The sequence below is a fragment of the Sipha flava genome, unplaced genomic scaffold, assembly GCF_003268045.1.
Source record: "Sipha flava isolate LNK unplaced genomic scaffold, YSA_version1 113_pilon_pilon, whole genome shotgun sequence".
Taxonomy (NCBI): Eukaryota; Metazoa; Arthropoda; class Insecta; order Hemiptera; family Aphididae; genus Sipha; species Sipha flava.
Genome location: NW_020271732.1, coordinates 206,837 through 267,784, shown reverse-complemented (window position 1 = coordinate 267,784; position 60,948 = coordinate 206,837). Strand labels below are relative to the sequence as shown.

At 27.7% G+C, this 60,948-nt stretch overlaps 6 protein-coding genes and 2 long non-coding RNA genes across 10 annotated transcripts in view; 4 read left to right on the top strand and 4 right to left on the bottom strand.

Annotated features, from left to right (window-relative positions):
- Positions 1-950: 950 nt before the first annotated feature.
- LOC112690203 (arf-GAP with coiled-coil, ANK repeat and PH domain-containing protein 2) lies at positions 951-9,517 on the bottom strand. 3 transcript variants are annotated; one of them, XM_025564169.1, is made up of 15 exons: positions 8,986-9,517; positions 6,085-6,142; positions 5,629-5,861; positions 5,330-5,558; positions 5,079-5,245; positions 4,814-4,983; positions 4,117-4,222; positions 3,845-4,042; positions 3,668-3,774; positions 3,052-3,232; positions 2,705-2,976; positions 2,479-2,642; positions 2,298-2,397; positions 1,699-1,819; positions 951-1,279 (listed from the first exon to the last, which is right to left on the bottom strand). In XM_025564169.1, exons 1-15 carry the CDS (start codon positions 9,033-9,035, stop codon positions 1,159-1,161), a joined length of 2,277 nt encoding a protein of 758 aa, XP_025419954.1. In that variant the 5' UTR covers positions 9,036-9,517; the 3' UTR covers positions 951-1,158. The 3 variants fall into 3 exon arrangements, with proteins under 3 accessions (XP_025419954.1, XP_025419946.1, XP_025419961.1); XM_025564161.1 differs by having other exon boundaries at positions 2,479-2,645; positions 8,986-9,515; XM_025564176.1 differs by lacking the exon at positions 8,986-9,517 and having other exon boundaries at positions 2,479-2,645; positions 5,629-5,787; positions 5,853-5,861.
- A 17,450-nt stretch (positions 9,518-26,967) lies between these two features.
- LOC112690221 (exocyst complex component 5) lies at positions 26,968-32,819 on the bottom strand. The gene is made up of 17 exons (XM_025564184.1): positions 31,989-32,819; positions 31,786-31,904; positions 31,600-31,717; positions 31,327-31,524; positions 31,186-31,250; positions 30,940-31,123; positions 30,728-30,868; positions 30,582-30,664; positions 30,390-30,500; positions 30,217-30,312; positions 28,704-28,863; positions 28,358-28,596; positions 28,192-28,278; positions 28,028-28,130; positions 27,524-27,680; positions 27,305-27,465; positions 26,968-27,220 (listed from the first exon to the last, which is right to left on the bottom strand). The coding sequence occupies exons 1-17, from the start codon at positions 32,019-32,021 to the stop codon at positions 27,119-27,121; spliced, it is 2,157 nt and encodes a 718-aa protein (XP_025419969.1). The 5' UTR covers positions 32,022-32,819; the 3' UTR covers positions 26,968-27,118.
- A 5,407-nt stretch (positions 32,820-38,226) lies between these two features.
- On the bottom strand, positions 38,227-39,596 carry LOC112690275. The gene is made up of 4 exons (XR_003149202.1): positions 39,380-39,596; positions 39,152-39,299; positions 38,668-38,838; positions 38,227-38,490 (listed from the first exon to the last, which is right to left on the bottom strand). It is a non-coding gene; the product is annotated as an uncharacterized LOC112690275 (long non-coding RNA).
- Positions 39,597-42,369: 2,773 nt separating this feature from the next.
- Positions 42,370-44,107, top strand: LOC112690138. Its single transcript, XM_025564075.1, has 4 exons — positions 42,370-42,527; positions 43,004-43,205; positions 43,287-43,503; positions 43,795-44,107. Exons 1-4 carry the CDS (start codon positions 42,447-42,449, stop codon positions 44,105-44,107), a joined length of 813 nt encoding a protein of 270 aa, XP_025419860.1. The 5' UTR covers positions 42,370-42,446.
- A 2,826-nt stretch (positions 44,108-46,933) lies between these two features.
- Positions 46,934-49,090, top strand: LOC112690197. The gene is made up of 3 exons (XR_003149182.1): positions 46,934-47,016; positions 48,460-48,789; positions 48,856-49,090. It is a non-coding gene; the product is annotated as an uncharacterized LOC112690197 (long non-coding RNA).
- A 2,264-nt stretch (positions 49,091-51,354) lies between these two features.
- On the top strand, positions 51,355-55,570 carry LOC112689872 (DNA repair protein RAD51 homolog 1). Its single transcript, XM_025563748.1, has 7 exons — positions 51,355-51,605; positions 52,014-52,128; positions 53,085-53,222; positions 53,300-53,509; positions 53,597-53,805; positions 54,724-54,853; positions 55,120-55,570. Exons 2-7 carry the CDS (start codon positions 52,042-52,044, stop codon positions 55,363-55,365), a joined length of 1,020 nt encoding a protein of 339 aa, XP_025419533.1. The 5' UTR covers positions 51,355-51,605; positions 52,014-52,041; the 3' UTR covers positions 55,366-55,570.
- Positions 55,571-55,819: 249 nt separating this feature from the next.
- LOC112690130 (RNA-binding protein 34) lies at positions 55,820-59,256 on the bottom strand. The gene is made up of 9 exons (XM_025564067.1): positions 58,992-59,256; positions 58,744-58,829; positions 58,162-58,439; positions 58,067-58,095; positions 57,792-57,998; positions 57,344-57,723; positions 57,115-57,233; positions 56,320-56,529; positions 55,820-55,922 (listed from the first exon to the last, which is right to left on the bottom strand). Exons 2-9 carry the CDS (start codon positions 58,817-58,819, stop codon positions 55,860-55,862), a joined length of 1,362 nt encoding a protein of 453 aa, XP_025419852.1. The 5' UTR covers positions 58,820-58,829; positions 58,992-59,256; the 3' UTR covers positions 55,820-55,859.
- A 103-nt stretch (positions 59,257-59,359) lies between these two features.
- Positions 59,360-60,948, top strand: part of LOC112690104 (protein TEX261) — a 4,974-nt gene continuing 3,385 nt past the window's right edge. The window contains exons 1-2 of the mRNA XM_025564029.1: positions 59,360-59,624; positions 60,445-60,524. Coding sequence (XP_025419814.1) covers positions 59,555-59,624; positions 60,445-60,524 — 150 coding nt within the window. The 5' untranslated portion in view covers positions 59,360-59,554. The remainder of the gene's footprint in view (positions 59,625-60,444; positions 60,525-60,948) is intronic.

The following is a 60,948-nucleotide window of genomic DNA, read 5'->3' as shown; positions in this document are numbered from 1 at the left end:
ATTTATTATGAAAAATTTGAAGTAAATATTCTTAATTCAAAATATGTGCTTTCAAATTCGTTTTAAATTTTACAATTTTAAATATTATTTTAAATGTTTTGTTCATTGCTTCCTATTATTTAACTTTATTATGATGTATACTGGAATAACTAATCATGTATTCATCATTTATATACTATACGCACATGGTGCATCTATAAACATAAATAAATATATACATCTATACGATTACACAATTGTTTTATTTATCTTATATAGTTATTATATTATTAGTCACAATATTCGAAATAATTATATAACTTAATTCTCTAATGAATATGTTTTAAATTACATTTAGTATATTTAGATCTTCCTTTTGTATACAATATTATATAATAATCAATAATGTTTAATTGTCAATATCAACAGTGTTGAAATTAAAATACAATACAATAAAATATAAATATTTAATATAAACGGCAAATCAAGACTTAAAAATGTACTTGTTTCTTTCGCCAAGTTGAAACTATTTCTTTACACAAAATGCATTTACATTATATACCAGGAACATTAGCGATTACAGATTGATGGATACAATTTTTTTATTTTTTCAATAATAAAATAATTGTTTTAAATTAAAAAACTGTAACAACCAAAAATAAATATAGATTTGTTTTCCCTAGTATAATTCTAACTATTAATAACATTTTTGTGAAAATAATATATTCATTATTAATTAATATTCCTATAAAATATTCAACAAATAGGAGTAAAATCGTAATAATTGCAACAATTAGTTATTAATAACAAGATAAACTGACAGCACATTCATATATTCAATACAAACATACATATATATGTATATATAATATATTGTATAATGATATTTAAAATTTAATAAAATAATATAATAATTAATAACATTAAAATAATATGAGGTAACTCTAACAGTAATGTTTAAAAAATTAAAAAAATTATTAAGAAAACGCCATAAATGAAAACAATTTCAGGCCACAAATACACATTATATAAATAGTAGTAGTCTTAATAGTATTTGTTCATTAACATGGATGTCGTTGTAATAAATCTAAGAGGTATATAATATACTGCAAGAGAAAACCACTGAAGTCTTGTGGAGTAAAAGTATAGTAATTTTTAAGGCTAATATTTGTTCAATAATCACTTATGTAAAGGACTGAATGTGAGTTGGGCAAAATCACGTACCACTTCATTGAAAGATTCTTCTGAATTTCCATGTTCAGAATTTTTTATTTCTTCATTCAAACGACTTAGTTTAAGCCTAATAAAAAACAAAACATTTTATTTACCAGTCAAATTATATTCTAATAAAAATATTTAAGTATTGAGTTTAATTGACAACATCTAGTTTTAATTATTTAGATCATAAGAAAAAAAAAAAAATTGGAATAATTCAAATTTATTGAGATTAACTAGCAAATTCAATTTGACATTTGAAATTGATTCAACAGACTAAATATTGTGTTAAGTTTATTAGTTATTTTTGAACTCTTATAATATTTAAAATTGATACATATGTGGGTATGTGCGCTTAAATTTATCATTTAAATTGTATTTATATTAAATATTTTAGAAAGAAAAAAAAAATTGTTAAATAAATTACTAATTAAATAAATTTGATATTCACATATAAAAGTACATATACAATGTGATTTTTTAAAAAGGTAAACATTTACATACAATGTTACTATATTTGCATTAGCTTGTTTTATGGCCACTTCTAGCGGTTCAACATTTTCATGATTTCGAAGATACTGATTTGCTTTGTGTTTTAATAGAAGACAAACTTGAGCTGTATGATCTAAGGAAATAAAACCATTTTAAATAAAAATATAATAAATATTTTAATTGTTTACACTTATTTAATTGAAGACATTTTATTTTTCTATAGGAATTTTTGATTATTGATATGAAATTTTATTTGATAAAAAATATGTCATTAAACCTCTATAAGACTCAATTATACTAATATTTAATTTATAGATAAATAATTTGGTTAATACAAAACTAAATTTATATTTAATTAGATAACATTTTTATCAGGAAAAATCAAATAAATGTAGTGGTCAAATAGGAAATACAGAAAATAATTAATCAGGTAGGTAATAAGTATAATAATAAAACCAAACCATCTATATTTAATTTATTTTGTTTTCATATAAGTACTAAATGTAGTAATTGCTGAGTAAATCAAATGATAAAAAAAAAAAAATAATAAAAAAATACACAAATAAATGTATATAAAAATTCTAGTATTTGATAATAGATCAAAAAATTACCCAATTGTGTAGCGAAAAATAGAGGCGTCTGACCATCAAAGTCTTGGATATTTATGTCAGATGCATTTAAAATTAAATATTCACAAGCCATAACAGATCCCTGAAAAAAAAAATATTATAAAACACAAATTATATTTTTGCATAGGTATAATATATAATATACATGTATAATGTAACTTACACTGAGTATAGCTTGGAAAAGGCAAGTCCTTCCATTATCGTTAGGATTTCTCCAATTTTTGTCTGCTCCTATTGCTATAGCATGACACATTACTGGTAGGTTATGGGCTGCTGCAGCACGGTATAGCAACATGTCTGGTCCTAATGTACACATGTCTTCTTCTTCTACTACAGAAATATTAAAATAAAATGATTAACTAATTATGGAATGAACAAAACAAACCAACCATCTACTCCATCATCGCTAATTGTTGACTCATCGTCACTACTTATAGCATCTAAAGATATACTTCCGGCATTGCCACTAAATATCATGACATTATCTTTTTTTTCATTTTTTTGCACAGATTTGTACTGTGTTCCTCTTCGTCTAACTTTAAGAACACTCCATTTTTTGGTATTTTCTTGTATTTCTTCCAAAACTAATTCATTATTAGGTAATGGTTTTACATATAAGCGATCTACATATTTATTTCGAATCCATTGCTCACGAATAGAGCTATAATTAATTATTATAAACATAAATAACAAATCATATAAAAAAACAATTTATCAAGTTTAATTAGGATATTACTCATGACATTTTGCTGAAGCGCGAATCACTGTATTAGGAACATTATATTCATACACTTCATTGACTACAGAATTTCCAACTTCAGCTAAAACTTTTAAAATCTCTGGTTCCCAGTCATCAAGTGTCAATGAACGGACTTTACTATAATGAACACCCAGACTTCGATGTACACCAGAACATTCTAAAAAATAGATTAGTCTATGTTACATTATAATAAATCAATATACTTTATTGTTTGTCAGAAATGTATTAAGATGTATAACAGTTGGTTAAAAAATGAACCAAGGTAAAATTTAAACTTCAATTATTTTAAATTATTAATTAAATACATTTTTCTACAGTTCAAAAATTCCCAAAAATAAATGATAGTATAAAAATATATTTCAAAATATATTACAAATTATAATAATAAATCAAATTTAAAATTGTATCCATAATAAATTTGAATCGTTATGTTTTTATTTGAAATATTTGAGTACAAATTTCAAGTGAATGCATATTCTTTCCATTTTTAAGATAATAAAAAGAGCCTGAGTACATGGCAGACTAAATAAATAAATATAAATAATAATTAATTGATTAATTAGTTCAGTCAAAATAAGGTTTAAATACCAACCAATACATAATGTAATGCCCAGGTTTATGCTAGCCCAGTTTGGGTTTGGTGCTTTGCAATCGCAACACTTTTCATTGCCAGGAATTTTTACCAAAACTTCCAGAGTCCTATACATATAATTTACATTTTTAATGTAATTGTTAGTTAAGTAAAAAAAAAATAAATAATATATATTACTTGGACTTTCTAATTTTATTTGAATTGCTTGATAAACGATTGTTTAGAGTATTAAAATCATTGGTCATTTGACTATTCCCAGAAGATTGATTAGTACTTCGTTGATCACTATGTTGTATTGCAGCTCCAATGCCTTGTTGAAGTGCTTCTATCCATGACTTATACACATATTCAGAATCAGCTTGCAAAATGTGACTCCTGCAAAAATTAAATAAAAATCAATTAATTTTTTAGATTTTAAATAGAAAACAAAAAGTAAAAATAGTATTTACTTTGTAGGTGACAAAACTTCAAAACAAAATCTTCGTTCTGCATCATATGCCGGTTTAACTGAACAAATTCTTAGATCATCTTCCATTATGGTAAACAAGTCTTCACCTAAAAAATGATTAAAATATAAATATAATTTTATTTTTCTAATGATTTATTTTCCTTTTAAAACATATAACCAATATATTTTATTTTAATTTAAATTAAAAAACCATATTTTAAAACCAATAACTTAGTGAATTGTATATAAAAAAAAGAGACTGACAGCCATGACTAACTTGATAAAATAAATACATTATAAATTATTAAAATGTGACTGTAGTACATATTGTAAACCATTTCATAATTGAGGCATTTAGTAAAATAACAGACTAACCCACAATTGATTATATTGAGACTTATGCTAAACAAATTCCATTTTTGCTTTTCAAATTTTTCAAATTATTTATAATTTAAAATGCAAATACAGTTTAGTTTAATTATATGATATAAATTGCCATTTATGCCATTAACTCAAAAGTTATAAATTGTAAGTTAGTCTATTACTGCACTCAATGCTACAATGCATGTTCAGTTTAAAATATATTAATAATATAGAGTAAAATTAATTAAAACATAAATATATAAGTAAAACAATATTAAAATATAAATCTTAAACAATAAATGACTACATAGAGCAATTAAATTAAAATTACTAACCATTTCTTTTACGGTATGCAAGTTGATTATTCTTTAAATAAAACCATCGTCGATTCCATGTCTTGAATGCATTACTGGTTCGCTTGTACAGATAACCTTCAATGCGAGTCACTTCCTTATTCTTGGCACTATTTTCACAGTCATCACCAATCACCATAACCGTATCATGGCTTTGATTTCAAAAATAGCAAACTTAAAAATTTATATTCATTCCTATTCACATTACTGATTTTTTTTTATAAATATTTTTTTAAGAATTACAAACCTGTCAACTAGTTTATGATGTTCACTAAGCTGTTTTTCCATTTTAGTTGCATCAGTGGTCATCACATTAACTTCTTCATTCAAATTTTGAATAAAATCTTGTAAATCTTCAGTCAATGTAAACCCTTGATGAAAATATGTACTCCATGCTTGGATATAAAACAATAACTATATAAAATCATTCATAAAATTAATAACTTATTTTTTTTTTTAAATTAAAGTTTTTTGAGAAAAAATTTAAAAAATACTTACTGTTGAAAAAATTTCTGGTTTTTTCCTGGCCAAAAGCATGGTAATACAATGGACATGATCCAAGGCAGCATGACGAAAAGAACTTCTAGCCGATGCAACTTGACCTAACAGTTCATCTGCTTCATGTGGGCGTGATTTTAATACCTGTGAGTTTCTTAATAGAGCTGCATCGAGTTCAGATGCTGCCTTTTCAAATACATGCTTTGATTCTTTACTTGCTTTTATATCCCTATAGAAATAAAATATATATCTTAGAAAATGTATTAAAAATATACCTATTTAATATTCAAAAAACTTACTCTTTAACAAATACTGTTAAATTATTTAAAACTGTACGTGAAGCTTGATCTAGGAATGTTGTTAAAAATTTGTTCATTTCTTGAAGAGCATGAATAATTTTATTCAAGTTTTTAGTAGATGAGGTGTCATCACGGAAACAAAGTCCCATTTCCCACAAGCTATTAGCAAATAATGATTGTTGACTGACATAAGTCTTTCCAGAGTCAATCATTAAACTACATACTTTTACGACCTACATGAAACAAAAATATTGTAATATCAATTTTACAGTTATATCAGTACACTAATAGGTAATAATTGCAATACAATTAATGAAGCAATAAGCACTATCTATAATTGTTTATAATCTGATACAAAATTAGAACCTACTATATAAAATAATAAACACAACATGTGTTTTAATTTATAATTGCTTCATTATTGCAGTACTATTATGTCATATAGATTATAATCACCTTTTCTAGTCTATGTTCCAGTAAATCAATATTGGACTCATGTCGATCTAGTTGTGTTCTGAAATAAAATAGATACACATTTTATAATAGAAGTATAAAAATATATACATAGTGTATCACTATTTTTGACTCATATAAGAACTATTTAATTATTGCATAAAAAGACACATATATTACTAGATCTGATTATTATTGAATAATTATGAAGATACAACAAATGTATGATAACAAGTAAAAATTTACAGACTTTCATAATTGAATATTTTATAATCTTATTTTTTTCAATTTGATAAAATTCTATAGTATTTGTAGACCTTATATAATAGAACATGGTTATAATTCTTATATTTGACACTAGGCTCAAAGTACATGCTTACTACGTCTTTATGAGTGTACAATATTAATTTACAATTTTACCTACAATATTTTCAATAACTACAACAATCCAAAATATGACACCACTGCCTACTTAAGTGCAACCAGGGGCGGACTGGCCAGGTTAAGGTACAAGGAGGCCTTCTGTACCCTCGATAATGTCATATTAATTATGAGTAAACAAAATGTAATATTAAAATGTAATGGTAAAAAAAATCAATCATTTACTATTAAAATATTCGAATTTAGATAAATTGAGCACAATTAACTAAAAATATTTATTAATTAAAATGTAATAATAATAGGTCCAGTTGACCCCCCCCCTCACCAGGTCCCTCAATACCCAGTTAGCCCCTGAATCCAACAAATATGTTTCATCTATTAGTATAAGTTTTATGGTTGTATGAACATTCCGATTACCCAATAAAATGTTTTTTGAAGAAAAATATATAGTAAAAAAAAAATCAACATTTAAATCTTTATCAAAAAATATTTTAAATTTTTAAATTATTAGCTACATAAGAACACCATACAAAATATTTAGAAAATATTAGCTTAAGTGCTTCAAAATTGATGATTAATTAGTGTACGAAAATAATAATGTCAGTTGAATCCATATAAAGGCATGTTGTTTCCTTGGCAGATATACAAAATCATATATATATATATATATATATATATATATATTTATTTCAAATATTATAATTAACTTTAAAAAGTAATCATATACTTTAAAATTGATGATTAAAAATAAACATTAATAAAATTTAACTTTTATAGCAATAATACAGCTTTCAGTTACTCAAAATTTATTTAATTTTAAATAATTACTGATATTTAACATTTAATAATCATAATATCACAATTTTTATAATTAAAAACAGGCGCGTGTACAGAGGGGGGTTTGAGGGGTTCAAACCCCTCCTGAAATTCAGGAAAAAGATTAAATGTTTTTATATAGTAAAATTGGTATACAGATTATATTATTATGAAAATTTACAATCTAAAACCCCTTCCAAAATATTTTTTTTTGTACGCGCCTGATTAAAAAATAAATATTTTAAACTTTAATTTCATTAATAACAATGTGTACAATACAAAAATAAACTGACTTGTTATCAGGTTTATTTATCCATTATATAGAAATACTTAAGACCTGCGAAAAATATTTTGACAAATATTATTTAGGTAAAGGCAAGGGTGAAGATAAAGGTTTTCATAAAAAAAATATTTTATTTAGAAGTTTCATTCAAGTATAAAATATATATTAGCCAATAAGGAGCAAGTTAAAGTTTCCTTGTTAAATTATAAGTAACAAGCTATAATAATAATAATATAACACTATTATTAGAATACTGCCATGATAAAAAAAACCAAATGTAATATAATGTCTATAAATTTAAAATTAGTAATTCTATTTTTTTTTCATTTTCAACAGAAAAATAAGTTAAATTAATAATATATATATATATATATATATATATATATTACTCCAATATAAAAAACAAACAAAACAATATACCTTTCTTTTATCATATTATTGAATATAGTGTTTATCAAATTTATAAAATTGTTATATAAAATGTAAATAATAGTATTATATTTTAATACAATGATTTATATTATTCTAAAAAACTGGTACTTTAGATTATCTTTGTATAATTTGTTTACACATCAAAGTACTGAAGGAAACTACAAAATGGATAAACTATCTTACCTTCAATTATTATTATGAAATTCACATATTTATATAATGATATGATGTAGTAATCTCTAACATTTATATTTACAAAATTATATTTGAAAATAATCGACAATCAGAGTCAATATCATCAACCGATATACTTCTGGTAATGTTAATGAATTTCTGTATCTATTTATTTATACTGTTATTATTACTTCATTATTTCGGGCGCACGACTGAACATTTTACAATAAATGTTTTCAAGTAAAGCCGCTTACCGAGTAAATTAAATTATATTATTATTCTATTGAATTTTGATTGTTAGCATATATATTATAACCAGGTACATGCTGAATAATTTTTATTCTAATAAACAGAATATTGAAAATCAATGTACACGAGCCAATGAAAAAATATCAAAAAGAGGTAAATAGTTACAAACTCAGCTACTAACAGTAAATGGGACGTGCAATTGTAATTTCTTATAACGATATTGATTAATTAATTTCTCCTAACTGCAGTTCGATTTTTACAGGCTACTAGAACGTATTGGCTATCTACATAAATTTATACAAAAATATCACATTAAAAGTTGTTTATGCCGATTCAATAGAGCCGTACGCAAGGTGGTAGAAAAGTAAAAATTGCGACGAACAATCAGTTGCCCTGACAAGAGTCGCGGGGCGGACGAACAATATGTAATGCACTCGGGGTGCGTGATCGGAAATTCACATAAGAGAGAAGGGTTAACGTGGCGCGGTCGGTCACGGTATGACGAGGAACGTGAGAGACCTATGCCGACCGGCGACGGTGAGCTGTGCGTAATGTAAGTTGCGACCAACCTGAACTTGGGCGAGTCCTGCAGACAATCGGTCACCGAAATGGTTTGCATCGCGGCAGTTTCCAGGCGACGTTTGAGATAAACGAGCTCGCGCGCGTACGGGCCTCGACGGTCTCAGAACGCGACGACCATGGCCGGGGACCGGGGTTCCGTTTTGTTGACGGGTCTGAGGGTGGGACGCGCGGACGGGTGCCGTAAACACGACAGTGACGATAGTGACGGCGGCGGCGGCGGCGGCAGCGACGAATCGATTGCGCGCAGAGGAATATCGGTGGACGGTGCGCGAGCGAGATGGAGTGAATAACACGACGAGCGATCGAGGCGCGCGCGCACGCACACGCTCGCACCCGTACACGGGCGCATGCGCAAGCGCACGCGAGAGCCGAACGTAGCAGATAACGGGCGCGACACCTGACACCGCCGCCGCCGTCCGGCCGAGCGCCCTTCCACCGCGCCGAAATTACGTCGCGCGAACGGCAGCACAACCGCGTTCGAAGGAGATCCTGCACGCCGGCGATGGTAACCGTTGCCCGATCACCTGCGACCGTGTCGTCACCGCCACTGGCACTCGTGCGAGGGCTGCGCGGCCCGCGGAGTCGCACCCATGTTAGGGTGGGGCCGAGAGGGGTAGAGTCCCGTCGTCTCAGCCTTTTGTACAATGTTTTCGTTGCGCTTAAGTATGTACAAGTAGTATGTACATCTTGACCGAACAGATGCAAGCAAAGGGGGCATGGAACCGATCAGCTCCGGGGCTCTCAAAACTTCTCGCCGGCCCTGGGTGCACCCGGTGTAAACGGCACCGTTGTACGACGACGTCGTGCGTTGACGGTGCCGCCCAGCGATCATCGTTCTCGTGCATTATCTTGTTTCCGTAGACGCGCGTTCGGGACTTCAGCGTAAGTGGCGAACACAGGAACTCGGAACAAATATTTATACGTTTCTACGCGTATTTTTCCAAACATTGATTTTTAACGCTACTCGTTTGCTTTGGTTCAACGTTGCCGTTAAAAAACGACTTCGTTCCAACCGTTGTTGTTTTCTTGAATCCATTCGTCAATAACACTGTCAGCCATAAATATGACCACACCTTTTTAGCAAATCGTGCACAAAACCAGTATAAAAGGGATAGCAAATACGGTCTTCAAATTGTATCGAACAAACTGGATGACGTGTTATGTTGTGTGCACTCTAAACTGTAACATCCTTTTCCCTTGTTTCGATCTAGATCCACCCTTGATATAGCTTACACAGAGCTCTGCATTTTTTTCGTTTTCCTATTATGCATTACACCAAGACGTATAATAACCACTAATATAAAATCTATTATTCGCGATATGTTCATTGAAATTGAATAGTTGCGTACCAAGAAACGAATGCGCACATCGTCCGACCACCTCGGTTGTACGTGTCAGTCAATTCGAGGAAAGAAAAACGCAACCGCAACATCATAAATTTAAATACGTGTACGTATTACGTTATAACATTATGTTATTGCGTCATCCGATCGAAATGATAACTATAGATATTCGTTTCCTAGACCGAGAAAACAGTCGTATTGTTTTGTTACTTTTTTCCCTCCATTTATTGCTACGTAACGTATGAGTGAAGATGACGTATTCAAAGTTGCAGGATTGTACGTTTCAAGCAATATCGAGAGTTTTATTACTGGGGCGAGAAAATCAAAAAATCTAAAACAAGGACTTGAGAGTTTACTTCAACGATATTAAACAATTATAGGTATTCTCCTACTGTGATCAGACTATAGCGCCTATTGATTAAATATAATCTATTGTTATACGAATTATCAATTAATATTTATCGAAAATCATTCCACATGAAACTATAATATTATAACAACAATATTTTAATATTTTTAAGAGATTTTTAATTTTTATTAGTAAAATAAGTATAAGTAGTTTAAGTCAAGTTTCTTATTTCCACTTCAAACGTTCTAAAATTCTTATGCTAAAATCCTTTATTGACGTTAATTGTATTTCGGGACACGTCTGTGTATTCTTTACACAAGCTTCCTAATTTTTACTACTATATTCGCCTATACTTGATTATTATTATAACTATATTGTTCTATAGAATTTTTTTTCTCGGATTAATGCTTTTATATATTACTTAATTTTCCAACAGCGTATAATGATGTTGTTAACATGCGAAATGTTCTTTGTGCAGTAAAATACATGTATCAAATTATAATATGATAAATTTCAGTGCTGAAAAAAATAAAAAAGGAGTGTCACTTGTGCTAGTATGAATATATATTTATTTTTATGCATATAATATTAATATATATCGTGAATAATGTGTGTAACATGTGTACAACAAAACGGCGACACGTCAACACTGAACAAATGGATGCTTTTATATGATTTATTTGATTACATTTCAAAAACAAATTATTAACTCGGACTGCTAAACTGCAGTTATAATTACAAATAGTACTTCTAGTTTTAAACATAAAATCTGTGTACGTGTACCGTCTAAAACTCAACTCAAATTATTGAACTGCTTAATCAGTTGCGTTCGGATCCCAATATGAAATACTTAACAAATAAACGGGTGTAGTGTGACCATTAAAATTTGGTACTCAAAGTGGTGTATTTGGGGAGGGGGGCTCCCGGGTCTTGATCCGCCCTTAGAAGAATAAAAAAAGGTAACTGTTTAGCGATTTTATCGATAGATAAAAATTACTTAATAACAATTGAAAAAATTATTGATAAACTAGGAAAAAACTACATTTACCTTTTTTATTATAATCACCTCTTAATTTGTATTTAACATATTATAGTATTAGAATTTTAAGCCCCCTCTACAAACAATTTTAAATACACTACTGGATATAAGGTATTATATCGATGTCTTATTTGAATATTTTACAGTGACTATATGTCTATAACAACTGAACTTTACTGACTATCGACTGTTCTTTATTAAGTTATAAACCGATTACTGCATAGTAACTAAGTATTAGTGTAAGACATTATTGATTTTAGAATATATACGGATACGTATTGGTAGTCTTTACAAGGATGCAATCGCTAGACTTCGCTGTAATCATCTGCATTCATCTCGACAAGAAAGGTTTTCAACAATGGAAAATATTTTCTGTTTCTACCGTTAGAAACATATTTTTATCAAGTTAAATGCAAATAATTACAGCGAAGTCTATTAGCTGCTTGTATCCTACCAATTTTAACAAATTGATTGCATATCTATATACTCTCAAATCAATGGTGTTATCTTCTTATATTTGATTACTTAAAATATTTTCTATAGGTTTATCATTAAACATTCGACTTGAACTTAATTATTCACTTTTATCAATTGTATATGACGTATATGATTAAAAAAAAATCAAGTTCAAGTTAAAAAAACCTAGTTTTTTCTATACAAATATTATATTAATACTCTAAACTTTTTTTGTTATTATATAATACACCATACACTATATATTTCAGAATATAAATAAATACGATATCGTATATACTATTAAGTGAAGTTCGCACCTATTTACCAAACTATTAAATATTATTCTAAGTTCAATGTCTCTCTTTGTGCGTTAAATATCTTTGGCTAGAATCTTATAATATATATATCTTATAATTAGGACGTGGAATTTTATGTGAATACATCATTTTATTGAATGTGAATTTTTTAATTCTGATTAATGTTTAATAACACCCTGCATTTTATGAGACTTTTTTATTTAACATTTTTTCACATATTTTGATGATAATACAAATTTTTAAATATTTACTTATTTTGTAAATATTTCACATTTTCAAACGTATACACTTTTTGTTTGTATTAAAATTATAATATTGAAAAATAATTAGAAAAAAATTAAAGAAGTTATTTTAAATCTTGATTCAAATACTGCAATCGCTATTATACAAGCTTCTGATATTATGTAAAATAATTACCTAAAAATCATTTAGCATACATTTCCACAAATTGTTATTTGTTGGTTAAAGTAATGAAAATATTAGAAACATTAAATCTAACAATAATTGAAAGTCTTGCAATAGTGGAAAATGCAGAAATCAAATTGAATAAAGTTTGAGGAGAATTTGGAGTTATAGTAAAAAATAAATTAAACTACGTACTCGGTAAGAACGTTGATTTACTATTAGAGATATTCTTATGAATAAAAATGAAAATACGTCAAATGATATTGAAGTTACACCATCCGCCACATGTAGTATGAAATACGCTTCATTTAACTTGATGGACGTTGAATCCACCTTCAGCCGCTAAAAATTGATTTTGAAACCTAACCACTGTACATTAAAATTTGAAAATCTCCAAATTTACGTTGTATTCAATTTTTTTGAAGAAGACAATAATGAAGATGATTAGATGAATAATTATTAATTATTAATTAAAAATTAATATAAAATACCGGATTTTTTGTTAAATATTTCACGTTTTTTTATACATATTTTGGCAAAAATAAAAACATAAATAATTACATATTTTGACTTTTTTATTACATAAAAATACATGCCCTACTTACAACTATTGAAATTTCAAATTATTATCCCGGACTTTTTACATTTTTTATGATCATATCGTATGACATTTTAAGTTTAGAATCTAAACTAATGGTCTATTAATGCACTTTACAGTCAGTATAACGATATACTGCGTATCGCCGTACCAGTAAATTGATGATTCGCTTGACAACATTACAAGTGAACTCTTAAACCTTTCATCTAGACAAATACTATTGTATTGACCACCAACTATTAAAACGTATTTATAATCCATGTGAAGCTGTGCGCAATGTGTGCATATTATAATACCTATTACATGTATCTATTATGTTCGTGTTAAGCCAACTGGTATCGGTGAATTAAATTTACTAACGATTTTAAGTACTTTTATTTTTATAACATTGCACACGAATACTGCAATTGTATGTAACATAAATAATAAGTACATGCTGTGTAGTGTAATGATAATGTAACTGGTAATAAAATACGATAGGATAAAAAACAATAATAATTATTTGTATAATGACTGTACACACTGCAAAATATGTGTTGATTACATAAATACGAGTATAGTACTCGTATTATAATATATATATATATACGCATTACCTATGTTAATGGAAGAACTATTGGGTAAAGCCATAGACCTTATAAGATCATATAAGGTGTACCTATGTAGTTAAATTTACTTCGCAACGTTACATAATATGCTTGGAAAATAATATTAATATTGTATAAGATGTTATCCATTATTTATAAATATAAAACGCTTTTTAAAGTTTTTCACATAACTTGATTTTAATTAATTACATATTACCTGTATGATAAATGTTTTAATTTAATGTATTTATTTAATTTACTTTATGATACAATTAAAAAGTAGAAACTACAGTAAATATATTTACTCACAATGTATCTAAATAAATCAAATATTCGTGATTCTTAACACTATGGTCAATTACCATAAGCTATTATGGTTACCTATTGAGTAGATTATTAAATTTACAAATTATATTAAATTAAAAAATTAATTTATCTAAATATATTTTATGAACCGCGATAGAACATGGCTTCTCTTGGCATTTAATACTTTGACATATAATAAAAAGTTTTCAGCAATGTATTATTATCATTTTTGAATTTTTACTCTTGACCAAATGTTCAAGTTGAATAGACAATAATTAAAAGATATACTTCTATCAATGGAAAAACAATGTTTAGTGATGTCCATGGGCGCCCAGAAGGAGGGGGGGCAAGATGGGACATTTCCCCCCTTGGAAAAAATTAATTGAACAATTAATATCAAGGTTTGCAATTAAACTATTGCGAAGATTTCAGTTTTTATTTAATAACGACTAAAGTGTATATAATTCTGACATATTTTATTGTTTGCTAAGAATACATTTTTTAATATAGGTACTTTATGGTTTTTGATTTAATTATGTCATCCTTTGATAAATTTCCTGCGGGCGCCCATGGTGATGTCCTATAAATCAATAAACACAATAACCAAGACTAAACTGCAGTAATGCGATGCATATAACTTAAATTCTTACTAGTCTGATATAAATGTTATAAAATAACTTTTTTAAAATAAGTATAAATTGCATACTTTAAATGGATACTTCATATTTATTCAAGAAGTTAAACATAATTTTAAATACCTATGTAACTTTAGCTAGTAGGTATAAATAGTTCACGAACTCTATAGTGTGCATACATAGGTGACACTTTAAAGAGTATTGTATAATAATATAGTACCTAATTCATTAATATATGATTATAATACATTTTAAATTTATTAACATATTTTTTTCCTGTGCGCACCCACATAATAACATATTATTATAGTAATAATATAGTGCAGACTAATATGATTACTTTCAATGGGTAGATTTAAAGAGGTACAACGTCCATAGCTGTATATAATAAAATAAATATTTACTATACCAGTTTTAACAATATCCGTTTTATAGCTTAACAATATTTCTTCGGTCCAGAAGTTTTAATTAAAATTTCATTAGTGACCTAATTCTTTACATAAACGCTTGTCTGTACATTTTTTTCTCGTTTACTATAACTAAAATATATCAATTTTCAAAACTATATAAAATTTTAACTAGTTATGAAAACGAATAATGAATTACTGTGTAGCTGTGTCATTATGTATAGGTATATATACTAAATATATATATTGAAAGCGCTAATCCTATTGAGATAAAATGTTGACGTAATTATATCATGTGGGTGCTTATTTAATAATGTGCGAAATGAATAATGACATTATAAGTATACTCATTATAATGGTAATGTTCACATTTTACAGGAATACAATTGACACATAAACTGAAATATTTTATAACTTTTTCATACATTTTATTTGTACTCCATTTATTTATATTTTGTTTGTACATGGTTATCTTTATCTTCTTTTATTTTACCTTTCTCCCAATTATTTGGGGTCGGCCACCCTTGTCTTAAACCTCCACTCGTCTCGATTTTCTACAACCCCTACGCATACACCTACAGCCGCCCTCATATCATTCTCAATCGTATCCAACCATCTCTTTTGTGATCTTTCTCTTCCTCTTTTCCCTTTAACATTTATTTTCTTAACAACTCTTACTACATTTGTTTTCTTTCAACTCATCACATGATCAAACCATCTCAGTCTATTTTCTCTCATTTTGCTCACTATCGATGCTTAACTAATTCTACTTCTCACATATTCGTTTCTATTATATTTTCTCTTATCACTCCACTCATCCTTCTAAGCATTTTCATTTTGATAACATGTGGTTATCTTTTTCGAGATTGAAATATGTTTTGTATTCACCATATAATGACCTCTGCACAGACTTGGGTAGTACTCCGAATACAATACTCGGAATACTGTATTCAGAATATTTTTTAAGTATTTCGAATTCTTTTTAAATACTTTTTTTAAAAGTATTCAATAAAGTATTTTGAATACTTATAACGAGTATTCTGAATACTGTATTTCGAATACTGTCAAATCATCTCTTTTTTAAATGATTTTATTACTTCTCCATCGTATATTGTATAAGCTAATATCAGGTATTTATTATTATTGTAAACCATAAACTATAACAGCAGGGACGGCGTGAGGGGGTAAGCAATAGGGGCAGTTGCCCAGGGCCCCGCACCTTAAATTATAATTAAGGTCCCGCGGTTTTGATTTAACTGAACTTAAAATATTTTATTAATATAAATTATAAGACCCAACATTTATTTTGCTCAGGGCCTCGTAAACTCTAGCACCGTCACTGTACAACAGTTATGTAATATAAAAATACAATAAAATAACATATATTTAGTCTACAATTTCAAATATTTCTGTTGAGTGGATACCTATTATTTTTATAGTATGAAAACTAGAAGTATTTTAAAAGTATTCTTAATAGTGTATTCGGAGTATAATTTGTATAAAGTATTTGAATACATATTCGGAATACTATTTTTTGTAAGTATTTGAGTATTTATTCTAAATAATTTTAAAAGGTATTTTACCCAAGTCTGCCTCTGCAGTCACATCATATTATATATATCTTCGGTATAATAAATGTAATACTGTAGACATATATCTGTGATTGGGTAAAAAGGGCCAATCTCACTTTTTATAATTTTTGAATAATCATCGAAGAATAAGGTGTATTATCTATAGACGATGATTAAAATAAAAATTTAACTATGAATATTTTTAAATAAATGTATACCATATATAAATAAATAATGTCTCCCAAAACAAATGTAAAATACAAACTTCTATTTAGGTTCATTATAATGTATTACAAAGTAACTATGTTAGATATTTTGGTAAAATGTACTTATTTACTCCCGGATGACATGTGGGCACCATTTTAGTAACTAAAGTAGTACTGTATTCGACTTAAAATTAAAAATGTATACAGAACTAATTAAATTAATAACCAAGCTGTTGACAAAATTTGCTTGCATTTTATTGGTAGAATGTTTGGTGTACCGTTATGAAAATTGAAGCATATATTGTTTGTGAAATGTTAGTATGCACTAGCATAAATTCCATTTCAATGATTCAATGTTTAATTCTTCTGCTTTTTTTATAAACCATAAAAAAAAGGTTGCAGTCAGGTATAAATAACGCGTCGTGTGAAAATGTAGAGATATTTTAATACGCGCGGTCTGTAGAATATAATTAGGAAGCAGTCAGCCGATTAGCGGTACTTCCGGGCAGGTGTTTGTTGAAGTCGTTCAATCTTAGATTGCGAGGAGTTTGTAAAATGTTTTTACATAGTACAAGATGACTCATAAAGACACATAATTGTATTATATAGTAATATTATTATAACACGAAATAGGTTCTCTCTTTTAATGATATTTTAAAAAATATAAAATAATATGATAAATATCAATCTAATTAACTGTAACAATTTACATAAAAACTTAATATTACATGTTATTGTTTTTCTTGTAAAATTCCGGTGAGATATAACTGAAATTATAATCAACTCGGTATCTATCTATACTGCGTATTACAATGCGCTTACATGTATGATAAGTATTATCCATTAATTGTACCTATTATGATTACAATGATATTTATGAATAGCTATTGTACTATATTATTCCAAACTGCTGGTACCGCAGACCTCTGTAGCCAGTATACGTATTGTACATATGACGTATTCATATATGTAGACAAGGGCGTGATAAAATATAGTTGTTGTAAATATAAAATACTTACACGTGTAAAATACTAACCTATGTAAAGAAATAATATTTCAACCTTGTTTGAAAACGAAAATATCAATGTTTTTTTTTTTTTGTTGTTTTACTAATTTTGCGAAAACTAAATACATTATTTGTGCATACACTTTCTGAAATTGTGTCGTAGTATGGGCCATAAGGATTATAAGGTATAATAATAACGATTGTAAAAAGTTACAAGGTGGGTGATGAGATAAAGGAGGCTCTCCGTGGCCGCTCCAATTCTCAGACAGAATATTGTGGTGAGTGTACAGGAAGTGCCGAAGTGAGACATAAACTTAACTTTTTTAGATCATCATAGGATGAATGTATTGTAATTTGTAGTTGTACTATTTATATGTTTGAAAGTGATGACGAATGAATAATAATCAGTGGCGGGCTTGGCCGTTCGTAAAATAGGTATACTGCGATGACCAATTATTTTAGATATTTTAATCTTTAAATCTGTTGTAGTAAAATAACGCTCGTTTAATATTCAACATTATGAAATTTTTTTTATCCATGTGTCTAGTTCAAATTAACAGTTATTAACAACATATTATGCATAAAAAGGAATGTTTGAACAATTATGAAAAGTGCAAATGTTATTATTTTAGTGATAGGTATTATTTGTATAGTATTGCATGGCCTACTGTACTGATCAATGGCAATGAACCGAAATCGGAATACTTAGAAAACAGCTACTAAACATAGTCAATTATTATTATTGTATCCGTTATGTCGTACATCACTCTTGTGTTTATCATTCACATAAAAAACATGTGTTACAAAAATAATTACTAACTCATATTAGTAAAAATGTGAAGAAAAAAACATTTTATACAGGTATTTACTTAAAATTAACGATTACATATTTCATAGTCCAATCTTTAAAATAATGTTTTGAACACTATCAAGTAATTAAAATAAAATATGCGGTTTTAATTAGAAATGTCTTCCTAAATCTACAAATGATAACAGTGGTTCATAATGACAGTAATATTCAGTTTATAATTTATGTTAAAATAACGAAAAATGTACGTTATTAATCTTGAAATTTGATGTTTTCATATTAGTCACGGGCATATATTTTGTACCTACATGAAAATAAAGAATAATAATGTAACTTTGTTTTTAACCCAGTGAAATAGTACGACGCACATTATTCTATGAAATATTTGTTCGATTTGTTTTGTTTCACTGAAACTATCTTAATTGTCTTATCATGTTTAATTTTTGAATTTACATTTCCAGTCACACAACTTTGAGAACGTTGTAGGTACGTTGCGGTTTGAGGACGACACGTAACACGGTACTATAAAACAGTATATAAGTTCTATTGTTCCTACATTTTTAACACACTTGCATAAAATCTAAAATATCTACATCTCAAAATCCTGGTTGTTTGTTCGTATAAAAAAATAGGGTGGTTATAAACTCCCCTAAAAGCATTTTGCTACTGAATTATACGTATGTAAACTACTCTAAAAATCAGAATTCGAGATACCCGATAGATAATCGAATTATTGAACAAGTTTTGGAGTCAATTTTTTTTTAATTGCACGCTCATTTAATTTTACTGGTCATCATTGAAATTTGGTTTGTAAAAAAGATATCATTATTACTAAAGTATGTTACCCATCCTTCTGGCAAAAATACTTTATTGAAATAACTTTTAAATTCACTAAATAATGAAAAATCATCAGATCTTCTCTAATGAAAAATGTAAAACAGAGTATTAAGTGATTAAGTTGGTAAAATCAATTTTAAAACAATAGAAGATTAAATTTGAGTATTTACTCATGGCTTGAATATTTTGGTACCTATATTTAAACAATGTATCTATTTACTTAAAATAAATACAATATAGTATCCTATAATATAATCACCACTGAATATAACATCAATAATTTAATTTAATTCTGAAAATTTACTTCTAATGTCTTCATGCGTTTTTTAAATTGCTCTACTTATAATTCACTTGACAGTAATCTATGTTTGAAACACATTTCTGATTCATCTAAATTTATAGCTTCAGCATCCTTTAAAACATAAACATTAAATGATAGTTAATTTATGTAGTAGTTAATAACAAGGCTTTGCACCCGAATAATTGTTTCGGGTTTCAGGTGTTGAATTAATCGGGTGTTCAAACACCGCAATACAACATTTAAACAAATGTTTGGGTGCTATTATTCGTTATTATTCGAGTTAATATTGGTCAATACAGGTGCTAAGTAGTCAAGGAAAAATATTATCTTCCATTGGTGGAAGGTGGTGGGGAGACTGATCTCTCCCTCCACTAATGAAATATTTATATTTTTTTTATCTGCCTATGTAATAAAATATCAATTTCTTATACAACTGTGCAACAGTTTTTGAGACCAAACTATTATTATATTAATTTCAAGCAATGGTGTAACTACGATTTATTTTCGGGGAAGAGGGGGTAATTTTATATGTGTATGAAGCTTATAAATTATAATATCTATTAAAATTAAAAATACTAACACTATATCCTACTCCTAGTTAATGCGGGCATATCGCATGCGACAAAAAACAATTTTGTATTCCGCGTTTGTGTTTGTAGCATAGGTGGAAATGGGGGGGCTTGAGGGGATTTAGCCCCCAAAAATATAAAGTACAAGTCTTAGACCCCCTAGCCCTAAAAATTGTAAAGTGACTAAAAATACAATAATTATTATAATTGTAAAATGCATTTTTAATAATTGAATTAAAAAAAAATATTCTATGATAAAAATTAAATCAAATTCGTAAGATTTTACAAACTTCTTGTCATGACTTGGAATGATCGCAATTAATGTAATATTAATAATATATAATAATACCCGTATAGGTTGTTTAATTTAATTAATTAATAATTTCTGTTTAGAATACCTACTCCAAAAATGTTTAAGATAAGGTACCTAATTGTATTTTGCTTAAATTGTTGATTAAAAATGTCAAATTGTCAAACTTCGTAAATTGCCTTGTTGAAATAAATAATTGCGCACAGTGGTATCTATAGGCGTAATAAGTAAATAATGTTCAGCCCCCCCCCCTCAAATTTCACCAAATTTCCGTTTATAGTTTGTGGTGCGTGCACACACTCAAAACGCACTAGTGAGGACATAGCGTAATACAAAAATAATAATAATTTGTACTTATGAATGTTACGATGAAATTATTACACCAACCAAAAATTGATAATTCACTCCATAAACATGTGTACTACATACTAGGGATGTATAGTTCATGAGCTAGTCGACTCAGTGAGCCGACTCTTAAAAATGAACTGGACGAGTCGAATCAGTTTTACAAGAGTTGGCGACTCAGTGACTCAGTTAAACTCACAACTCACAACTGCACTACTGTAGATACACAACTTTCGACTCCCTTGATAACGGTTTGCGAATTCAAACGGAAAATATAATACTAACTTAAACAGTAGTTCCCCTCGGATTTGCTTATTAGTATTTCTATTGTTTCTTAAAACAAAATTTCTGAATTTCTGAGAAAAATTCGTAACGTTGTACGCTTATAGTCATAATTAGTTTGTGAGTCGAATTAAGAGTCGAGACTTGAAGAGTTGATTAGAGTAGTGGTAATCTGATTCAAACAAAGAGTTGAAGAGTTGAGAGTCGACTCTTTGATTTAAATCATTACACTGAACTGAGTTGAAAGATTCAGTTCAGCAGAATGAGTTGGAATTTCCATCCCTACTACACACCATATACTGAACAAATACGAATAACGCGAACAACAATTTAGGTAATCATATGCGAGACATCAGTTCTATTTCAGACCTACAGTATTGTAATAAATAACGACTCGGTGATTCGTAAAAGACCTATTACCTATTAAATTATAATAATACAACGTATCTGCTTGGGATAATTTTAAAAATATTATCCCAATTGTTTACACTTGAATATTCAACATACCATAACATTCATGCACACCTGTCATGATATATTGCTATTGTCTTTATTTAGATAAATTTAGATTAATTAACAATTTTGTATATTATTTGTGAAATTATTCCTGTGAATAATAATTTTACTATTAAACAATTAATGACAAATTTAAATAACCACAAAAATACATGCAAAATGATGTCACATAAAGATTGTAAAATAAAAAAATTATTCGGGTTTTGGTTAATTCGGGTGTTTTAAAAAAAAAAATCATTCGGGTTATATGGGTGTTGGGTGTTTGATTTTTTAAGGGTTTTTAGGGTTATTACAGGTTCGGGTTAATTCGGGTGCAAAGCCCTGGTTTATAAACAATAATACAGTAATAAGTATAATGGAGCTCAGCATTCAGTAGATTGAGCATTTTAATGCACATCAAATAACTAGGACCAACATTAACTCTAACTAACTAATTCTTACAATAGCAACATCCGATGGGATTGAGTATGTAGACACAATATCTTCCGGAAGAAAATGATCAGCACACACTAATTTCATAACATAGTCTATGCAAATATACTTGTTGATTGCCAAATTCCATGCCAAAGAATTATTCTTTGGAATTTTAAATAGAGAAATCTTAGGATTTTTTTTTACGCTTGAGCATCCCAGAATTGAGCACTTCCTTGCTTTCATTTTAAATTTTCAAAAGTAAAAACAAAATCTAAAATGTCTAGTATTGAACTATCGAAGATCAAACAAGTTAGAAGATAATAATTATGAATGTATAAATTATTTTCACTATCAATATTTTAAAAATAAGGCGGTATAGTGTGATCAAAGAATAAATGGTGATATGGTACTTAAAACCCAGGTTGTGCTTGAAAGCATAAAAATCCCGAGTATTAAGGAGGAGCACAGACATTTGCGACCCATCCCACTTCTCATCATTTCGAAACCAGTCCATTATAATCATAGTTCGTGGTCGTGACCAAACGTTTCGTGTGCCCAAAACGTAATTGCATTGAAATTCAAACGGGCGCCCACTTATCGCGCGCAGTCGTGAATGAAGGCTGGTGTCGCATAAAAATTCAAACGGAACGCGGGGACCGCCGATGGATCACTGGTGATGTCGTGCTGTCGAGACGCAAATAAAACGAATAAACGAAATCCAACGCGCGGTTGCAGGCGACGTAGGCGATGCTTTTCCCCTTCGGCCATTACCCGCTAATTATCCGACGGTTGATTAATGCGATTCGTATCTAGACCAATATTATCTTTGTAAACCGTCGGTTATACAATATTATTATTCTTTGCAAGGCCAACGTTTTTTTTTTTTCAATATTACCTGCCATGTACTTCCATCGTTGTGGTGTGCGTAATCGGTTAACATTTCCAATGCCTACACCGATATTAACTATTGTTCTACAACGTAGTTTAATAACTTGGTCGCCGGTATTTATTTACTTACCCGTATGAAAATAAAACCCCTATAACAACAACGCGTTGCCATAATTATAAAAAAAAAAAACCTTTATCAGCACACTTTTATTGTATCCAAAAATGTTGTAATCGACGCTTTATATCGACCTCATGTTAAAAACCGTATATGAATAAAATGTAGGCATTCAATAATATCTACCATCCGGTAGAAAAACAATACATACATACAATTAAAAAAAGGATTTAATTTTTATGTGTATACATTTTGTTGTGTAATCGATGTTATTAATTGTAATGACATAAATTATACTAACGGTGTCAGCAACATGTGGTTTTTTAGAGTAAACCTCAACATTTATTTCTTCACATATAAATTCACGGATAAAAAAAAGATTCAAACCAGCGCTCTTTGGACATGATGGGTTTGTAACTTTTTTTAAAAAAAAATTACTTTCCTGCGAAAATTCTGGAGTTTTTCCGATGGACTGAACTAGGACTGCGCGGTTATTTTATGTAATCGAATTAATCGATTCTTTTTGATACTTCATAAACAATTGATATAATCGAAAAGATGAAAAGGTCGATTTTTAATTGACTTTGATTATAATCAACATTGTTTATAAATTATGTAAATGTAAAATATTTTACGAATATAACATAAATATATGTGTTCTCGTAACGGTTATGGGCCCATGGTATCATATATTGTTGTAATGATATTTATAGCTTAAAATCTCTCTTTTACCACTGTTAAATTAATATGAACAGAAACGAGTTTTGTGTCATTATAATTATACTGAATTTAATTGGTTTCTGCTTCCTTTTACAAAAAAAATGTAAGAATTTTTTATTATTTTTTTCTAATTATTTATTCATTTATATATTTAATTATATATATTAATTGAAATTATCATTAACTTAATTAATTTAGTTTTAACAGTTCATTCTCAGATTATAATTCTTAATTGATTGTAAAATTGTATCAATTATAATTGATTATAATTTATGTACGGATTAATATCGATTATAATTTAAGGATAAATAATAACCGATCATAGTATAAGTATCAATTATAAACAATTTTAATTTATGTACTGATTTATCTTAATAACCATTTGAACTTTTTTTTACTGTTATGAATTATAATTCATTAAGCTGGAAAAAATACCTTATTGGCAAGACCGAATCAAGCACCTTTTGGGCACTGGGGCTGAAATTTTATATGAGCCTTTTTGACAAAACATACTTTACAAAGCTGCTCGAAAGGGGGGCAGCCCGTTTATCCCAAAATGAACCTTTCCCGTTTCGCCCAGATACCCATTTTGACCAAAGCCATTTTAGACGTTTTCAAATTAAGTTGGCAATGGTTTTTAAATAATATAATACATATACTATTATTTATTTTTATAATTATTATTATTTTGACTATTTTTAAAAAAAATCATAGGAAAAGTTTTTATAAAATACATATTTAATTATACATTATTACAGTTGGTATTTTGGATGATACGGATACTGATTATTTTACAGTAATTCTTTTTTTGCATTATTTGACGACTTTAGTGCATTTTCTTAGTTTTAAGAGCATTTTTTATAAAATGAACAAAAATTGTTGTGATTAATAAAAGACTTTCGGCAAAATTTTACAGCACCACAATTTATCATTGATAATAATTTTATCACAGCTACGCATTTCCACTCAAATTATCGCCGTTATGTAGGTACCTATTGACTATTATGTATTATTATTTTATAGTTAAGTATTGCGACTATTTAGTAGAAAACTATATTTCTGAGGACAGTGTTTTTAGTCCAACATTATGGACATGCAATTCAGCGAGTATACAGTTCACAACAAATGCCTGTGAATCATTTTTACTCAAATTTTCCGTCAATAATAATCTGGTTAAATATTATACGCAATGACATCCAGACGGGAACTTATATCAAAATTAATAGTGTTGAAATTCCTAAAAAAACTGAAGATAAAAAAAATGAAGAAAAGAAAGGAATATAATGAAAAACGTATACTTTTATATAGATCTGGCGAAATTAGGAGGTATGAGTTTATAAAAAGCATGTGTAAAAATTTAAAAAAAATGATAATTTTTGTAAATGTTTATTTTTATGACTTTTAGTGAATTTTAGTAAAGAACAATATAGTGTAAATTATAAGTAATAATAATAATAGTTTATTAACAATTATTGTTTAATGCTTTTTTTTGTACTATAACTGTAATAATCTATAATTAAATTTAATAATAATAATAAAAATTAATAATAGTATATGTATTATATTATTTAAAAACCATTGCCAACTTAATTTGAAAACGACTAAAATGGCTTTGGTCGAAACGGGAAAGGTTCATTTTGGGTGAAACGGGTGCCGCCCGCTCGCTACGCTCGCAGGACGATACATTTTTTTTAACTATTTCATAAATTGTCAATTGCATTATAAAATCATAAAACTAATAGGTATATACAATTTATATCTATAGAACTACTAATTTTAGTATGATAAAAAATGTGTATCGGCTTAAAATTGTTTGGGCCCCTTTCAGTTGGGTACTCGAGAGGACCTCACGGCTGCAGCCCCGGCTAGACCCCCTCCTTAATTCGACCTCGCTTATTGGCTACCTACTCCTGTAATGGAGGAAATAATATGAGTGGGCATTGTAATGGCTTACAAGCTTGGATTAGAAAAGATTCCAAAAGCATTATTTATTTGATGGACCCGGCATAAGACTAAAAAAAAAAAAAACCACAAATATTAAGGATTCACTTGATTTAAATATTACCAAAAATTTTACTTGCACATTTTGATCTTGAATTAAAAAAACATATTCGAGTCGTCTTCCCCCCCCCTAGAAGTAAGTCTAAATACGCCCCTAACATGATGATTGAACATAATAACACAATGCATTACACAAATACATTACTATGTGACATATTTAAATATTAAATTTACTATTTTATTGATTAGTATTTAAAATTGACATAAGTTTTATCCGTAACATACAATTATTTATTAGGTATAAAATATACTTATATTATATTATTATAAAATATTCTTAATAGTGTGTGTATACACATTTAACATGTTTCAATATACTGATAATGAAATTAAAATAATATTCAATCAATATAAATATATATGTATGACACAAGTTAATAAAAATGTTATTGCTAAATGAATATACTACAAACTATGTATAACATATCACTTGTAAAATTATATATTTAACATTTAAACTAATTATTAGTAAAAATTTAAACAGATTACTACAAATATTTAATAAGCTAAAGTATATTATTTGTATATATTATATATAAATATATATTTGATATAAAAAAATTGAATTGTTATATCTAAGTAACAAAATAAATTATTGTACAAATAAATAAACTTCCTGATACATAATTAATTCAAATCAGTCAATACAACCAGTGTAGAACTAACTCGGCACCTAACCTAACTTTTTTTATAATGGAATTAAGCATATTGACGATGAGTTGTTGAGCATCATCTAGATGTTAGATTCTTTAATAAAACAGCTAACTTTTGTGATTTGAAGTCGCTACGTAATTGAATAAAATTGCTGAGTATTGAATGATCTAAACCCACCTACAAAATGTAATTAAATATTATACATCTGATAATAATACAATATATATAAGAACATATTGCATAAATTTAAAAATGATTTACCAAAGTGTCACCGTAGCAGACTTGTTTTAAGTTCTCATGTTTTACAAGTAGTAAGTTACATAATGCGTGCAAAGTATCAAATAAATCAATTACTAATGATGAACCTAAATCTTTTACACATTTTCTATATTCATTCACATCACATATTGCACACATGGCACCTGAAGAAAAATATTGTTTATAACTCAAAAAGTGTTTATAAAAATAATAAATTATTACCAGCAGAATTATAAGTATATTGTAATAAGTGTTCATAGATTATTCGATGGAATTTTATTCCTAGTTCTGCCAAAACTAATTCAGCATTCTTAGTATCCAAACATTCCCGTATATGTTTTATATTAGCACTCAAATATTGCACAACACATTTACAAGCCTGAAAATCATGAAAAAGAGGAGTAAATATTTCTACAAATGTTATAATTAATAAGATATAAGAAATTATGCTAAATAATAAATTTTAATTATAGTTGTACCATAAAATTACAGTAATTATCCTACTACCTTTGTATTTATTATTTATTTATGTATTTATATATAATTAATAAGTAATAATAATAATAATTAGTACTTATTAATTATCATAATAATTTTTGAAGAACAATTATTATTCAAATATTGTAAACTACCAGATTAATAACACTTGTCACTACAACTAGTGAGTTCTAGTGAGTTATTATCATGTAAAATATTTAGAAATAAATCTATACTTTATGTTCTTACTACAGATGTCATGGTGTCAACATCAGAGTCTGGTTTAAAGTCAGACTTTTTTTGTTCCGAAGTAAGACAAATTTTTATCCAACCAGTAATTGCATTTAGAGATCTAAAATAAATATAGGTAAATTACAAAATAAATATTTAAAAAATATTAATTTCTAACAAACCTATCAAGACCAAAATCAATTTTTGATTCTACTTGTTCCAGTTTCTTTTTCTTCAAGCTTACACACTGTGAATACTTAGGTGTTGTACTATAAATGACAAAATAATTTATTTGTAAAATCTGAATTTATTGTTTAAGATAATAGAATGAAAATTATTAATACATACATAATTAAAGGAACTAAAGCATCTGAAATTTGGTTTTCAAATAACAAAATAATTTTATTAACTTGTTTTATAACATCAAAAAAGTAAACATTCGGTGGATCATGTGTTTTAGCTTCTGGTATTGGCACCGACTGTATTGCTAGTTCTAGACCATAATCAACATAATCGTCAATCAGATAAGATGATAATAATTCAAAAATTTGATAGCTATTTGATGGGATATCAGATGATGAAGATAACTAAAAAAAACAAGTTAAAATAATAAAAAATAAGTTGTATTAATCAAATTTCATTATAATAATTTTCTTAAATAGTAAATATTATAAGAAAAATAGATGATAAATACCGTACAACACCTATCTAATGCTTGATTAAATTCTTGAAGAAGAGAAGTAGCTACGTATTCAGATAAAAATGTTTCACCGCCATAATCTTCAATATGCATAATATTAAAGTTTGTCCTAGTGCTAATGACGGTCTGCAAATCTCTACGTAATTCTTGAAAACTGGAAATAATTATGGTAACAAGGAAATATATAAAACAAGATATGGATGCTTAATACAATTATAATTGGAAATTAAAAAAAAAAATGATTCTTCTATGCACGAATTTAGAGGGGACTACGGGTGCTTGGGCACACATTGTCGTCTAAGGCACCCACAAAATAAATTATAACATTTGTTATTTTCCAAAAAAAAAATAATAATAATATTATCGGTACTTTCTGCCATTGTAACTCATGATGAATAGAATAATTCTTCGTTATTCTATTCGTATACTCTTATGTAACAACAAAGGTGGAAAACACTAATAATTATTCTTATTATATCTCTATTTCTTATTAATTGTTATATTTTCATTTTATTTATGTGTCTCAGTTGACTCGTGATTGTCTAGCGAATATAATATGATTGTTGGTACCTATAAAACTGTTTTTTTTTTATTATTATTATTATTATTACTACTACATTCAGTTATCCTATATATTTAATTTTTAAAAATAAACAAGGTGAAATATATAATAATTATACGATGTCAGGTTCTAAAAATTACTCTAAATCTCACAGTAATTATGATCGTTCAGATGAATTGCAAGATTGATCCAAAGTAAATCATGAAAAAATATAAGTACTTACTAGTAATGATAATTCAGCACCTATTCATGATAGTAATAATTCTGAAGATTTACAAAATGTTGTTGACAATAATGTGCAAAAATATATATTTGTTGATGCAATAGATATTGGTAACTTTATTGACAGTCAAAGTTCAAAGTTAGATTATTATAAAAAATACCATGCATTGACAAATATATGGAGACATGACATGCAGGTATTTTATAAAAATTTCCCAAAGATAAAGATAATTTAAGGTCAACAATAAGAGAAGATAGATTATATGGACTTATGATTCATAATATTCATAGGGATATTAAAATTACTCTAGAGGAATTTATTGAAGAATTCAATAGAAAACACTCAAGAAAATTACAGTTACATTATACGTATGTAAGAAATTAATATAATTTTTAAATTTGCATTTAATAAATACTGATTAAAAAAAAAAAAAAAGTTAGCACTAATAAATTAAATATAAAACGGAAAGATGTAACAATTTCTTTTTTTTTTTTTTGAGCACCTGCTCTTAATATTTTTTAGATCCGCGCCTGGTTCTTTCACTATATTACTTAGATTGTTTAAATGGATATCAATCATTAACAAATAAATAATGTAGGCAATTTGCAAAATTAATTAAAAATAAGTTAGATACTAGATTTATTTCCTTAATAAACAAGGATAATATAACTTAAGTTGTATTTATTTTAAGTATATCAAATTATTAAAATCACAGATTTTACCCTCCAACTTGAATTTGTTTTTTCTGATGTCCTTTAGATTCATAGAACCGTTGTAAAATTGTTAGAAATTTATCTTTGAGATTCTTCAATTCAGAACTGGAAGTAATAAAGTTATAAAATATACTACTTTTATTTTTTAAATTATGATAAAAATTTGAAAAAAAAAAACTTACAAAAAGTATGCATCCAAATACTTCTGAAATATATTTTTTTGCATTTTATTTAAAAACATATCATCATTTCCAATATTTAAACGTGAAAGATTTTTGGATAATATAGTGGTTCTGAAAAATAAAAATTTCTGAATAAAATATTTTAGTAATTTAACAGTAAAAAGAATCATAATGTAAATTAATTAAGCTTACTTTTTATAAAGCTGAGAGAGCTTTTCTAAATAGTTGGCAATATCTTTATCTTTTACCTCAGATAGTATTGTAATAATATAATTCTAAAAAAATAAAAAAACATATAATACCAAATAATGAAATACAAATATATAAAACACAAATACCTGTAATTTAAGTTGATAAATATTTAAAATAAATTTAGCCATAACTTGATCTGGATTAGTAAATACTGCTTCAATGATTTTTAGGTTGTTTTCACAGACAGGAATAATATCAGCAAAGAGATTTTTCCCGGAAAGAGAATTCTAATTCAATAAATAAATTAAAAAAAAAAAATAACTCATATACTTTTTAAATAATTTAATATAATTAGTACCGCTTGACTGTATTCAATAAATGCATCTACACACTGAGAATAACCTTTGAAGTGAGTTAATATAGCTGCTACTTCTTTCATCCGAGTTAAATTTTTTTGAGAATGACATTTAATAAATTCTTCAATTAATGAACGTTCAATTTCATCATATTTTTTAACTATTTTCATTTTGGCTTCCTCAAATCTATAATTTAAGAATAGGAACTTTAAAGTATATAAAATTACTATATTTTATCTTAAACTTACTTGCCTGGAGGAAGCTCTTGAGCAATAGGAAATAGTTTTTGTATCACATCAGCAGCTTCATCAATCTAAAATAAACCAAAAACCACATAAATATTTATAAAAATAAATATTTATAATATATCAGTAACAATATATTTTTACCTTAGATGGATCATTAAAAATATCTACTGATAGTGGTCCAGCAGACATAAACTCTTCTAAATATCCAATTAGTTTATGCACCTGTACAGCTCTTGAACGTGGCGTATTGATTGATTCAAGCTGATCACCAACATGAATTACTTTTGTTGCTACATAATTTATACGTTCATCCAAATTTTGAAAAATTAATATTCCAGCCTAATTAATCAGTTAAAAATTAAATACATTTAAATAAAACTAAGTAAAATTAAAAAAAAAAAAAATTAAATCTACTTTATTTTGTTCTTGAAGACTTTGAATTTGTACTGCGTATAATGATTCCTTTTCTCGACACACTTGTTCCAGTTTTTCACATTTTCTTTTTTGTCGTTCTTGTAAAAATTTTAAGTCTCTGTAATGTACAAATAACAAATTAAAAGTACAAATTAATTTCATAGTTATTTTTTTAAACCATATTACTTAATTGCCTGGACAAATGTATCTTGAACATCGTCTATAACCGTGTTATCATTGTCTTCATTGTTTCCAAATACTCGATAAGCTAAACGTTCAACAAATTCATCAGGATCGTATGGCTCCTGATGAAGAAAAAGATCGATACAAAAAAAAATAAGATAAAATAAAAAGTAAAACTATTGAAGAATACATGAAGAAAATATTACTTGTTCCATTTCTTTCATGTATTGTTGCATCATTTTGATACAATTGATTTGTGTTGTCAGTGGGAAATGAGACAAAAATATAAAAAACAAATTCGCAAGAAATCAGAGTAGTATAGAATTAATTTTTATACATGATCTTTTAAAAACAGTTTGGAGTAAAATAAATAAACGGCAATTCTATCAGGAATATGCTAATTCGGCCATTTGATTATCAGCTTATCACGACATCGATATGTGGGCGTTATCCTGCAATCGACTGGTATGCACTCGTTAAGATTGATAACAAAAAAAATTCATATCGAATACAGAATACTGCATTAATACAATATTGAAATAGTGAAATTATATTTTAATATTATACCGAAGTGTTACAATATATTGTGTGGATGTAAACGTAAGTCTTGATGAACGGCATACCACACGCAATATTAGAACAACGGAAGTGTAGGAAAAGAGATTAATTCACTATTTTACTGTCGTACTACATTGTCTACATAGTTTTCGCGGTATGTTAACGTTTTGTTTAACCATCCAATATCGAATTTAGTAATGATCATTTATTTCTCGAGTACATCATATTGCATACAATTTATTTAGTGCGTATACATTTACAGTAATACGCTTAACAGAGTATGCGATCGACACAGTATTTTCTAACAGTTGTGATTTTTGCCGCAACAATTTTGTGGAGTAAACCGTTATGTAAATAATTTTTGTTAACAATTACGGTTAGAAAACGTTAGGCACCGTGTCCACTAATGCTATGCGATAGGTAAAGCGACATGAATCCCTCGATACGACTTACCGGCACGATATACGTTATCAGTTGTAATCACAAGTCGTGCGATACTATCACCGAACGATCGATACCTATAATTATCGTTGTTGCTTTGTAATCGCGCGCGCCAGTGCGCATTATTTTAGTTGTATACTAGTACATAGTAGACGATACGGCATCGAATTTCTAATCGCATTTTTTTTATTGTATCGTCTCTTGCATCGCATTAGTGACCACCACGCTTAGAAACATTATAGAACACAGTATTATGAACATTTCGTTTATTAAACTGTTTGATAACATTTATCAGAAAAATACTAATGCATAAAATCGACTAGTTTCTGGGTCAATAGTCTTAATCATGGTCTTAGAAGTCCACAAATTCTCCTCCGCCGACCCAGTATACTACGTCCACTTGATTAGGCGAAAATATTTCCAATTTTGACCATTTTATAAAAGATCGCTGAAGATTAGGAAATAAATGTTTAATACCGAAATTCTGTTAAAATTTGTGGGCACTCGTAAAATAGCTCACCGTAATTTAGCCGAAAATTATAACAGCCGACAAATATTTGATAAGAACTGATTTGATAAACTGCTTTTTAACTTAATATGTAGAAGATAAGGTGACGACCACGGTTATTGTATTATTTGTCGGCTGAAATATTGTGTTATATCTATCGGCTGTATTATTTGTCGGCTAAAATACTGTCGGTAATATTTTTGGCTAAAATACTATCGGCTAAATTGCTGTAGCCCTATAAAATAATATTTACTACATAACTTCATAAACGTATAACCAGAAGCGTTTTTACAAAAGGTAGACAGTAGCGGAAATGTTTTAGATATCGTGAGCGAAACGCTGATTAGGTAGAATTGTCGTATCTTATCTTCTAAGACCGTGGTTTCAACTCTATTTAGTTTATGAACCATTAGTTGGTGTAATATTTGATAGCTTGACTACGAGCATTTCTTACGAAACAAGATATACTCCGATTTAACGCTGGCGAAATGATATGTCGTAGTTTATATTATTAAAATTCAATACAATAATATTTAATAAGAATTTTTAATAATTAATAATACAATAAAGTTAAAACTACGATAATTATGTCAATTATTAGTTTATTGTTATCGCGTTTTTATCATAGTCCTTTGGTAACCGAACATCATTAAACTTCTCATCTTACCAAGTTGAAATTATCGATCTTGTTTAGGAAATTAGTTACCTGGTTATTGTAGCTATTTTTGCGAAAACGATATAAGTCGATACTACTAAGCTAACCTAAAACGGTTCAAACCAAGAGGATGCCAAGAGGGACAATTCCTCTCCCCCTTCCTGTATATAGCAAAAAAATATATTTTTAACGAAATTTTCATTTCACCCAATAATTAAACTACTTATAATTTTTCAAATTTTTATTTTTTCAACATATTTTTTTTCAAATGATTAAAGTATACAAATCATAATTTCCTACCCAATGACACAGTGTATAATTAATGATCATAAAATAAAATAAAAAATTAAACGTGTAAAAAAATTTAAAAATATGCTTAATAAATGATTAAACATGTTTTGATAATCGTTCGCGCCCCTGATGAAATATCTAGCTACGCCTTTATAACCTTAAATGTATATTCTGTCGAAACGCACCGTTCGTCATACGACGGATAAGACGACATTTTACTTTGCCATGTTTTATCTGTGTCGTGCTGCGTGAGGGTGAATATAATGGGCTCGGGAGGTGCGTGCAATAATAGTGCGCAGTTGGTAGTACGTCGGAACATACAACGCATGTTTTAAGACGCGACGGTCGAACGCTACCCCCAAACGCCCGCGAACTGTATTGCTACCAACATCACTCCAGTGGGCAAAATGGCGTCTACTAGTTGCGATTGAGAAACAACAACACTGCAACAGTAAGCGTCATTTATCAACTAGTTGCCATCGTGGTTTGACAATCCGCATTAGGCATTTATTTTTTCTAATCATTTGGTGCTAACTGATTGAATTGCGTTGTATTCATACATTACCCAAGGTACGTACCGACATTTTTTCGTTAGTAATTTTGGAATCTATTGTCATTTGCGTTCCGTTTGATCCACACTTTGTCGCCCCTTTGCCAGCCACATAGGTTAAAACAATCCGATAACATTTTTATTTTAATTGATTAACATCGGTGGTGTACAGCTTTGTGATTGTTCAAGGAGCACATAACACAAAAAATATGTTTTTTTTATTCGAAAAAATGTTCAGTTTTAAGAATAATGGTATAGGTTTTACGTTTCTATTCACATTATTCAATAAGTAATGAGTAATTGAAAAAAGACGCGGACATCATTGGGCTCTACCCATCAATTGTCATCTTATACGTGTAAAAGTTCTTCCCTTCACACAATGATTTATCAAACTAAACATTTTATTTTTGAAATTTAATTTGCGTATAAATGTATGGTTTTATGTATTTAAGACGATGCAAGTACCAAATTTTCAATATGACATTTATTTTTTCAAATATTAAAAGTATTATTAATTAGAAGTATAAATTAATTAGTATATTAAAAGACGCGTCATGGTAAGCGACGATCGAACTACGGGTCCACCGACCACTACTATCCAATCTAATTCTACGTATTTTACACACTAAACATTACATAATAGATACGTTCAACCAAATTTTAAAAATATAATGTAATAATATTTAATTATATATATATATATATATATGTGAGTGTAGTGTGTAAAATTTGTAAAATTAGATTAAATGATTAGATAGTGGCGGTCGGCGGACTCGTAGTTCGATCGCCACTCGCCATGACGCATCGTTTAACAAAAATGTCTCTTTTAAGATTTTTAATATTTGAAAAACTAAACGTCTTATTGAAATTTTGATACTTGCATCGTCTTAAACACATAAAATCACACATTTATATGCAAATTAAATTTCAATAAATTAAATGTTTAGTTTAGTAAATTGCATGGGCGTAACTAAGATTTAATAGTTACATGGGCTAGAAAACCTACCTTAAAAATAACCTGTGGGGGACCGATCCCCCTCCCACTGGAAACATCACTAAAATGTAATTGTCACAATAAGTTCTCTAAAACCATAGAATCAAGTATAACCTAGTCATTAAAAACAAAATATAAATAATTAAATAAGTAAAATATATTATATTATAATTTATAACTGTATACCTACGCCTATATTTTGATGTAAATAATTTTAAAATATCATTATCAATTATTAAATTAGTTAGTTCTTTTTCTATTAGTTATAGCCAGATCACTGAATATGTCTTAGATCATAGTTGACCTAATGTATGGTTTAATTCTCCTCATATACGAAAAAGATCGCTTGCACGAAGCTGAACTTATGGGTATAGTGAAGGTAGTCTTTAATAATATATAAACATTTGGATACACTTCATGTTGTAAAACTGATTTCAACAGTTGAAATTGTGTTTTATCTTCAACATTCATACCGCTTATAGAATTGTCTCTATTTTAAGCATTTATTAAACATCTTTTTGCTACTTTTAGTGCACACTTTTGATGCATATTCATCTATATTAAATAAAAACTAAAACAAAAATTAAAAGATCTATGTTTAGGTCAAAATATTTAAATAATTCAATGTAAAAATGTAAAAAATACTCTGCCTATTATGTGTCAAATTATTTTAATATTAGTTGGTTGCTATTTTATTACCTTATAACTACTAATAATAATATAAATAATTAGTAATCTAAGCTTTGTGTTGAAAATTTGGATTGACTATTAAATTATCAAGTACAGGGAAAAATTCATAAATTTTCCAAAAATCAATTGAAGTGATTACACCATCTTGTTGAAATTTCTTATCAATAGCACTTGTTGTAGTGCTCACTACAAAATCATTAAGTTATGTTACCTCTCTTCTCTTTCTCTTAGACACTGAAAAATTAAATAATAGTATTTATAATTGCATACATTTTTAATTTTAATTAAATTAGTGATACATGGTAAATAATAACATACCTCTAGCAGGAATTTGCAAATCGATAGTTTTCTAGTGAAAAGTTTTTAATTTTTTCCTAAAGATTTGAAAAACTTTCTGAATTTCTACTATCCTCAAATGTTTTAATTACTCCAACAACAGTATTAGCAGCTTTTCCTTAAGTTTCATTTTTCATTTGTAATTTACAACTCAAAATTTTAATAATACCTAATACATTATTCATGATATGTAAATATACAACAAATTTTCCTTTCAACATTATGGCCAATATTCCTATAAAAATATATTATACAATTTTTAACATAGGTATGTCATAATTTATTATCAGAAATCTAATATTTACAAATAGCTTAATTAAAATTTTGATCATTATTTTCTTCTACCTCTTCTTGTAAAACATTTACAATGAATTTGAAGTTTTCAATAACAGCTTTATCATTTTTGTGTCTACACACCTAATGAGTATCACAAATACTTGATAATGTTACAAGATTCATTTTTAGTTTTACTTGCATATCTTGAAGTTTTTTACATAGTAGGCATAGATATATTATTATTATATATATTATATAGATATATATTATTGCATGCTGTACATTATTAAAGCTAATAACACAAAATTTGATTTTCTGAATACTAAACTATAATGTTGTTTTGGGCCAAAAAAAATATATATTAATGAGCTGACATCCTATTAAAGTACCTATTTTATAACAGATTTATATATACATAAATATATATATATAGTACATACCTTCACATTTTTACACATATTAACCATCACCAAGTTTAGCCTGTGGGCCATACAATGAATGTATATAGCACTAGGATGATAATTCTTAAACAATGTTTGCACACCTCCTCTACAACCAGGCATCACGCTGGCCCCATCATAGAATTGAGCAAAAATAAGAATAATATCTATGTTTAATTTTTTTAAGAAATATAAAATAAAACTTAATAATAAAGCAGCAGATTGACTCTGTGAAACATTTACAAAACCCAGGAAACTTTCAAGTAATTCAAAATCTTTTGTGTATCTAATAAAGATAGACATGTACTTTTGCTTATGACTCCTTTGAAAAATTACTTTATTATTATTATTATACATTATTTATTTATAAATAAATAGAAAAATTGTGTAGTTTGTATTAATGTTTTAATTATCTTGCTTCATCACACATAATATAAAAACATCCAGAATCCTTAACCTTAGATATTATCATACTTTGAACATTATTGGCACATAAGCTAATAAGTTTGTTTTGTATTAGCGGACTAGTGTAATTTATTGAATAGTTAAATAATGTTTTAAACTCTGAATTGTGGTTGGAAAATAATTTACACATTTCAATAAAATTTCCTAAATACTTGTAATACAATTAAAACATTAAAAATCAAAAGAAAAATATCAGTTTTAATTATTTATTCAACAGATACTTTCATTAATTAGATGGGTACCTTGATTAGGTGAGTTTGGGTCTTCTTTGTGTCCATGAAATGCAATTCCTTGACGAGCCAAAAACAGTGCAATGTTAGTAAGCTTTTTTAAATAATTTCTATTATTTTCAACAAATTTTTGATGAACAATTGATATTTGAGAACTAACACATCTAGCAGCTACACTGTTTTTGCAATCTGACATTCTAGAAATATTTAACATATGCTCTTTAGTAGCAGTATGTGCTTTTAGTTTTGAAATTTTTGAATTTGCACCTCTCATCTAATAATTAATAAATAATATATAAATAAAAGGAATTAAAAATATAAGTTAATTATAAAATTATAAGTTATTAGAAACTAGATACACTTAAGTTTATATTTATATATTTATTGTTAGATTTATATTTACATCAATTATTTTTAGAACTAAAATACAATACATTAAATTTGTTAATACCTTTTTTCAATTTGTAAAGCTAGTTTTTGCAAATACTTTATCAACATCACCACAACCAAAATGTTGACAGCAAAATCAAAATGCAGCATTTTTTTCTAAGCTGTACTCGAGCCAAGAGTATTGTTTTAAATATTATACTTTGCATTAAAATACCTGTTTTTTTTCCAGCTACTGTCATAGGATAAGTCTCAATAAATAATAATTAATAATTTGTAAAAATAATAAAATATAGGTAATTTATATTTAGTTACTGTATTATAATATTTCATAAGTACATTATAGATAAATCTACATATAAAATAATAGGTTTTAAAGTTTGTAATTTGGTGTTAAAAAAAACATTTTGTATAAGTAATGTAAAAACAGTGAACTTAAAATATTATACTTAGGTATAAAACAGTTAAAGAATACCTCTATTTTTATTTTATAATTACAAATATTATTGTCTTAATTAATATAATATTAGTAAATTATTACAACTCACATCTAAAATCGGTTTAACAGGACCAGTTTTTTTTGTTTTCCAAATCTCTCACATTATTACTATCTTTAATAATTTTTAAATAAATGTTCATAGTGCTATGCTCAGTTTCTGATGTTGTCGATTCCGTTGTTCATGTTGTTGTAAGAACCTGTTCAATAATTAATATTAAAACAAAATTTTAAACGGAGATATCAAATAATAATTATCCAAAGTGAGTATTTGTATTACCTGAGGTGATTGCATATCTGGTAAAACTTTCATTGACTGGTTTTTTGATGCATTATTATGACTTTTCTTAGCTTTTGATTTAAATATGCTAAACATTTTAATAAATACGTAATATCTAATAAGTAAATACACAGAAATAATAATAGTTGTGACTGTGACACTTTGTCAGTCAGCAGTTTAGTACACTAATACCAGTAATAGCTATTCGCAATTTGCACAGTCATATAGTTAATCAAGAATTGTTAGAAAATATAATATGACCGAATACTGGTGACGTTCCACAGTCAATAATAAATTAAGATAAGATAAAAACATGTGTATGGAAAAACCCGATAAACCTACTAAAATATAAAGAAAATAATTTATGTTTTGATTTTATTTTGAATAGACTAAATTTGTTTAATTTTTGAACAAATATTAATTAAAAACTAACAAAATGACCCAATGATACTAAAAATGCTCTAAAAATGAAAAAACGTCGAAATATGCAAAAAAAAAAAAATGCAAAATTAAATTTGTAACTTTGAAACCCTCGGTACATGAAACGAATTATGTTCTTAGAAAGCATTGTGTATGATCAACCAAAAAAATATGCATATACTTTGCATTAAAATCCAGACCTTAATTATGAGTTATTTTAAACATTTTTTTTCTTATTTTATCGGATTTGGGTTTTAACTATGAGCTCGAGTTGTGGCTAAAATGTAAAACCTTATAGAGGGACTAAATACAAATTTAGGTGGCTAAGCCCCACCCTAGTTACGCCGATGGTTAATCGTGTGAAGCGTGGAACTTTTACATGTACGTATATAATTGCAGGTTATAATATATAATACGTATATTATGAGCAGGGCCCAGAGATGTCTCACGGCTGTTCTACATTTCTTAATACCTATCTTTTAGAATGAACTTTTTTTTTAAATTGGATTTTTAAATTGTATATGTATATAATTGAATATGTTTTTAAGTCCCTCATAAGTAAGTAATTTTTTTCACAATAATGACAAAGTTTAAATAGTTACATTATTGGTATCAATTTTAATCTGAAACCATTTTAAAATATAGGTAAATACATATAATTAACAACATAAGTAAGCTAGGTATTTATTTATAAAAAATATATATAAAATAGGTACCATATTCAGTGATGCTGATTCCTATATCCAAATATGGCGACTACGGAACTATTTAATTATATCAGTTTCTTCGTATTATTCATATCGTGATATGTGTGTTGAATTTATTATTTCCGTGTATATAAATGCTAATTAAAATTCATGTATTGAATGACTTTTTTTTTTCTATGCTCTGGTCCGCTAGATTTTAATTTTCTAAAAATTGACCGTTTAGTAACTGAGTTGCCCATCCCTGTTCTATATAATAATAAGAAGGTTCAAGTAGCATTAGCCTAGTACTTAAAGGGTTCCAAATATATTACTTCAGAAGTGCCCCAAAAAATGTAATTTTATAAAATGATTTTTTTTATAACAATAATTTTTTTTTGTACACTTAAAAACGGCTGTCAATAATTAAAACCATAAAAAATTGATCATAAAAAAAATCAATCACAATGATTATAATTATAAATTAAAAATCCTTAGAAATGAAACCCCTTTAACACTAATTCAACTGGGGGCCCCCCGGATTATTTAAAATAATTCTCTTTCTAAATGTGGTCTAACCATAGTGAAAATTACTGTTAAGTATGCGGTCTATCATCGTAAAAATTACTGTAAAGTATGAGGCCTATTTATATTTTAAAGAATTTATTTTATTTTCATTTATTAATAATATAATGTGTAAAAATATATATGTATATATACCATTCATTTTAGGAATAAAAAAATAACTGTTACGGATTATTCACAAAACATTATTTTATATCTCTTGAGAACAAATTCAAATTCAAATTTTGTCACCAATATTCAGTGAAGTACCTCTCTAACATGTCTTTATTTTCATATACATTGAACATTTTTTTAACAATTTTCAATCTGAAAGGCATCTAGAGACTTTCAATTCTTTGTGAATTAGCACCAGCTTACCCCTACACTTGTGACATTGTGTTCTACATTAAGTTTGAGGTCATAATTTTGTTAGTATTGAACTGTGGATTCTTCTATCAAAAATTGTTACAAAATTATTTTATAAGCATTTTAAAAAGTTGCCTATAAATTATAATTTACCATACTATTCAGTTCTATACACCACAAATGACACTAAACTATCTAACTATTTTAGTACACTTTGACATCAGATTTGTACATCAGTACACTTTCACTTTGACATGTTTTGCCTATGTTTGGTGATTTTAATTACCTTCAATTGATTAAATTCTTTTGAATAATAGGCATTTGGAAGTAGAAAAATAAAATGTATGAAATAAAATACTAGTGAGCATTATATTTATGGTGTAACATATAACATATAGGTAGTCAAATAGCTTATACTTTACATTGTTTTGAAACTAATTTTTTGTTTTTTCTATACCAAGTTTAGTCAACAAGTTTAACAATTTACATTAAACACTAAAAAATTAAAATATTATATATCCATGTATTATGATTTTTTTAAGCTTAAGATATTCTTTGATTTTAAACTATGTAAATTAATTGCATTCATGTATTTAATACTTAATAAATTAATATATATTTTTAATATTTTAAGATGCCAAAACTGAAGAAAATCAAAGTAAATGAAGCAACAGGCTCAAAAAAAAAGAGGGGCCAAAAAAAAAATTCGCAAGTCTCGTCATAAGTTTAATAAGCGAAAAATTTTTAAAGAAAGAAAAGCTCTTAGATTATTAAGATATCAAATTGAAAACAAAATAGCTGAAGAAGCTAAAAATTCTAAAAAAGCTGAAACTATTGAAGATAAAACTATTGATGAGGAAATTATTTTGGAAAAAGTCAGTGATCCAGTAATAATTGATTTAAACCAAGATTGTTCAAATTCATCATTAAAATTAATAAAAATCGCTATACCTGACATATGCAAGTATAAAATAACTTTGAAAATAAATGTTGAATCTATTGAATCAGAGTCGTGTTTAAAAAGGCTTCTCTTAATGTCAGTTGAAGAAAATGTAATATTAGCAAATGTACATTTTAATTATTTAATGAAAGCAAATTGGTCACCGGCTTTAGATGTAAGTATAAAATGCATATTCAATACTAAGTTGAGGCATTCAAAATAATCAACATTTAGTATAGTTCATAATTATATTTTTGAATCTTATAATGTAAATTTTTATGAGATCCGTGTTGGCTTAGCTGAGACCGTAAACTTCGTTCTTTCGTTCCATAAAAAAATGATTGTTTTTAAAAAGGTGATATATACTATCATCTACAATATATTTTTCTCTGGTCAAAGTAAAAACACTAATTTCCTTAAACATTTAAATAATTATAATGGTTAAATATGATGAAAAAAATATTAAGACCTCAGGTGAAAATCATGGCATTCAAATATTCTTGACTTGAGTTTTCAGTAATTTCAATTCAATATTATTGTTTCTACACTAATTAAATTTTCTCTTATGTGTATAATTATTGATTAAGATAGTCAATCAATGTATTTCCAATTATATTAACTTAATAAGAATTTAATTAATTTTATTTTCAGGATCTTAAGAAATGTTTTTCTAATTGGAGTGTTGATTTGGATTGTTTAAACAATTATAAAACGTTGGAAAAACACGAAAAAAACAAGTTAAAACAAATAAGACAACACAACATTGAATTGTTAATGAACTTGATATCATATTATGTTTTGAAAACTGATAATGGATTTAGTAGCAATGATCTATTAATATTGGCCAAATTATGTGTTGCCTTTTTCTTTGATAATAATTACAGAAAACCTTTGCATATAATAAAACAATTATTTAGTGATTGTATTGAAAAAGCATTGGATGAAAATGATGAGATTGCTTTTATATCATTTAATGATTATTTGTGGTCAATATATACGGATTTTGAACTTGGTAAACTGATTATCAATGTATTTCTACCTATACAAAATAATTTGATGAAAAAATTGTATACATATTTAGCATTCAAATTATACTTATCACTTTTGGGAGTGATCAGCACAAAAACATTTCCATATTACTTGAAAGATTGGTAAGTGTCATTGTAGTTAAATAATGTTATTAAAAATATTCATCTCAAATTCAATATTAAAACTAATTTTTAATATTTAATACATAAAAAAAAAATCAAATTACCATAATACATTTTTCTAAGTATTTTATTTTACATTACTAATTGTGTCAATGATTCATTATAATTAATTTCAAAGTCAATACAAAAAATGATCATAATTTAATTTTCCAAAACAAAAATCTAAGACTTTTTCTTTATATTTATGATAACATAATATTAGAAAATTAAACTATACAAATATTTTTACAGGTTTGTACATGATATTATCGTTAAAAGTTATTTTTGTCAAAAACCATTCAAAACCTATAAAACTGTTATTAAATTGTTGGAACATGTGGTGATTATACTAGATTTGTATCAGGATGAAGAAAATTTAAATTCGATGTATAACTTTTATTATTCTGTATCAAATATGTTACCATTTACAATAGATGGTTTAAAAATAAGTGATATTGTGGACGAATGGCGTGCTAGATTGCAATTGTTACATATTAAACGTTTAGTATACAATCAACTTAATTATATAAATCGCGATATCGATATTATAGAACCAGATGAATAAGATGTCAGTTTTTTTTTTCATTATTACAAATGTCTTATCTTATTGTACATTATATTCTCTTTAAATATTGAAATAAAGCCATTTCAAGCCAGATATAGGCATCTTTGTTACATTATACTTTCATTATCAGTAAACACGGGTAATGCTTGTGTTAATAGCACATTCGGTGTTCACTATCAAGCTGACAAAAGCAACATAGTACTACTATAATAGGTTGTAGAAAAATTCTATAATGTATACTTGCATCACTTTTCCATAAGAAGTTCAATGATAGAAGGATCGCTAAATATTTCTGTAAATCAGTATAAACTTACAGGCTTTGATCAAAATCTGTGAACCGATTTATTTCTTATTGTAAGTATAATGTATGGTATAATAATTCACTGTGGTCAATTAAAATTGAATCAACTATCTAAAGTAAGAAAATACTTATATGAAATGGCCACCTCCCATTAATTCCATTCCGTAAGTAGCTCAATCATGGCTCAAGACAGACCTTTAATAATATTAACCAAAGCACGGAATTTAAGGTGGTGTTAAGAGCATATATAAATATCGGTCCTTACTATTACAATTACACGGGGGATCATATAATCACGTTGAAATCAATCAATAGAAACAATTGTTAGTAAGTGTGGGTACGTACATCCATAGACACCATGTACATGAGTGCCCGGGGGCTTAGGCACTCATTGAAATTATTATGGAGAGGCTGGGCACCCATTAGAATATTGGATATTTATAACGTGTATTTATAATCTCATAAAACTTTGTGTAATAACTATGCAGTATAATAGAATTTCTTGATAATATTTCAAAGGAAAAAAATGAAAATGGAGCAAAAGCCAGTGGTTATAAAAAACATTTACTTAATTTTGATTTTTTGTTTTATACGAAAGTAATGATTATTATTTTTGAAGGGTTGAAATCCTAAATTCAGAACTTCAAAGAATATCTTTAAGTTTTCAAGAAACACAATTAAAAATTGAAAACATAATCATATCTAGTCAACAACTAAGAGATACGGGATTTTATGACTTATAGGAACAAGTTTCAGTAAAGTCTAGTGATCTAAAACTGAAAAAGCCAAATAAACTGAGAATAAAAAAAATTATTTCAAGGTAATAATGAAAGTGAAGGGTATACATTTTCATCAGTTAGAGAAAAATACAAAATTATATTTTACGAACTTCTAAATGTTACATTATGATAATTAAATAACCGATTTCAAAAAAAAAAAATTAATCATTTATGTGAACTTCAAAAATTTATAATAGATAAAGAAAAATTGATAACATATGCTGTTAGGGTATTAGTTCCTTTTATGAGATTGATTTCAATCTAGAAAAACTTAAGTTGCATAGAGATATGTTTCTAGATATTGTAAAATCAAGAAAAATTAACATAAACAGTACCTATACAAGATGCTATAGATGTATTTAAATCGAATAATTCGCTTGGAGGTATTTTAACAGAGTTTAATTGACTTCTAAAAATTATTTTGACGGTTCCATTATCGTCTTGTACTGCAGAAAGATCTTTTTCAGCACTACGAAGATTAAAACATCTTAATGAAGATATAGATATTGAGCAAATAGCTAACTTATTTAAAAATTCAACTAATATACGTTGAAATACATTTTTTATGTAAACGGTCAAATTAAATTAATTTTTTTGTTTTACTTATTATTACTTATAAATAAGCTATCAATTTGTTATACATTTATTTTGTTCTATGACTATTAATTAATTTAGTGTACAATATAGTTAATATTATTATATTGTAATATTTATATAGACTAATAAAAATTTAAACGCTTTTAATTAAGTAGTAAAATCATATCACCAATATGCGCAATTTGGAGAGCCAAAATTAAAATTTTAGATTTTAATTAATCTTAATAAATCTTTTAATTAAAGGGACTTTAGTACTTTTGTTGGTCACTTCCAAAAAGCTTGCACATAAAACAATATACAACACCTTGACTAGGAGAATACATTAACCATTACCGTTTACATTTCTCGCCATTTGGTAACTTTCGTTGAAAAGGAGTTAGTGATAGGTGTATTGTGTGATAATTTTCTAAAGTATAAATATAATAAATAATAGTAATATATTAACTTATGTTAATATCAAAGAAATAGTTATCATAATAAATATAAATAATTTATATTTTTAACCGATAAAATATGTATTAAACTTTTCTATTCTCACCTTTCTAACTGAATTTTCAAATGAACAATTATCATTTTGAAAAAATTCTGGTCCCTTTTCAATACAATATGATGTAAAGTTGTCATCAATTATACTATTATTGCCAGTAAAAGGAATCCTCGCAGTGCATACCCACACAGCAATTTGAAAACATTAATATTTTCACAATATTTGAATTAGGTTACAAAGCAATTATTTACTGTAGAATATTATACAGTTGTTTCGAAAATATTTGATCTCAAAATATCTAAACCGAAATATAGTCAAAACATTATCAAATTATTACATACCAAATATTATGTATCAATTTTCTATCCTATATTTTGAAAATATTTGATCTCAAAATATCTAAACCGAAATATAGTCAAAATATTATAAAATTATTACACACCAAATATTATACATCAATTTTCCATCCTATGTTGGAATAGCACATAATTATGTACTATAATATAATAATATTATAATATAATTAACTAATAGTGGATTATATGTACATGTACATATTTTATTTGTCATTATAATTTAGACGATCGTCTAATCGCATATGTGCATCGTCCATCGTTATCGTCAATTCCAAAAATAGCTCTGAACGTATTATGTTTTCTGTGATCGTCTGTAATTCGCTGTGGCTGTTTTAGTGTTTAACGTTCTACAGTTGTTGTTCAACAGTAATTGCCACCAGCCAATACGCGTAAGTACATATATTTTAATATTTAATATACTATTTGAATATTATAAAATTATTATCCACATCTACATTATATTTTAGAGTATAAGAGGACGTCTGTCTAGTACACTGTTTGCTTTTTTTTTCTAACCCACGTGCTACTTAAGGACCAATGACTGTTTGGTTGCCTAGTTGGAAAATTAGAAAAATTACAAATTCTCTTTTAACATTAAAAACTTATATAACTAATGGTTTTCCACGAAAACCAAGAGCAATAGAAGATGTAGCTCGTTGGAAGGCTACTGAATTCCGGCAGTTTTTATTGTATACCGAACTAGTACTTTTAAAAAACATTTTATCTAGAGACTGTTATGAAAATTGTATGGCTTTAAGTATTGCAATGAGAATAATTTTAAGCCCTAACTATAAACAATATGTTGAGTATGCTTGCAAACTTCTAGTTTATTTTGTTAAATCATTTGAACAAATCTATGGAAGTCAATTTATGTCATACAATTTTCATAGCATAATTCATTTACCTGATGATTATATTAAATTTGGGCCACTCGATTGTTGTAGTGCATTCCCTTTTGAAAATTATATGAAGGATTTGAAAAATATGCTCTGTAAACATGAAAAACCTTTACAACAAGTTGTTCGACGTTATGAGGAAAAATATATAAGTGGAAACATAGAACATAATAATATTAAAAAAGTTAAATTTACTACCAAAAAGCCAAATTGTTATTTTTCAATTTAAAGTGGTGAAATAGTAAAAATAACTGAAATTGTATTACCAACAACTTCCAACAATAACATTTTTATTGGTAAAATTTTTTTAAACCAGAAAGAAATGTTTATACACTCTTTAAAATCATCAAAGCTCAACATTTATAATGTAAATAATCTTTCTCAAAATGTATATAAATGGGATTTATCTGATATTAAAATGAAAATGATGACTTTTCATTTTGAGGGTATAGTTACGGCTATACCAATTATTCATTCTTAATTAATATAGTGAGTATGATGTAAAAAGTTAGCCTCTATGTATTTTGTGTTTATTTTTGTTTTATACTTTTATTGTTATAGGTATATAATAGCATTATAATAAATAATAATAATAGGTAGTTTAAAAAAAATTTAAATATTTATTACTTAGCTCTTTATGTATTCAATATAGAGATACAATAATGAATAAGTAAAACAAAAAAAAAAAAAAATTCAGCAATGATCGAGGCAACAATTATACATCTCATATTTTATTATTTCCTCCAACATTAAAAGAATTTGAAGGCAAGGAAAAATACACTAGTATAAAAATGTGTACTATATTATGTTATCTACCTCATCTATAGTCATATATTTATTTAATTTATTAGTATTCAATTTTAGTACATAAATTAAATTTGGTGTATATATTATATTAGTTGTCAATGAGTTAAATAAAACTAATATATGTTTTAGGAACAACAGTAGATAATTTGTTGTCCGATAATAATTCTTTTGAAGAAAACAAAGAAGTATTATTTGGTTCAAATTCATCACAAGTACAAAGCACATCAAATTCACAGGATATACAAACCATTTTAGAGAGTGTTAGACCTCATTCAGATATTCAAAAAGAAACAAAATCTGCATCAAAAATAAATGTATTTGATAAATTCATCAATTCTGAATCTTCTGAAGCTTCTGTTAGCGATAATTTACTAGATTCAGAAAAGAAGCTGCGTACTCCAACTTTGATACGACAAGTAATAACTCCAGCTGGTTCTGGTGATAATAGAGATGATGATGGTAAGATATAAAAATTGTGTACCGTAATATGTTTTGTATGATTAAGTAATATTTGTGTGTATACAGGATATATAGCTTTTCAAAAATCCATAAATAGAAATATTATTGTTATGTAACACAATTTGAAAAATATCCAAGAAATTATTGACAATTTATTTGCAGTACAACAACAAATATTGGATAAATTGAATATCCAATCAGAAACATTACATTTTGATAATACTGATGATGATATGTTGCGTATTAATAATTATGCTGATTTAGATATTATGGAAGATAAACTTGCTAAGGAACAAACATTCAGAAGTAAATTGGTGATTATAAGAGAAAATTAAATATCATATATAAGTGATCATTATAAATTAAAAATTTATTAAATATGTAACAGATTTTAGAATTGTAAACTTAGAATTATAAACCTAAATGTTTAACTCTTTATTAGGTACCTAATTAAAATTTATGAGCGCTCGGCTTAAATCGATAGAACAATTAATTTGGACATTTTTACGTATTTTGAACGTGATGCATAGAATTGTGTATTTAATATATAATATTACATATTAAATATAATAATTACCTATTAAATAATTAAAAATAAAATGCATATTTCACAATTTTTTATTACATATTAATACTAGTCCTAATAATTATATATATCATTCTGTATTTATTGCAAATAATAGCAATTACCACATGACACTGATGACCTATCTTCGATGTCTTTTTTCTTTGGTTTTTTCGTACAAAAATCTTCGACAGTCAATTGATTTCTCTGGGATTTTTCAAATTTATCTTCTCGCTCTTTCCGTTTTTGAGCTTCTGATTTGTGATGGTACGCCATTTGACAACAAGAACAAAAACAACTAACAATTTAATAAAATAAAAATGTCGAATGTCAATACTGACAGGCGAAACTACGGGTCAGGCCATAGCCTGACCTAATACTAACTAAAAATATGTATATATTATATATTTTAATAATTATTTGGGCATTATAAATAATATATTTATACATACAAACGTGTACATTTGTACGTTTCATATAATACTATAATCTAATATAGTAATTAAGTGCAATTGATACAAATAAGGATTATAATAGAATATAATAAGTTTATTCTATGTATTCGAATAATCGGTTTTATTAGTTATTGTTTAATTTATTTTTATAATTATACTATAGGAAATAATAGTTAATTTTACGTAATAATACTTTTTATATTTTTCATTTGGCCTGACCTAATAAAAGTGTCTAGTTTCGTCTATGAATATTGATACACAAAACACAACGCGTGTGTTCATCGATTCGTTATTTATTTATGAACATGTAAACGCGGTCCTCACACACTGTAAACGCGGTGGCGGTGGCGATATTAAAATCGCAGACCTGAACACATTGCGGCGGTGGCGGTGGCGATTTTTATCCAGTATATACATAATATATTTATATATTACCATTGATTATAAATATTTATAATCAATGATATTACATACAATAATTGTACAGTTAGTTAATTAATTCCTATGTCATTAATAAATTGACGATTTATCTTTACAGTACGTTAGTAGGTACTATATTAAGTACTTATACTATTGTACATATCATATTCATTATATATATATAAATATATATATGTATAATATTGTATTGATTATTTTTATATGAATTACTTTTTAATTAAGTCAAATAGTATATTAAACTATAAATTGAATAGTTTCTAGGAAATAATCGAAGTCTAGACTAATATACACCATATATATTAGATAGTTTATTAGTACTAGTACTATTAGCGTATATTTAATAAGTCAATTGAAAATACCGCTGAGCGGTGGCGGTGAAATCGAGCATGCTGCGGTTTTTAAAATATCGCAGCGGCGATATTTTGCCGCGGCCGAATTACCGCAGCAGTGTGCAGACTCCCATTACAATACGTGTGTACACATTTAACGCCACCGCAACGCCACCGCATCGCCATCGCCATCTCCACCACCACCGCCATCGCGGCAGTGTATGGAAACCTTTACACAATAGTAGGTACCTACATCACACATCATTGTAATCGTAAGTTCGGGTGTGGGGAGAGAAGTTGACAGCAGGCTGAAATAATTCTTATCGTATTTCGTAGAATACGTTTAAGGTAGTTTTAACTAGGCTCAATATCAATGGAAAAATCAACTCGTAACTCACAAGTTTAAAAATAATACATAAATGGGTACATATTTCCTGAACGTATTAACGTATTGATACAACATACAGATTTTTATTTGCACGTTGCACCATTTTGAAAAAGCTTCTATCAAATGAATACGGTTATTCATTCCGGCCCTTGAGGATGACCGGGCCCCGGTGACAAATACACGAGTGCCCCTCTCCCCTCTAGACTGTGTTTACCGATCGAGTAAACTGTTGGGTAAATAATCAACAAAAGCTAAAACTCGTTTCTCAACTATCGGCCGTTATCACCGGTCTCTGAGCGCAGGCCACTCGCTGCCGTGGTCGTACTGTCGTTTACGTAGTTACAACGGTAATGTTCACGAACCAACAGCGGGTGGGACTTTTGGCAGTGCGTCGTTCGGAACCGTGGGTACCACCACTTTCGCGCCAATTGCTTTGTCCCGTGTTCAAGTGACCGTTTTTGATAACGATTCAAAATGAACAGCATTGAAACAAATCGACATTGACACATCGCTGACCTCACCGTGCTCTCCGACGATCCGAAATATTCCATTTTGCAAGTCTCGTGGTTCGCGTTGACACACCGCGTGGAGTGATCGCACCGCGTTCAATCGGTTTCAAATACATATTTCAAATCCAGGTACGTACATTTATTGTCGGCGCACGGACCCCGGTTATGCTGAAAACACGTTTGCGCTGCGCTGTGCCCGCCGATCGTGGCCGGTCTCGAATCGATTTTTGGTTTGCGATCCCGTCTTTCAGTCCAGTCTCATCGTTCTCCGCGACCAGCCGGTTTGAACAATTTTAAAAGATTTTTGTCTTGATCCGCACATTTACCGTTCGCTGCGTTCATTTATTCATCTTAAATATTAGCAATACGTAACGTTTACCTATCCATTTCGAATCTGATTTACGAGACTGCTTTTTTCTGGAAAGTGTTCAGCGTTTGGATTCTATCGAATTTATTTTGCTGTATTAATTCGTAATCTTTTCGTCGGTTTATTCCCTTTAATCGTATAATTTACTATGTGTATCAAAACATTTTCAGTAATTTCATTTTCATCCAAAAACCAAAAATGGCCATGGCTTCAATTTCTCACGTTGAAGAAGCAGTTGAAGATCATGAAGAAGATGATGGACCAATTCCAATCTCAAAACTTGAAGTAAAATATAATTTAAATAATTTATAATTTAGTTTTAAGGTTGTTGGAACACACCGTATTGTAGTTTTGGATCCATCAGCGAAAGATTAGTAACAATACTTCCAGAGTCCTATTATTTTTTTAAAAATACATATAAATTCATGATCTCTTTTTCTAAGTTAAAAAAATTTAATTGATGACGTTAAAAATTTGGCATTATTTTAGTTTAACAACCTATCAATTTTTTTAATTTTTTTTTCCAAAATATGTGTTCTTGGGTGTTTTATTAGTATGCTAAAAATAAGTAGCCCGGACAAACTTTGTTTTGAAGTTATTAATGAAAAACTTCAAAAACTTCATTATTTTCATAACACACATTTTTTTTTTTAAAAAATTCTTAGAATTGAATATTTAATTTTAATTTTACATATTTAAATTTTTATTGTCCCTGTTACCTACATGAGGTGGTTTTGCATAACAAGTCGAGGGATATTTTCAATTTACGGAGCGAAATGACGGTACCGAGGAATGCAGCGACTTCGGTTGTCAGTGTATGAGAAGTAAATTAACATTAGTATGAGTCACAGATATTTAAATTAAAAAACCAATAAGCTAGACAAAATTGGGAGGCTTGGGATGGACGGACTTTATTTTTGAAAATAGATTGGAATTTGTCTTCTAGTTTTTAAGGTTTAGATCGAAAGAATTTCTAAAATTTTATAAGAAACAGATATAGTAATGTTCTTGAAAATAATAACATTACTCTTGGTGTGGACTCTCGTTCATTTAATAGTTTGGTAATTACCTATTTTTATGGTGTTCACTCGTTTTTCTTGTTTACTGTTCAGTATATTATTATGCGATGTGAATAACAAATACGCTTTTTTATAAACTCATATATAATTAGAAACTATTCATTTTACATAAAACTAAATATTTTTAAAAAATGGGTGTACTCATTGAACATAATATTATAGGAACAAGGCTTTGCTAGTGGAGATATAAAAAAGCTTCAAGAAGCTGGATTTCACACAGTTGAATCTATTGCTTTTGTGACAAAAAAGCATTTGATTACCATAAAAGGTATAAGCGAAGCGAAAGCAGATAAAATATTGGTAAACATTTAAAAATGGTATTCAATAATTTTTTGAATTTACAATCACTGATAAGGACACTTTATATATTATTACAGGCAACAGCATCTAAAATGATTCCACTTGGTTTTACTTCAGCTACAGTATTTCACTTAAAAAGATCTGAAATCATTCAATTAACAACTGGTTCAAAGGAATTAGATCGTCTATTAGGCGGAGGTATTGAAACTGGTTCAATCACAGAAATATTTGGAGAATTTAGAACTGGTAAAACGCAATTGTGCCTTACTTTGGCTGTTACTTGTCAGGTAAAATATCTTGTTTTTTAATTGTTAAGCTCTAACCATAATTTTTAAAATTCTATTCTAAACTCCTAATATTTTATAAAATTTTAGTTGCCCATTAGCCAAAATGGTGGAGAAGGTAAATGCCTTTTCATTGATACTGAAGGTACGTTCCGACCAGAACGTTTGTTGTCAGTAGCTGAAAGGTATCAATTAGTGGGAAGTGATGTACTTGATAATATTGCTTGTGCTAGAGCATACAATACAGATCATCAAACACAATTGTTACTTCAAGCTGCTGCTATGATGGCCGAATCAAGGTAAAACAACTCTATTATATTATATACATTATAATTACTTATAGTCTTTATAACTAGAATTATGATAATTTTTTCTATCTGATGCCCTGTATCCTCTAGTCTAAACCTCCTCCTAATGCTTTCACATCATTCCTTATGTTCTCTCATATTATATGTGGTCTCCTTAGTAGGATTTCTTCTATTATGTGTATGACTATGCCAAGCATGCCTAGCCCATTACTAGTTATAATACTTTTATTTATTATGATTTAAAATGTGAAGTAAAAATAATAAAACTAGAGAAAATAATTACTTTATATTTGTATTATATGTTAGAGCTCTGCATGGGCTTATTTTTTTAAGCCTAGCCCGGTCCATATTCTAATACGAAAAACCCAGCTCATTAGAGCCTCTTCAATGTTCTAATTTATGAAATCCAATCTCTCCTAAAGTTAAAATTGTATAAGCAAGCCCATCCAGTCCTGACCATTCTAATACTTTTTTCAGGCCAATCCTGCCCAGTAAAAGATCAAGGTGGTTCAATTATTTATATAATATTCAACTTTACAACATTTATTATTTAGTAAATATATATATTGATTATATTTTTTATTTATTTTTAGTTGTCCACAAAAATACAAATATTAAAATAATTTACCGAATACAGGCTCAACCCTCACCCAAATCCGTAACCTGATGTAAATGCCTGTACTCATTGTAACCCAACACTTTTTTATTTTTTGAAACCATAGTCCATAAAAAATGAATTAAAAAATAAAACATATGTATACAATGTATACTCATAATAAATATACGGGTCTATGGTCTATCTAGCCCAATGTACCAGGTTCAAGAAAGGGCTAGGCTCAGCCCATGCAGGGCCCTATTATCTGTATCATGTGTTTTATGATTAATGGATACATTATTGTTTTATTTTAGATATGCATTATTAATTGTAGATAGTGCTATGGCTTTATACAGAACTGATTATTCTGGTAGAGGAGAATTATCAGCTAGACAAAATCATTTAGCCAGGTTCCTTAGAATGTTATTACGTCTAGCAGATGAGGTAATATAAATACAGTAAAACCTCGATAAGATGAAAACCTCGGTATTACGGAACATTTTTTTGGTCCCATTTCAAATTACATGTAATTAACTAACCCTGTCAAGATGGAAACCCCGTTAACTCAGAAAAATGTCATGGTCCAAAGCTATTCCGTCTTATCGAGGTTTTACTGTACTTTAAAAGTATGCATTTTTAATTATTCTTATACTTCAGTATAACCGTTGTAGAGATATAGATACCTCATTTAGGTATTTTTTGTTTTTTAGTTTGGCGTTGCTGTTGTCATTACCAATCAGGTGGTTGCTCAGGTTGATTGTGCAACTATGTTTGCAGCTGACCCAAAAAAACCTGTCGGAGGAAATATAATGGCACACTCATCTACTACTAGATTGTATTTGCGTAAGGGTAGAGGGGAAACAAGAATATGTAAGATATATGATTCTCCTTGTTTACCAGAATCTGAAGCCATGTTTGCTATTAATGCTGACGGTGTTGGTGATGTAAAAGAATAATTTTTTTCTTAATTATTATTATTATTTTTTTAATTATTATTATTATATATTTTTCACTACTAAGAATTTATTTTTTTGTTCAATTTGATTGATAATCTTACTGTAGAACCTAAGTGTAAATAGTATTTTTTGACATTTATTAGGTTCAAACATTAAAATTATATTACATCTATTTAATGCTCCTTATTTTGATATCCCATTGTCTATTTCATATATATTTATACAATAAATAAATTATATTGGCTATTATACTTGATAAGGTTATTTTTGTCAACAATGGCATTCAGTGGCTTTTTATAAATTGTATTTGATCAAAAAATTATATTATAAATTACCTTTTTGGATAATATAAAGTAAAAAGCCAAATACAAATATAAAATGTTATTCCTATTTATGCATTTTATTTATTTGCCTGAAAATATGTATTGTAGTTGGAAATATAAATAACAAAAAATAATCAATATCAATTGTTTTATTAATTTATACAAATTAATTCAAGCGTTTAATTGTTTAGCAATCTTCTTTCTCATTAAATCAGTTTTTGTTGCTTTTGGTTTCTGTATAAAAATAAAAAAAAAGTGCAATTAGAAACAAATTAAATAAACAGTAGATATTTATCAAAATTAATTTGATTTTCTTCAAATGTTTTTTAGTCAGAAATCATATTTATCATTCAAAATAATATTTACTATCTATATATTATAAAAGTGTATAGTTAAAAATAATTAGAGATGAACAATTTTTTTATATAAATTTAAATGAATAATTAAAATATCATATATTTCAATTAAAGTTGAAAATATTGCGAATTGTCATTGAACACATGATATTCAATAGGTATAATCAACTCGATTGTTTATATTAAACTGTGAATTAATTAATTGATTAATTATTAATTGATCCTTATTATATAGTAAGTAATCAATAGTGTTATTACTAATAGTTAAATATTACCTTTTTTTGCATTTTTGGCTTCATTGTTTCTCCTTGGAAATTATGACCACTGTTCATTCTACCCACTTTTTTGGTTCTTTTGAATTGAACTGGTTGTTTGTTGAACCCCTTAATTGCATTAGGTTTGACATCTATCCTTTTAATACGTATTCCTCTATTTTGAATTTTTTTCCCGTCAAGTTGTAATGCCAATTCTACAGATTCCTTCGTCTGATATAAAAACAAATTTTGATTATTTAAAAAAAAAAATTGAATAGATTTTAAAATAAATTATTAAGTATTAGAAGTACTTCAATATTCAAAATTCTATTATGTTTATAATAAACAAAAGTCTGAGGTCATTCAGTTTCATGTATTACAGCATTTTTATATAAAAATAAATGATAATAAAAAAACATGATAAGGTAATCATTATCATGATAAGAGTCGAAGAAACGAATCGTAACAAATTAACAAATATATAATTCTTGTGAGAATGTTGGTTACTATTGGTAGTCAGTTGAAAAAAGTTAATATTTGTAATATTTAAGTGCATAAGCAGTTTACTAGGGACTAAAAAAAGTTTATTTAAAGATTACATATCATGGAAATAGATAGTTTTGACTATTGAAAGGACTAGAAGTCAGACAAGTTGAGCGAATAAAAAAAGTTTACCCAAAGGAATTTAGATAACCATAGTATAGTAGTAAGATCCTAACTAGAGTATTAGCTTAGAAAGAATACTTAAGACATTTCATAGTTAGAATAAAAACAGTTCAATAAATAAATACAAGTTGTATTATTTTCAATACTAACCTCAAAATCTACATATCCAAAACCTTTACTAACGCCAGTGGCATTATCACGAACTAAGCGTACAGCAGAAATTATTCCACAATCATTGAAAAATTCCCATATTTCATCTTCCTGAATATCTACATAAACAATATAACATTTACACATACATTTGTATGGTTGTTTATGAAAATGTATTTTCGGATAATTAGATAATAAAAACTAGTAAAATTAAACGATTTACACTCACTGTAAGGTAGGTTTCCAATAAATATTCCTTTATTTTTATTCTGTTTATGACCAGAATTTAAGGCCATATCTACTCTTATTGTGTGCCCTTCAAATGTAGTAGCATTTAAAACCAAAGCACGTTGTGCTTCTTCAACAGTTTTGAAACGCACATACACATTTGCAGTATTTCTTTGTGGGTGAAAATCGCCTTTCATAATAGACACACGTTTAGGCACCTCAAGGTTATTGACTGCAACACTCCTTAACCTAGTTGTTTCCACTTCTCCAAATTGTTTAAATAATTTTTTTATCAATGTCATTTTAATATTAACTGGAACGTTTCCTACAAACACGGTTCTTGATTCTTTTTCAATATAATCTGTAGATGATTTTATATCCCTATAAACAATATTAATTAATTTATGAGATGATTATATTATTTTTTTTAATTATTATAAAGCACTTACGGTTTCTTAGAAAATTTATTTTTATTTAGAATTGTTATAGATTTATCATTTGGTTGTTTTAAATTATCATTTTTGGTTTTTTTTTTCTTAATACGTTTTTCAAAATTAGCAATATTTTTATTTTTAATTTCTAAATCAGTTACTTTTTCATTTTTTATTAATGATACTGGTTTTTTTTCAATATATTCAGCGGAAGATTTCATATCTCTGTAAACAATATTTATTAATTTGTTAGATGATTTTGTTATTCCTTTTAATTATGATAAAGTACTTACGGTTTTTTGAAAAATGTATTTTTCTTTTGAATTGTTTTAGATTTATCATTAGGTTTATTTAAATTTTCATCCTTGATTTTTTTGTTCCTAATATGTTTTTCAAAGTTAATACTATTTTTATTTTTTTTTATTAACACTAATGATTTTATATTATTTTTTATTAGATTTTCATCATTAATATGTGGTTTGGTCTCTATAATTTCATTTTGAGTAGTCAAACAATTTTTATCTGTTTTTTGTTTTTTGGCTTTAGGCAAATCATTGTTCTTAGATCTTTTTTTCTTTGATTTTTCTGAATTTTCAGGTAAATCAATTGCATTTATTTCTGTCTTAAGTTGTTTCTTAACTTTTTTCTTCTTTTGCATAATTTCACCTAAAATATAAACAATATTGTAGTGATACTATAATAAATATTTTCATTCGATCTCAATATTTATTTCATTTTTTTAAGTTTTAATCAAGCCAGGTCCAATTATATACATTATAGATAATGATAACAGTTGTTCATTAATAGTAATTAAAAGGAAAAAAAATAAAAATAAAAACAATGAAATACAATATACAATCAATAACATACTTTTAGCTATAAATGTACAAGTATGGAAGTATTCCAATGAATTTTAAATGAACAGATTTACGTTTAGTTTGTTCTGTTGAAGAGTTGTTGCTTATATTACCTTTAATGGTTTTATTTTTTTTCCCTTGTGATGCAATCGAATCACACAATGCTCCAACTGTATATTCATCGTCCATAATTTATTTGCTGAAATAAAAAAAAAAAAATAAAATGAAATTAATCGATTAGATCGTTTCGCAATAACTGATCGGACGGTCGATGGCAATGAGCATAAATTTAAATCCACGCTCCTCGATAGAACCGACAGTGTCTCAAAAAACTACGTTTTGTGAACAATTGACAACTTACTGTAACAAGAAAACCAAAAACGAAAGCGAATTGTAATTGGCCGTAAGCACCGAAAATGTTAGTAGGAAATCGTTCCCTTACGAGTTATCGTTGAGTGTAACGCGCGCGAGAGCTACTACAACTGCAATAGTGTTTCGAAATCCATACAAGAATAATAATAAACGTTCAGATAAAAACGTTTCACAGTAACCCGGCTCACGTGCTTGTAACGTTTGCTTATCAACAACAACAAATAAGAGATATGCGTCTCGGCTTGTCGGAGATCTGTGCTACGCGGACGTGGTTACTGGCATAGAAAAGAGATTAGATTAGGTTACAGGTATCGTGCATGGTGATAGCGTGCCACCGGTTAACTTGCGACGATAAGCCCGTTATCAGTGTCGGTACTATCTTAAAAGTCGGTGTCCGTGTCGTACGCGTAAGCGACGAGTTGTCCGTGTCAAAAGCCCGTCGATTCCGGACGGGTCCGTGTGTTTCCTCCCTCGTTCTCGTTAATTGTCAAACGACTGTTCGGGCACAGTTCTACGTTGAAACGCATTCTATGTAGGCGCCAATCACTAGACATGGTTTTTATGTTCTTGGTCATTGCTATTGCTGCTGTACTGCAGATAGCTCTTATTTCAATTTTTATCGGTGAGTTGTGCATTGAATTTGTTTTACTGTATAACCGTGGGTTAGTGCGTTTTGCGTTATTAATTATTCGTAGGCCTATCATCCAAACACACATTCGTTCAGGTCACTTGCTGTTAAAATCTTTATGCTTAGTGTTCTGAATGTAGTAGTTGAATAGGTTGAATGACAAACATTCTTAATAAGGTACAAAACGATAGCGAATGGTTTTACATTTTCAACTGTTGGATCTCGTTTAAAGCATATCTACGTTTTAGAATTTAATTCCGTGAAGCTTATAAAATAAATGTAACTTTCAATACGATAATAACTATACATCTGTTTAATATATATCCAATTTCACATGTTTTTATTAGATTGTGGTCAATTAACCCAGTAATATTGTGTTTCATTTTCCATTTTCAAATGATAGTTTTGTTTTGAACGTTTAATATATATTTCTTTTCTTAAGGCAATAATTGTTCTTCATTAATTTATATTTTGATTAAAGGTAATTAAAATAGCAATTGCATGATCATGCATTTGATTTCTGAATCAGCATATATATTTGGTTAGCATTTATGTATTTATATATATTTATATATATAATAGGCTTAAACATTTTAATGAGAAGGTACTCTGCCTTATGAATCAATTCAATCCTCAATGGACATCCAATGTGTATAAATAAACTGTTATATTGCATATTATATAATAGTATAATATTATACTACTTCTCCATAAAAAAATAATGAACCACAAAAAGTTTATATTTTGGACCTATATTTATATCCTGAGATATTTAAATTTATATATTTTCTATTTATTTTTTTTTTCATTTGAGGTGCTGGAGTTTATTACTTGGCAGAGTTTGTAGAAGAACACACAATATTAACCAAGAAAGTTATAAAATGGACAATTCATGTAAGAATTAAGTTTTGTTTATTTTATTAATGTTTTTGTTATTTGGACCTTCTTTCATATCTTTCTTCCATTGAACTAATTATTTGTTTTTGTATTAATCAATATAGAATATTTGTTATTATGTATATCATAATTATAGAGATTAAGTTTTGATTATTTGATTTGATCAAATATAAAATAATCAAAACTAATTTGATAGCGTTGAACATTATGATGCATACAATTACATTCACTTTTTTTTTTATAAATATTTAACGTAATGTTAATGTTTCTTGTTCCTAGTGAACAATGTCGGCCAGATTATAGTTATAAATGTATTTGATACTTCCCTTTTATCGTACTTCTAATGTTTGATTTATTCGATTTTTTTTTCTTTTTATAAAATGTTGACTTTTGAGTCTCAATTCAATATTATGTATAAATC

Bases quoted from the DNA above. Each gene is read 5' to 3' on its own strand.
- LOC112690203 (XM_025564161.1), bottom strand. From the start codon at position 9,035: ATGCAAACCATTTCGGTGACCGATTGTCTGCAGGACTCGCCCAAGTTC. The intron at 4,984-5,078 runs GTTTGTAATTCT...TTGAAATCAAAG, and splicing joins CATCATAAACTAGTTGACAG to CCATGATACGGTTATGGTGA. The intron at 1,280-1,698 runs GTATGTAAATGT...GTTTTTTATTAG, and splicing joins AATGCAAATATAGTAACATT to GCTTAAACTAAGTCGTTTGA.
- LOC112690221 (XM_025564184.1), bottom strand. From the start codon at position 32,021: ATGATGCAACAATACATGAAAGAAATGGAACAA. The intron at 30,869-30,939 runs GTACTAATTATA...TTATTGAATTAG, and splicing joins TTATTGAATACAGTCAAGCG to AATTCTCTTTCCGGGAAAAA. The intron at 28,131-28,191 runs GTTTGTTAGAAA...TATTTATTTTAG, and splicing joins ATTGATTTTGGTCTTGATAG to ATCTCTAAATGCAATTACTG.
- LOC112690138 (XM_025564075.1), top strand. From the start codon at position 42,447: ATGTCAGTTGAAGAAAATGTAATATTAGCAAATGTACATTTTAATTAT. The intron at 42,528-43,003 runs GTAAGTATAAAA...TTTTATTTTCAG, and splicing joins ATTGGTCACCGGCTTTAGAT to GATCTTAAGAAATGTTTTTC. The intron at 43,206-43,286 runs GTGTTGCCTTTT...GTATTGAAAAAG, and splicing joins ATTAATATTGGCCAAATTAT to CATTGGATGAAAATGATGAG.
- LOC112689872 (XM_025563748.1), top strand. From the start codon at position 52,042: ATGGCCATGGCTTCAATTTCTCACGTTGAAGAAGCAGTTGAAGATCAT. The intron at 52,129-53,084 runs GTAAAATATAAT...ATAATATTATAG, and splicing joins TTCCAATCTCAAAACTTGAA to GAACAAGGCTTTGCTAGTGG. The intron at 53,223-53,299 runs GTAAACATTTAA...ATATTATTACAG, and splicing joins CGAAAGCAGATAAAATATTG to GCAACAGCATCTAAAATGAT.
- LOC112690130 (XM_025564067.1), bottom strand. From the start codon at position 58,819: ATGGACGATGAATATACAGTTGGAGCATTGTGTGATTCGATTGCATCA. The intron at 58,096-58,161 runs CATATTAGGAAC...TCTAAAACAATT, and splicing joins ATAGTATTAACTTTGAAAAA to CAAAAGAAAAATACATTTTT. The intron at 55,923-56,319 runs GTAATATTTAAC...ATTTTTATACAG, and splicing joins AGCCAAAAATGCAAAAAAAG to AAACCAAAAGCAACAAAAAC.